Consider the following 69,222-nt stretch of genomic DNA (forward strand, 5'->3'; position numbering starts at 1 on the left):
GGAACCCGTACCCCAGTGAGAGTCAGTGTCTGTGGAACCAGTACCCCAGTGAGAGTCAGTGTCTGTGGAACCCGTACCCCAGTGAGAGTCAGTGTCTGTGGAGCCCGTACCCCAGTGAGAGTCAGTGTCTGTCGAACCCGTACCCCAGTGAGAGTCAGTGTCTGTGGAACCCGTACCCCAGTGAGAGTCAGTGTCTGTGGAACCCGTACCCCAGTGAGAGTCAGTGTGTGTGGAACGCGTACCCCAGTGAGAGTCAGTGTCTGTGGAACCCGTACCCCAGTGAGAGTCAGTGTCTGTGGAACCCGTACTCCAGTGAGAGTGAGTGTCCGTGGAACCCGTACGCCAGTGAGAGTCAGTGTCTGTGGAACCCGTACCCCAGTGAGAGTCAGTGTCTGTGGAACCCGTACTCCAGTGAGAGTCAGTGTCTGTGGAACCCGTACCCCAGTGAGAGTCAGTGTCTGTGGAACCCGTACCCCAGTGAGAGTCAGTGTCTGTGGAACCATTACCCCAGTGAGAGTCAGTGTCTGTGGAACCCGTACTCCAGTGAGAGTGAGTGTCCGTGGAACCCGTACGCCAGTGAGAGTCAGTGTCTGTGGAACCCGTACCCCAGTGAGAGTCAGTGTCTGTGGAACCCGTACTCCAGTGAGAGTCAGTGTCTGTGGAACCCGTACCCCAGTGAGAGTCAGTGTCTGTGGAACCCGTACCCCAGTGAGAGTCAGTGTCTGTGGAACCATTACCCCAGTGAGAGTCAGTGTCTGTGGAACCCGTACCCCAGTGAGAGTCAGTGTCTGTGGAACCCATACACCAGTGAGAGTCAGTGTCTGTGGAACCCGTACCCCAGGGAGACTCAGTGCCTGTGGAACCCGTACCCCAGTGAGAGTCAGTGTGTGTGGAACCCGTACCCCAGTGAGAGTCAGTGTCTGTGGAACCCGTACCCCAGTGAGTGTCAGTGTCTGTGGAACCCGTACCCCAGTGAGAGTCAGTGTCTGTGGAACCCGTACCCCAATGAGAGTCAGTGTCTGTGGAACCCGTACCCCAATGAGAGTCAGTGTGTGTGGAACCCATACCCCAGTGAGAGTCAGTGTGTGTGGAACCCGTACCCCAGTGAGAGTCAGTGTGTGTGGAACCCGTACCCCAGTGAGAGTCAGTGTCTGTGGATCCCATACCCCAGTGAGAGTCAGTGTGTGTGGAACTCGTACCCCAGTGAGAGTCAGTGTCTGTGGAACTCGTACCTCTGTAAGAGTCAGTGTCTGTGGAACCCGTACCCCAGTGAGAGTCACTGTCTGTGGAACTCGTACCCCAGTGAGAGTCAGTGTCTGTGGAAGCCGTACCCCAGTGAGAGTCAGTGTGTGTGGAACCCGTACCCCAGTGAGAGTCAGTGTGTGGAACCCGTACCCCAGTGAGAGTCAGTGTCTGTGGAAGCCGTACCCCAGTGAGAGTCAGTGTGTGTGGAACCCGTACCCCAGTGAGAGTCAGTGTGTGTGGAACCCGTACCCCAGTGAGAGTCAGTGTCTGTGGAACCCATACCCCAGTGAGAGTCAGTGTGTGTGGAACCCGTACCCCAGTGAGAGTCAGTGTCTGTGGAACCCGTACCCCAATGAGAGTCAGTGTGTGTGGAACCCGTACCCCAGTGAGAGTCAGTGTCTGTGGAACCCGTACCCCAGTGAGAGTCAGTGTCTGTGGAACCCGTACCCCAGTGAGAGTCAGTGTCTGTGGAACCCGTACCCCAGTGAGAGTCAGTGTCTGTGGAACCCGTACCCCAGTGAGAGTCAGTGTGTGTGGAACCTGTACCCCAGTGAGAGTCATTGTCTGTGGAACCCGTACCCCAGTGAGAGTCAGTGTCTGTGGAACCCGTACCCCAGTGAGAGTCAGTGTCTGTGGAACCCGTACCCCAGTGAGAGTCAGTGTGTGTGGAACCCGTACCCCAGTGAGAGTCAGTGTCTGTGGAACCCGAACCCGAGTGAGAGTCAGTGTCTGTGGAACCCGTACCCCAGTGAGAGTCAGTGTGTGTGGAACCCGTACCCCAGTGAGAGTCAGTGTCTGTGGAACCCATACCCCAGTGAGAGTCAGTGTCTGTGGAACCCGTACCCCAGTGAGAGTCAGCGTCTGTGGAACCCGTACCCCAGTGAGAGTCAGCGTCTGTGGAACCCGTACCCCAGTGAGAGTCAGCGTCTGTGGAACCCGTACCCCAGTGAGAGTCAGTGTCTGTAGCACCCGTACCCCAGTGAGAGTCAGTGTCTGTGGAACCCGTACCTCAGTGAGAGCCAGCGTCTGTGCAACCCGTACCCCAGTGAGAGTCAGCGTCTGTGGAACCCGTACCCCAGTGAGAGTCAGTGTCTGTGGAACCCGTACCCGAGTGAGAGTCAGTGTCTGTGGAACCCGTACCCGAGTGAGAGTCAGTGTCTGTGGAACCGGTACCCCAGTGAGAGTCAGTGTCTGTGGAAACCGTACCCCAGTGAGAGTCAGTGTCTGTGGAACCCGTACCCCAGTGAGAGTCAGCGTCTGTGGAACCAGTACCCCAGTGAGAGTCAGCGTCTGTGGAACCCGTACCCCAGTGAGTGTCAGCGTCTGTGGAACCCGTACCCCAGTGAGAGTCAGTGGCTGTGGAACCTGTACCCCAGTGAGAGTCAGTGTCTGTGGAACCCGTACCCCAGTGAGAGTCAGTGTCTGTGGAACCCGTACCCCAGTGAGAGTCAGTGTCTGTGGAACCCGCACCCCAATCAGACCGTACCCCAATGAGAGTCAGTGTCTGTGGAACCCGTACCCCAATGAGAGTCAGTGTCTGTGGAACCCGTACCCCAGTGAGAGTCAGTGTCTGTGGAACCCGTACCCCAGTGAGAGTCAACGTCTGTGGAACCCGTACCCCAGTGAGAGTCAGTGTCTGTGGAACCCGTACCCCAGTGAGAGTCAGTGTCTGTGGAACCCGTACCCCAGTGAGAGTCAACGTCTGTGGAACCCGTACCCCAGTGAGAGTCAGTGTCTGTGGAACCCTTAACCCAGGGAGACTCAGTGCCTGTGGAACTCGTACCCCAGTGAGAGTCAGTGTCTGTGGAACCCGTACCCCAGTGAGTGTCAGTGTCTGTGGAACCCGTACCCCAGTGAGAGTCAGTGTCTGTGGAACCCGTACCCCAATAGAGTCAGTGTCTGTGGAACCCGTACCCCAATGAGAGTCAGTGTGTGTGGAACCCATACCCCAGTGAGAGTCAGTGTGTGTGGAACCCGTACCCCAGTGAGAGTCAGTGTGTGTGGAACCCGTACCCCAGTGAGAGTCAGTGTCTGTGGAACCCATACCCCAGTGAGAGTCAGTGTGTGTGGAACTCGTACCCCAGTGAGAGTCAGTGTCTGTGGAACTCGTACCCCTGTAAGAGTCAGTGTCTGTGGAACACGTACCCGAGTGAGAGTCACTGTCTGTGGAACTCGTACCCCAGTGAGAGTCAGTCTCTGTGGAAGCCGTACCCCAGTGAGAGTCAGTGTGTGTGGAACCCGTACCCCAGTGAGAGTCAGTGTGTGGAACCCGTACCCCAGTGAGAGTCAGTGTCTGTGGAAGCCGTACCCCAGTGAGAGTCAGTGTGTGTGGAACCCGTACCCCAGTGAGAGTCAGTGTGTGTGGAACCCGTACCCCAGTGAGAGTGAGTGTCTGTGGAACCCATACCCCAGTGAGAGTCAGTGTGTGTGGAACCCGTACCCCAGTGAGAGTCAGTGTCTGTGGAATCCGTACCCCAATGAGAGTCAGTGTGTGTGGAACCCGTACCCCAGTGAGAGTCAGTGTCTGTGGAACCCCTACCCCAGTGAGAGTCAGTGTCTGTGGAAACCGTACCCCAGTGAGAGTCAGTGTCTGTGGAACCCGTACCCCAGTGAGAGTCAGTGTCTGTGGAACCCGTACCCCAGTGAGAGTCAGTGTGTGTGGAACCTGTACCCCAGTGAGAGTCATTGTCTGTGGAACCCGTACCCCAGTGAGAGTCAGTGTCTGTGGAACCCGTACCCCAGTGAGAGTCAGTGTCTGTGGAACCCGTACCCCAGTGAGAGTCAGTGTGTGTGGAACCCGTACCCCAGTGAGAGTCAGTGTCTGTGGAACCCGAACCCGAGTGAGAGTCAGTGTCTGTGGAACCTGTACCCCAGTGAGAGTCAGTGTGTGTGGAACCCGTACCCCAGTGAGAGTCAGTGTCTGTGGAACCCATACCCCAGTGAGAGTCAGTGTCTGTGGAACCCGTACCCCAGTGAGAGTATGTGGCTGTGGAACCGGTACCCCAGTGAGAGTCAGTGTCTGTGGAACCCGTACCCCAGTGAGAGTCAGTGTCTGTGGAACCCGTACCCAAGCGAGAGTAAGTGTCTGTGGAACCCGTACCCCAGCAAGAGTCAGTGTCTGTGGATCCCATACCCCAGTGAGAGTCAGTGTGTGTGGAACCTGTACCCGAGTGAGAGTCAGTGCCTGTGGAACCCGTACCCCAGTGAGAGTCAGTGTCTGTAGAACCCGTACCCCAGTGAGAGTCAGTGTCTGTGGAACCCGTACCCCAGTGAGAGTCAGTGCCTGTGGAACCCGTACCCCAGTGAGAGTCAGTGCCTGTGGAACCCGTACCCCAGTGAGAGTCAGTGTCTGTGGGACCCGTACCCCGGTGAGTCAGTGTCTGTGGAACCCGTACCCCAGTGACAGTCAGTGTCTGTGGAACCCATACCCCAGTGAGAGTCAGTGTCTGTGGAACCCGTACCCCAGTGAGAGTCAGTGTCTGTGGAACCCGTACCCCAGTGAGAGTCAGTGCCTGTGGAACCCGTACCCCAGTGAGAGTCAGTGCCTGTGGAACCCGTACCCCAGTGAGAGTCAGTGTCTGTGGAACCCGTACCCCAGTGAGAGTAAGTGTCTGTGGAACCCGTACCCCAATCAGACCATACCCCAATGAGAGTCAGTGTCTGTGGAACCCGTACCCCAATGGGAGTCAGTGTCTGTGGAACCCGTACCCCAATGAGAGTCAGTGTCTGTGGAACCAGTACCCCAGTGAGAGTCAGTATCTGTGGAACCCGTACCCCAGTGAGAGTCAGTGTGTGTGGAAACCGTACCCCAGTGAGAGTCAGTGTCTGTGGAACCCGTACCCCAATGAGAGTCAGTGTCTGTGGAACCCGTACCCCAGTGAGAGTCAGTGTCTGTGGAACCCGTACCCCAGTGAGAGTCAGTGTGTGTGGAACCCGTACCCCAGTGAGAGTCAGTGTCGGTGGAACCCGTACCCCAGTGAGAGTCAGTGTCTGTGGAACACGTACCCCAGTGAGAGTCAGTGTCTGTGGAACCCGTACCCCAGTGAGAGTCAGTGTCTGTGGAACCCATACCCCAGTGAGAGTCAGTGTCTGTGGAACCCGTACTCCAGTGAGAGTGAGTGTCCGTGGAACCCGTACGCCAGTGAGAGTCAGTGTCTGTGGAAGCAGTACACCAGTGAGAGTCAGTCTCTGTGGAACCCGTACCCCAGTGAGAGTCAGTGTCTGTGGAACCCGTACCCCAATGAGAGTCAGTGTCTGTGGAACCATTACCCCAGTGAGAGTCAGTGTCTGTGGAACCCGTACCCCAGTGAGAGTCAGTGTCTGTGGAACCCATACACCAGTGAGAGTCAGTGTCTGTGGAACCCGTACCCCAGGGAGACTCAGTGCCTGTGGAACCCGCACCCCAGTGAGAGTCAGTGTGTGTGGAACCCGTACCCCAGTGAGAGTCAGTGTCTGTGGAACCCGTACCCCAGTGAGTGTCAGTGTCTGTGGAACCCGTACCCCAGTGAGAGTCAGTGTCTGTGGAACCCGTACCCCAATGAGAGTCAGTGTCTGTGGAACCCGTACCCCAATGAGAGTCAGTGTGTGTGGAACCCGTACCCCAGTGAGAGTCAGTGTGTGTGGAACCCGTACCCCAGTGAGAGTCAGTGTGTGTGGAACCCGTACCCCAGTGAGAGTCAGTGTCTGTGGAACCCGTACCCGAGTGAGAGTCAGTGTGTGTGGAACTCGTACCCCAGTGAGAGTCAATGTCTGTGGAACTCGTACCCCAGTGAGAGTCACTGTCTGTGGAACTCGTACCCCAGTGAGAGTCAGTGTCTGTGGAAGCCGTACCCCAGTGAGAGTCAGTGAGTGTGGAACCCGTACCCCAGTGAGAGACAGTGCCTGTGGAACCCGTACCCCAGTGAGAGTCAGTGTCTGTGGAACCCGTACCCCAGTGAGAGTCAGTGTCTGTGGAACCAGTACCCCGGTGAGAGTCAGTGTCTGTAGAACCCGTACCCCAGTGAGAGTCAGTGTCTGTAGAACCCGTACCCCAGTGAGAGTCAGTGTCTGTGGAACCCGTACCTCAGTGAGAGCCAGCGTCTGTGGAACCCGTACCCCAGTGAGAGTCAGCGTCTGTGGAACCCGTCCCCCAGTGAGAGTCAGTGTCTGTGGAACCCGTACCCGAGTGAGAGTCAGTGTCTGTGGAACCCGGACCCCAGTGAGAGCCAGTGTCTGTGGAACCCGTAACCCAGTGAGAGTCAGTGTCTGTGGAACCCGTACCCCAGTGAGAGTCAGCGTCTGTGGAACCCGTACCCCAGTGAGAGTCAGTGTCTGTGGAACCCGTACCCCAGTGAGAGTCAGTGTGTGTGGAACCCGTACCCCAGTGAGAGTCAGTGTGTGTGGAACCCGTACCCCAGTGAGAGTCAGTGTCTGTGGAACCCGCACCCCAGTGAGAGTCAGCGTCTGTGGAACCCGTACCCCAGTGAGAGTCAGTGGCTGTGGAACCCGTACCCCAGTGAGAGTCAGTGTCTGTGGAACCCGTACCCCAGTGAGAGTCAGTGCCTGTGGAACCCGTACCCCAGTGAAAGTCAGTGCCTGTGGAACCCGTACCCCAGTGAGAGTCAGTGTCTGTGGAACCCATACCCCAGTGAGAGTCAGTGTCTGTGGAACCCGTACCCCAGTGAGAGTCAGCGTCTGTGGAACCCGTACCCCAGTGAGAGTCAGCGTCTGTGGAACCCGTACCCCAGTGAGAGTCAGCGTCTGTGGAACCCGTACCCCAGTGAGAGTCAGTGTCTGTAGCACCCGTACCCCAGTGAGAGTCAGTGTCTGTGGAACCCGTACCTCAGTGAGAGCCAGCGTCTGTGCAACCCGTACCCCAGTGAGAGTCAGCGTCTGTGGAACCCGTACCCCAGTGAGAGTCAGTGTCTGTGGAACCCGTACCCGAGTGAGAGTCAGTGTCTGTGGAACCCGTACCCGAGTGAGAGTCAGTGTCTGTGGAACCGGTACCCCAGTGAGAGTCAGTGTCTGTGGAAACCGTACCCCAGTGAGAGTCAGTGTCTGTGGAACCCGTACCCCAGTGAGAGTCAGCGTCTGTGGAACCAGTACCCCAGTGAGAGTCAGCGTCTGTGGAACCCGTACCCCAGTGAGTGTCAGCGTCTGTGGAACCCGTACCCCAGTGAGAGTCAGTGGCTGTGGAACCTGTACCCCAGTGAGAGTCAGTGTCTGTGGAACCCGTACCCCAGTGAGAATCAGTGCCTGTGGAACCCGTACCCCAGTGAGAGTCAGTACCTGTGGAACCCGTACCCCAGTGAGAGTCAGTGTCTGTGGAACCCGTACCCCAGTGAGAGTCAGTGTCTGTGGAACCCGCACCCCAATCAGACCGTACCCCAATGAGAGTCAGTGTCTGTGGAACCCGTACCCCAATGAGAGTCAGTGTCTGTGGAACCCGTACCCCAGTGAGAGTCAGTGTCTGTGGAACCCGTACCCCAGTGAGAGTCAACGTCTGTGGAACCCGTACCCCAGTGAGAGTCAGTGTCTGTGGAACCCGTACCCCAGTGAGAGTCAGTGTCTGTGGAACCCGTACCCCAGTGAGAGTCAACGTCTGTGGAACCCGTACCCCAGTGAGAGTCAGTGTCTGTGGAACCCTTAACCCAGGGAGACTCAGTGCCTGTGGAACTCGTACCCCAGTGAGAGTCAGTGTCTGTGGAACCCGTACCCCAGTGAGTGTCAGTGTCTGTGGAACCCGTACCCCAGTGAGAGTCAGTGTCTGTGGAACCCGTACCCCAATAGAGTCAGTGTCTGTGGAACCCGTACCCCAATGAGAGTCAGTGTGTGTGGAACCCATACCCCAGTGAGAGTCAGTGTGTGTGGAACCCGTACCCCAGTGAGAGTCAGTGTGTGTGGAACCCGTACCCCAGTGAGAGTCAGTGTCTGTGGAACCCATACCCCAGTGAGAGTCAGTGTGTGTGGAACTCGTACCCCAGTGAGAGTCAGTGTCTGTGGAACTCGTACCCCTGTAAGAGTCAGTGTCTGTGGAACACGTACCCGAGTGAGAGTCACTGTCTGTGGAACTCGTACCCCAGTGAGAGTCAGTCTCTGTGGAAGCCGTACCCCAGTGAGAGTCAGTGTGTGTGGAACCCGTACCCCAGTGAGAGTCAGTGTGTGGAACCCGTACCCCAGTGAGAGTCAGTGTCTGTGGAAGCCGTACCCCAGTGAGAGTCAGTGTGTGTGGAACCCGTACCCCAGTGAGAGTCAGTGTGTGTGGAACCCGTACCCCAGTGAGAGTGAGTGTCTGTGGAACCCATACCCCAGTGAGAGTCAGTGTGTGTGGAACCCGTACCCCAGTGAGAGTCAGTGTCTGTGGAACCCGTACCCCAATGAGAGTCAGTGTGTGTGGAACCCGTACCCCAGTGAGAGTCAGTGTCTGTGGAACCCGTACCCCAGTGAGAGTCAGTGTCTGTGGAAACCGTACCCCAGTGAGAGTCAGTGTCTGTGGAACCCGTACCCCAGTGAGAGTCAGTGTCTGTGGAACCCGTACCCCAGTGAGAGTCAGTGTGTGTGGAACCTGTACCCCAGTGAGAGTCATTGTCTGTGGAACCCGTACCCCAGTGAGAGTCAGTGTCTGTGGAACCCGTACCCCAGTGAGAGTCAGTGTCTGTGGAACCCGTACCCCAGTGAGAGTCAGTGTGTGTGGAACCCGTACCCCAGTGAGAGTCAGTGTCTGTGGAACCCGAACCCGAGTGAGAGTCAGTGTCTGTGGAACCTGTACCCCAGTGAGAGTCAGTGTGTGTGGAACCCGTACCCCAGTGAGAGTCAGTGTCTGTGGAACCCATACCCCAGTGAGAGTCAGTGTCTGTGGAACCCGTACCCCAGTGAGAGTATGTGGCTGTGGAACCGGTACCCCAGTGAGAGTCAGTGTCTGTGGAACCCGTACCCCAGTGAGAGTCAGTGTCTGTGGAACCCGTACCCAAGCGAGAGTCAGTGCCTGTGGAACCCGTACCCCAGTGAGAGTCAGTGTCTGTAGAACCCGTACCCCAGTGAGAGTCAGTGCCTGTGGAACCCGTACCCCAGTGAGAGTCAGTGTCTGTGGAACCCGTACCCCAGTGAGAGTCAGTGCCTGTGGAACCCGTACCCCAGTGAGAGTCAGTGCCTGTGGAACCCGTACCCCAGTGAGAGTCAGTGTCTGTGGGACCCGTACCCCGGTGAGTCAGTGTCTGTGGAACCCGTACCCCAGTGACAGTCAGTGTCTGTGGAACCCATACCCCAGTGAGAGTCAGTGTCTGTGGAACCCGTACCCCAGTGAGAGTCAGTGTCTGTGGAACCCGTACCCCAGTGAGAGTCAGTGCCTGTGGAACCCGTACCCCAGTGAGAGTCAGTGCCTGTGGAACCCGTACCCCAGTGAGAGTCAGTGTCTGTGGAACCCGTACCCCAGTGAGAGTAAGTGTCTGTGGAACCCGTACCCCAATCAGACCATACCCCAATGAGAGTCAGTGTCTGTGGAACCCGTACCCCAATGGGAGTCAGTGTCTGTGGAACCCGTACCCCAATGAGAGTCAGTGTCTGTGGAACCAGTACCCCAGTGAGAGTCAGTATCTGTGGAACCCGTACCCCAGTGAGAGTCAGTGTGTGTGGAAACCGTACCCCAGTGAGAGTCAGTGTCTGTGGAACCCGTACCCCAATGAGAGTCAGTGTCTGTGGAACCCGTACCCCAGTGAGAGTCAGTGTCTGTGGAACCCGTACCCCAGTGAGAGTCAGTGTGTGTGGAACCCGTACCCCAGTGAGAGTCAGTGTCGGTGGAACCCGTACCCCAGTGAGAGTCAGTGTCTGTGGAACCCGTACCCCAGTGAGAGTCAGTGTCTGTGGAACCCATACCCCAGTGAGAGTCAGTGTCTGTGGAACCCGTACCCCAGTGAGAGTCAGTGTCTGTGGAACCGGTACCCCAGTGAGAGTCAGTGTCTGTGGAACCCGTACCCCAGTGAGAGTCAGTGTCTGTGGAACCCGTACCCAAGCGAGAGTCAGTGTCTGTGGAACCCGTACCCCAGCGAGAGTCAGTGTCTGTGGATCCCGTACCCCAGTGAGAGTCAGAGTGCGTGGAACCTGTACCCGAGTGAGAGTCAGTGCCTGTGGAACCCGTACCCCAGTGAGAGTCAGTGTCTGTAGAACCCGTACCCCAGTGAGAGTCAGTGCCTGTGGAACACGTACCCCAGTGAGAGTCAGTGTGTGGAACCCGTACCGCAGTGAGAGTCAGTGTCTGTGGAACCCGTACCCCAGTGAGAGTCAGTGTCTGTGGGACCTGTACCCCGGTGAGTCAGTGTCTGTGGAACCCGTACCCCAGTGAGAGTCAGTGTCTGTGGAACCAGTACCCCAGTGAGAGTCAGTGTGTGTGGAACCCGTACCCCAGTGAGAGTCAGTATCTGTGGAACCTGTACCCCAGTGAGAGTCAGTGTCTGTGGAACACGTACCCCAGTGAGAGTCAGTGTCCGTGGAACCCGTACCCCAGTGAGAGTCAGTGCTGTGGAACCCGTACCACAGTGAGAGTCAGTGTCTGTGGAACCCGTACCCCAGTGAGAGGCAGTGTCTGTGGAACCCGTACCCCAGTGAGAGTCAGTGTCTGTGGAACCCGTACCCCAGTGAGAGTCAGTGTCTGTGGAACCCGTACCCCAGTGAGAGTCAGCGTCTGTGGAACCCGTACCCCAGTGAGAGACAGTGTCTGTGGAACACGTACCCCAGTGAGAGTCAGTGTGTGTGGAACCCGTACCCCAGTGAGAGTCACTGTCTGTGGAACCCGTACCCCAGTGAGAGTCAGTGTCTGTGGAACCCATACCCCAGTGAGAGTCAGTGTCTGTGGAACACGTACCCCAGTGAGAGTCAGTGTCTGTGGAACCCGTACTCCAGTGAGAGTGAGTGTCCGTGGAACCCGTACGCCAGTGAGAGTCAGTGTCTGTGGAAGCAGTACACCAGTGAGAGTCAGTCTCTGTGGAACCCGTACCCCAGTGAGAGTCAGTGTCTGTGGAACCCGTACCCCAATGAGAGTCAGTGTCTGTGGAACCATTACCCCAGTGAGAGTCAGTGTCTGTGGAACCCGTACCCCAGTGAGAGTCAGTGTCTGTGGAACCCATACACCAGTGAGAGTCAGTGTCTGTGGAACCCGTACCCCAGGGAGACTCAGTGCCTGTGGAACCCGTACCCCAGTGAGAGTCAGTGTGTGTGGAACCCGTACCCCAGTGAGAGTCAGTGTCTGTGGAACCCGTACCCCAGTGAGTGTCAGTGTCTGTGGAACCCGTACCCCAGTGAGAGTCAGTGTCTGTGGAACCCGTACCTCAATGAGAGTCAGTGTCTGTGGAACCCGTACCCCAATGAGAGTCAGTGTGTGTGGAACCCGTACCCCAGTGAGAGTCAGTGTGTGTGGAACCCGTACCCCAGTGAGAGTCAGTGTGTGTGGAACCCGTACCCCAGTGAGAGTCAGTGTCTGTGGAACCCGTACCCGAGTGAGAGTCAGTGTGTGTGGAACTCGTACCCCAGTGAGAGTCAATGTCTGTGGAACTCGTACCCCAGTGAGAGTCACTGTCTGTGGAACTCGTACCCCAGTGAGAGTCAGTGTCTGTGGAAGCCGTACCCCAGTGAGAGTCAGTGAGTGTGGAACCCGTACCCCAGTGAGAGACAGTGCCTGTGGAACCCGTACCCCAGTGAGAGTCAGTGTCTGTGGAACCAGTACCCCGGTGAGAGTCAGTGTCTGTAGAACCCGTACCCCAGTGAGAGTCAGTGTCTGTAGAACCCGTACCCCAGTGAGAGTCAGTGTCTGTGGAACCCGTACCTCAGTGAGAGCCAGCGTCTGTGGAACCCGTACCCCAGTGAGAGTCAGCGTCTGTGGAACCCGTCCCCCAGTGAGAGTCAGTGTCTGTGGAACCCGTACCCGAGTGAGAGTCAGTGTCTGTGGAACCCGGACCCCAGTGAGAGTCAGTGTCTGTGGAACCCGTAACCCAGTGAGAGTCAGTGTCTGTGGAACCCGTACCCCAGTGAGAGTCAGCGTCTGTGGAACCCGTACCCCAGTGAGAGTCAGTGTCTGTGGAACCCGTACCCCAGTGAGAGTCAGTGTGTGTGGAACCCGTACCCCAGTGAGAGTCAGTGTGTGTGGAACCCGTACCCCAGTGAGAGTCAGTGTCTGTGGAACCCGCACCCCAGTGAGAGTCAGCGTCTGTGGAACCCGTACCCCAGTGAGAGTCAGTGGCTGTGGAACCCGTACCCCAGTGAGAGTCAGTGTCTGTGGAACCCGTACCCCAGTGAGAGTCAGTGCCTGTGGAACCCGTACCCCAGTGAAAGTCAGTGCCTGTGGAACCCGTACCCCAGTGAGAGTCAGTGTCTGTGGAACCCGTACCCCAGTGAGAGTCAGTGTCTGTGGAACCCGTACCCAAGCGAGAGTCAGTGTCTGTGGAACCCGTACCCCAGCGAGAGTCAGTGTCTGTGGATCCCGTACCCCAGTGAGAGTCAGTGTCTGTGGAACCCGTACCCCAGTGAGAGTCAGTTTCTGTGGAACCAGTACCCCAGTGAGAGTCAGTGTCTGTGGAACCCGTACCACAGTGAGAGTCAGTGTCTGTGGAATGCGTACCCCAGTGAGAGTCAGTGCCTGTGGGACCCGTACCCTGGTGAGTCAGTGTCTGTGGAAACCGTACCCCAGTGACAGTCAGTGTCTGTGGAACCCATACCCCAGGGAGAGTCAGTGTCTGGGGAACCCATACCCCAGTGAGAGTCAGTGTCTGTGGGACCCGTACCCCAGTGAGAGTCAGTGTCTGTGGAACCCGTACCCCAGTGAGCGTCAGTGTCTGTGGAACCCGTACCCCAGTGAGAATCAGTGTCCGTGGAACCAGAACCCCAGTGAGAGTCAGTGTGTGTGGAACCCGTACCCCAGTGAGAATCAGTATCGGTGGAACCTGTACCCCAGTGAGAGTCAGTGTCTGTGGAACACGTACCCCAGTGAGAGACAGTGTCCGTGGAAACTGTACCCCAGTGAGAGTCAGTGCTGTGGGATCCGTACCCCAGTGAGAGTCAGTGTGTGTGGAACCCGTACCCCAGTGAGAGTCAGTGTCTGTGGAACCCGTACCCCAGTGAGTGTCCGTGTCTGTGGAACCCGTAACCCCAGTGAGAGTCACTGTCTGTGGAACCCGTACCCCAATGAGAGTCAGTGTCTGTGGAACCCGTACCCCAATGAGAGTCAGTGTCTGTGGAACCCGTACCCCAGTGAGAGTCAGTGTGTGTGGAACCCGTACCCCAGTGAGAGTCAGTGTGTGTGGAACCCGTACCCCAGTGAGAGTCAGTGTGTGTGGAACCCGTACCCCAGTGAGAGTCAGTGTCTGTGGAACCTGTACCCCAGTGAGAGTCAGTGTGTGTGGAACTCGTACCCCAGTGAGAGTCAGTGTCTGTGGAACTCGTACCCCAGTGAGAGTCAGTGTCTGTGGAACCCGTACCCCAGTGAGAGTCAGTGTCTGTGGAACTCGTACCCCAGTGAGAGTCAGTGTCTGTGGAAGCCATACCCCAGTGAGAGTCAGTGTCTGTGGAACCCGTACCCCAGTGAGAGTCAGTGTCTGTGGAACCCGTAACCCAGTGAGAGTCAGTGTGTGTGATACCCGTACCCCAGTGAGAGTCAGTGTCTGTGGAACCCGTACCCCAGTGAGAGTCAGTGTGTGTGGAACCCGTACCCCAGTGAGAGTCAGTGTCTGTGGAACCCGTACCCCAGTGAGAGTCAGTGTCTGTGGAACCAGTACCCCAGTGAGAGTCAGTGTCTGTGGAACTCGTACCCCAGTGAGAGACAGTGTCTGTGGAACCACTACCCCAGTGAGAGTCAGCGTCTGTGGAACCCGTACCCCAGTGAGAGTCAGCGTCTGTGGAACCCGTACCCCAGTGAGAGTCAGTGTCTGTGGAACCCGTACCCCAGTGAGAGTCAGCGTCTGTGGAACCCGTACCCAAGTGCGAGTCAGTGTCTGTAGAACCCGTACCCCAGTGAGAGTCAGTGTCCGTGGAACCCGTACCTCAGTGAGAGTCAGCGTCTGTGGAACCCGTCCCCCAGTGAGAGTCAGTGTCTGTGGAACCCGTACCCCAGTGAGAGTCAGCGCCTGTGGAACCCGTACCCCAGTGAGAGTCAGTGTCTGTGGAACCCGTACCCCAGTGAGAGTCAGTGTCTGTGGAACCCGTACCCGAGTGAGAGTCAGTGTCTGTGGAACCCGTACCCCAGTGAGAGTCAGTGTCTGTGGAACACGTACCCCAGTGAGAGTCAGTGTCTGTGGAACCCGTACCCCAGTGTGTGTCAGTGTCTGTGGAACCCGTACCCCAGTGAGAGTCAGTGTCTGTGGAACCCATACCCCAGTGAGAGTCAGTGTCTGTGGAACCCGTACCCCAGTGAGAGTCAGTGTCCGTGGAACCCATACCCCAGTGAGAGTCAGTGTCTGTGGAACCCGTACCCCAGTGAGAGTCAGTGTCTGTGGAACCCGAACCCCAGTGAGAGTCAGTGTCTGTGGAACCAGTACCCCAGTGAGAGTCATTGTCTGTGGAACCCGTACCCCAGTGAGAGTCAGTGTCTGTGGAACCCATACCCCAGTGAGAGTCAGTGTCTGTGGAACACGTACCCCAGTGACAGTCAGTGTCTGTGGGACCCGTACCCCAGTGAGAGTCAGTGTGTGTGGAACTCGTACCCCAGTGAGAGTCAGTGTCTGTGGAACACGTACCCCTGTAAGAGTCAGTGTCTGTGGAACCCGTACCACAGTGAGAGTCACTGTCTGTGGAACTCGTACCCCAGTGAGAGTCAGTGTCTGTGGAAGCCGTACCCCAGTGAGAGTCAGTGTGTGTGGAAGCCATACCCCAGTGAGAGTCAGTGCCTGTGGAACCCGTACCCCAGTGAGAGACAGTGTCTGTGGAACCAGTTCCCCGGTGAGAGTCAGTGTCTGTAGAACCCGTACCCCAGTGAGAGTCAGTGTCTATGTAAGCCGTACCCCAGTGAGAGTCAGTGTGTGTGGAACCCGTACCCCAGTGAGAGTCAATGTCGGTAGCACCCGTACCCCAGTGAGAGTCAGTGTCTGTGGAACCCGTACCTCAGTGAGAGCCAGCGTCTGTGGAACCCGTACCCCAGTGAGAGTCAGCGCCTGTGGAACCCGTACCCCAGTGAGAGTCAGTGTCTGTGGAACTCGTACCCGAGTGAGAGTCAGTGTCTGTGGAACCCGGACCCCAGTGAGAGTCAATGTCTGTGGAACCCGTACCCTAGTGAGAGTCTGCGCCTGTGGAACCAGTACCCCAGTGAGAGTCAGCGTCTGTGGAACGCGTACCCCAGTGAGAGTCAGCGTCTGTGGAACCCGTACCCCAGTGAGAGTCAGTGGCTGTGGAACCCGTTCCCCAGTGAGAGTCAGTGGCTGTGGAACCCGTACCCCAGTGAGAGTCAGTGTCTGTGGAACCCGTACCCCAGTGAGAGTCAGTGCCTGTGGAACCCGTACCCCAGTGAGAGTCAGTGCCTGTGGAACCCGTACCCCAGTGAGAGTCAGTGTCTGTGGAACCCGTACCCCAGTGAGAGTCAGTGTCTGTGGAACCCGTACCGCAATGAGACCGTACCCCAATGAGAGTCAGTGTCTGTGGAGCCCGTACCCCAATGAGAGTCAGTGTCTGTGGAACCCGTACCCCAGTGAGAGTCAGTGTCTGTGGAACCCGTACCCCAGTGAGAGTCAGTGTGTGTGGAACCCGTACCCCACTGAGAGTCAGTGTCTGTGGAACACGTACCCGAGTGAGAGTCACTGTCTGTGGAACTCGTACCCCAGTGAGAGTCAGTCTCTGTGGAAGCCGTACCCCAGTGAGAGTCAGTGTGTGTGGAACCCGTACCCCAGTGAGAGTCAGTGTGTGGAACCCGTACCCCAGTGAGAGTCAGTGTCTGTGGAAGCCGTACCCCAGTGAGAGTCAGTGTGTGTGGAACCCGTACCCCAGTGAGAGTCAGTGTGTGTGGAACCCGTACCCCAGTGAGAGTGAGTGTCTGTGGAACCCATACCCCAGTGAGAGTCAGTGTGTGTGGAACCCGTACCCCAGTGAGAGTCAGTGTCTGTGGAACCCGTACCCCAATGAGAGTCAGTGTGTGTGGAACCCGTACCCCAGTGAGAGTCAGTGTCTGTGGAACCCGTACCCCAGTGAGAGTCAGTGTCTGTGGAAACCGTACCCCAGTGAGAGTCAGTGTCTGTGGAACCCGTACCCCAGTGAGAGTCAGTGTCTGTGGAACCCGTACCCCAGTGAGAGTCAGTGTGTGTGGAACCTGTACCCCAGTGAGAGTCATTGTCTGTGGAACCCGTACCCCAGTGAGAGTCAGTGTCTGTGGAACCCGTACCCCAGTGAGAGTCAGTGTCTGTGGAACCCGTACCCCAGTGAGAGTCAGTGTGTGTGGAACCCGTACCCCAGTGAGAGTCAGTGTCTGTGGAACCCGAACCCGAGTGAGAGTCAGTGTCTGTGGAACCTGTACCCCAGTGAGAGTCAGTGTGTGTGGAACCCGTACCCCAGTGAGAGTCAGTGTCTGTGGAACCCATACCCCAGTGAGAGTCAGTGTCTGTGGAACCCGTACCCCAGTGAGAGTATGTGGCTGTGGAACCGGTACCCCAGTGAGAGTCAGTGTCTGTGGAACCCGTACCCCAGTGAGAGTCAGTGTCTGTGGAACCCGTACCCAAGCGAGAGTCAGTGTCTGTGGAACCCGTACCCCAGCAAGAGTCAGTGTCTGTGGATCCCATACCCCAGTGAGAGTCAGTGTGTGTGGAACCTGTACCCGAGTGAGAGTCAGTGCCTGTGGAACCCGTACCCCAGTGAGAGTCAGTGTCTGTAGAACCCGTACCCCAGTGAGAGTCAGTGCCTGTGGAACCCGTACCCCAGTGAGAGTCAGTGTCTGTGGAACCCGTACCCCAGTGAGAGTCAGTGCCTGTGGAACCCGTACCCCAGTGAGAGTCAGTGCCTGTGGAACCCGTACCCCAGTGAGAGTCAGTGTCTGTGGGACCCGTACCCCGGTGAGTCAGTGTCTGTGGAACCCGTACCCCAGTGACAGTCAGTGTCTGTGGAACCCATACCCCAGTGAGAGTCAGTGTCTGTGGAACCCGTACCCCAGTGAGAGTCAGTGTCTGTGGAACCCGTACCCCAGTGAGAGTCAGTGCCTGTGGAACCCGTACCCCAGTGAGAGTCAGTGCCTGTGGAACCCGTACCCCAGTGAGAGTCAGTGTCTGTGGAACCCGTACCCCAGTGAGAGTAAGTGTCTGTGGAACCCGTACCCCAATCAGACCATACCCCAATGAGAGTCAGTGTCTGTGGAACCCGTACCCCAATGGGAGTCAGTGTCTGTGGAACCCGTACCCCAATGAGAGTCAGTGTCTGTGGAACCAGTACCCCAGTGAGAGTCAGTATCTGTGGAACCCGTACCCCAGTGAGAGTCAGTGTGTGTGGAAACCGTACCCCAGTGAGAGTCAGTGTCTGTGGAACCCGTACCCCAATGAGAGTCAGTGTCTGTGGAACCCGTACCCCAGTGAGAGTCAGTGTCTGTGGAACCCGTACCCCAGTGAGAGTCAGTGTGTGTGGAACCCGTACCCCAGTGAGAGTCAGTGTCGGTGGAACCCGTACCCCAGTGAGAGTCAGTGTCTGTGGAACCCGTACCCCAGTGAGAGTCAGTGTCTGTGGAACCCATACCCCAGTGAGAGTCAGTGTCTGTGGAACCCGTACCCCAGTGAGAGTCAGTGTCTGTGGAACCGGTACCCCAGTGAGAGTCAGTGTCTGTGGAACCCGTACCCCAGTGAGAGTCAGTGTCTGTGGAACCCGTACCCAAGCGAGAGTCAGTGTCTGTGGAACCCGTACCCCAGCGAGAGTCAGTGTCTGTGGATCCCGTACCCCAGTGAGAGTCAGAGTGCGTGGAACCTGTACCCGAGTGAGAGTCAGTGCCTGTGGAACCCGTACCCCAGTGAGAGTCAGTGTCTGTAGAACCCGTACCCCAGTGAGAGTCAGTGCCTGTGGAACACGTACCCCAGTGAGAGTCAGTGTGTGGAACCCGTACCGCAGTGAGAGTCAGTGTCTGTGGAACCCGTACCCCAGTGAGAGTCAGTGTCTGTGGGACCTGTACCCCGGTGAGTCAGTGTCTGTGGAACCCGTACCCCAGTGAGAGTCAGTGTCTGTGGAACCAGTACCCCAGTGAGAGTCAGTGTGTGTGGAACCCGTACCCCAGTGAGAGTCAGTATCTGTGGAACCTGTACCCCAGTGAGAGTCAGTGTCTGTGGAACACGTACCCCAGTGAGAGTCAGTGTCCGTGGAACCCGTACCCCAGTGAGAGTCAGTGCTGTGGAACCCGTACCACAGTGAGAGTCAGTGTCTGTGGAACCCGTACCCCAGTGAGAGGCAGTGTCTGTGGAACCCGTACCCCAGTGAGAGTCAGTGTCTGTGGAACCCGTACCCCAGTGAGAGTCAGTGTCTGTGGAACCCGTACCCCAGTGAGAGTCAGCGTCTGTGGAACCCGTACCCCAGTGAGAGACAGTGTCTGTGGAACACGTACCCCAGTGAGAGTCAGTGTGTGTGGAACCCGTACCCCAGTGAGAGTCACTGTCTGTGGAACCCGTACCCCAGTGAGAGTCAGTGTCTGTGGAACCCATACCCCAGTGAGAGTCAGTGTCTGTGGAACACGTACCCCAGTGAGAGTCAGTGTCTGTGGAACCCGTACTCCAGTGAGAGTGAGTGTCCGTGGAACCCGTACGCCAGTGAGAGTCAGTGTCTGTGGAAGCAGTACACCAGTGAGAGTCAGTCTCTGTGGAACCCGTACCCCAGTGAGAGTCAGTGTCTGTGGAACCCGTACCCCAATGAGAGTCAGTGTCTGTGGAACCATTACCCCAGTGAGAGTCAGTGTCTGTGGAACCCGTACCCCAGTGAGAGTCAGTGTCTGTGGAACCCATACACCAGTGAGAGTCAGTGTCTGTGGAACCCGTACCCCAGGGAGACTCAGTGCCTGTGGAACCCGTACCCCAGTGAGAGTCAGTGTGTGTGGAACCCGTACCCCAGTGAGAGTCAGTGTCTGTGGAACCCGTACCCCAGTGAGTGTCAGTGTCTGTGGAACCCGTACCCCAGTGAGAGTCAGTGTCTGTGGAACCCGTACCTCAATGAGAGTCAGTGTCTGTGGAACCCGTACCCCAATGAGAGTCAGTGTGTGTGGAACCCGTACCCCAGTGAGAGTCAGTGTGTGTGGAACCCGTACCCCAGTGAGAGTCAGTGTGTGTGGAACCCGTACCCCAGTGAGAGTCAGTGTCTGTGGAACCCGTACCCGAGTGAGAGTCAGTGTGTGTGGAACTCGTACCCCAGTGAGAGTCAATGTCTGTGGAACTCGTACCCCAGTGAGAGTCACTGTCTGTGGAACTCGTACCCCAGTGAGAGTCAGTGTCTGTGGAAGCCGTACCCCAGTGAGAGTCAGTGAGTGTGGAACCCGTACCCCAGTGAGAGACAGTGCCTGTGGAACCCGTACCCCAGTGAGAGTCAGTGTCTGTGGAACCAGTACCCCGGTGAGAGTCAGTGTCTGTAGAACCCGTACCCCAGTGAGAGTCAGTGTCTGTAGAACCCGTACCCCAGTGAGAGTCAGTGTCTGTGGAACCCGTACCTCAGTGAGAGCCAGCGTCTGTGGAACCCGTACCCCAGTGAGAGTCAGCGTCTGTGGAACCCGTCCCCCAGTGAGAGTCAGTGTCTGTGGAACCCGTACCCGAGTGAGAGTCAGTGTCTGTGGAACCCGGACCCCAGTGAGAGTCAGTGTCTGTGGAACCCGTAACCCAGTGAGAGTCAGTGTCTGTGGAACCCGTACCCCAGTGAGAGTCAGCGTCTGTGGAACCCGTACCCCAGTGAGAGTCAGTGTCTGTGGAACCCGTACCCCAGTGAGAGTCAGTGTGTGTGGAACCCGTACCCCAGTGAGAGTCAGTGTGTGTGGAACCCGTACCCCAGTGAGAGTCAGTGTCTGTGGAACCCGCACCCCAGTGAGAGTCAGCGTCTGTGGAACCCGTACCCCAGTGAGAGTCAGTGGCTGTGGAACCCGTACCCCAGTGAGAGTCAGTGTCTGTGGAACCCGTACCCCAGTGAGAGTCAGTGCCTGTGGAACCCGTACCCCAGTGAAAGTCAGTGCCTGTGGAACCCGTACCCCAGTGAGAGTCAGTGTCTGTGGAACCCGTACCCCAGTGAGAGTCAGTGTCTGTGGAACCCGTACCCAAGCGAGAGTCAGTGTCTGTGGAACCCGTACCCCAGCGAGAGTCAGTGTCTGTGGATCCCGTACCCCAGTGAGAGTCAGTGTCTGTGGAACCCGTACCCCAGTGAGAGTCAGTTTCTGTGGAACCAGTACCCCAGTGAGAGTCAGTGTCTGTGGAACCCGTACCACAGTGAGAGTCAGTGTCTGTGGAATGCGTACCCCAGTGAGAGTCAGTGCCTGTGGGACCCGTACCCTGGTGAGTCAGTGTCTGTGGAAACCGTACCCCAGTGACAGTCAGTGTCTGTGGAACCCATACCCCAGGGAGAGTCAGTGTCTGGGGAACCCATACCCCAGTGAGAGTCAGTGTCTGTGGGACCCGTACCCCAGTGAGAGTCAGTGTCTGTGGAACCCGTACCCCAGTGAGCGTCAGTGTCTGTGGAACCCGTACCCCAGTGAGAATCAGTGTCCGTGGAACCAGAACCCCAGTGAGAGTCAGTGTGTGTGGAACCCGTACCCCAGTGAGAATCAGTATCGGTGGAACCTGTACCCCAGTGAGAGTCAGTGTCTGTGGAACACGTACCCCAGTGAGAGACAGTGTCCGTGGAAACTGTACCCCAGTGAGAGTCAGTGCTGTGGGATCCGTACCCCAGTGAGAGTCAGTGTGTGTGGAACCCGTACCCCAGTGAGAGTCAGTGTCTGTGGAACCCGTACCCCAGTGAGTGTCCGTGTCTGTGGAACCCGTAACCCCAGTGAGAGTCACTGTCTGTGGAACCCGTACCCCAATGAGAGTCAGTGTCTGTGGAACCCGTACCCCAATGAGAGTCAGTGTCTGTGGAACCCGTACCCCAGTGAGAGTCAGTGTGTGTGGAACCCGTACCCCAGTGAGAGTCAGTGTGTGTGGAACCCGTACCCCAGTGAGAGTCAGTGTGTGTGGAACCCGTACCCCAGTGAGAGTCAGTGTCTGTGGAACCTGTACCCCAGTGAGAGTCAGTGTGTGTGGAACTCGTACCCCAGTGAGAGTCAGTGTCTGTGGAACTCGTACCCCAGTGAGAGTCAGTGTCTGTGGAACCCGTACCCCAGTGAGAGTCAGTGTCTGTGGAACTCGTACCCCAGTGAGAGTCAGTGTCTGTGGAAGCCATACCCCAGTGAGAGTCAGTGTCTGTGGAACCCGTACCCCAGTGAGAGTCAGTGTCTGTGGAACCCGTAACCCAGTGAGAGTCAGTGTGTGTGATACCCGTACCCCAGTGAGAGTCAGTGTCTGTGGAACCCGTACCCCAGTGAGAGTCAGTGTGTGTGGAACCCGTACCCCAGTGAGAGTCAGTGTCTGTGGAACCCGTACCCCAGTGAGAGTCAGTGTCTGTGGAACCAGTACCCCAGTGAGAGTCAGTGTCTGTGGAACTCGTACCCCAGTGAGAGACAGTGTCTGTGGAACCACTACCCCAGTGAGAGTCAGCGTCTGTGGAACCCGTACCCCAGTGAGAGTCAGCGTCTGTGGAACCCGTACCCCAGTGAGAGTCAGTGTCTGTGGAACCCGTACCCCAGTGAGAGTCAGCGTCTGTGGAACCCGTACCCAAGTGCGAGTCAGTGTCTGTAGAACCCGTACCCCAGTGAGAGTCAGTGTCCGTGGAACCCGTACCTCAGTGAGAGTCAGCGTCTGTGGAACCCGTCCCCCAGTGAGAGTCAGTGTCTGTGGAACCCGTACCCCAGTGAGAGTCAGCGCCTGTGGAACCCGTACCCCAGTGAGAGTCAGTGTCTGTGGAACCCGTACCCCAGTGAGAGTCAGTGTCTGTGGAACCCGTACCCGAGTGAGAGTCAGTGTCTGTGGAACCCGTACCCCAGTGAGAGTCAGTGTCTGTGGAACACGTACCCCAGTGAGAGTCAGTGTCTGTGGAACCCGTACCCCAGTGTGTGTCAGTGTCTGTGGAACCCGTACCCCAGTGAGAGTCAGTGTCTGTGGAACCCATACCCCAGTGAGAGTCAGTGTCTGTGGAACCCGTACCCCAGTGAGAGTCAGTGTCCGTGGAACCCATACCCCAGTGAGAGTCAGTGTCTGTGGAACCCGTACCCCAGTGAGAGTCAGTGTCTGTGGAACCCGAACCCCAGTGAGAGTCAGTGTCTGTGGAACCAGTACCCCAGTGAGAGTCATTGTCTGTGGAACCCGTACCCCAGTGAGAGTCAGTGTCTGTGGAACCCATACCCCAGTGAGAGTCAGTGTCTGTGGAACACGTACCCCAGTGACAGTCAGTGTCTGTGGGACCCGTACCCCAGTGAGAGTCAGTGTGTGTGGAACTCGTACCCCAGTGAGAGTCAGTGTCTGTGGAACACGTACCCCTGTAAGAGTCAGTGTCTGTGGAACCCGTACCACAGTGAGAGTCACTGTCTGTGGAACTCGTACCCCAGTGAGAGTCAGTGTCTGTGGAAGCCGTACCCCAGTGAGAGTCAGTGTGTGTGGAAGCCATACCCCAGTGAGAGTCAGTGCCTGTGGAACCCGTACCCCAGTGAGAGACAGTGTCTGTGGAACCAGTTCCCCGGTGAGAGTCAGTGTCTGTAGAACCCGTACCCCAGTGAGAGTCAGTGTCTATGTAAGTCGTACCCCAGTGAGAGTCAGTGTGTGTGGAACCCGTACCCCAGTGAGAGTCAATGTCGGTAGCACCCGTACCCCAGTGAGAGTCAGTGTCTGTGGAACCCGTACCTCAGTGAGAGCCAGCGTCTGTGGAACCCGTACCCCAGTGAGAGTCAGCGCCTGTGGAACCCGTACCCCAGTGAGAGTCAGTGTCTGTGGAACTCGTACCCGAGTGAGAGTCAGTGTCTGTGGAACCCGGACCCCAGTGAGAGTCAATGTCTGTGGAACCCGTACCCTAGTGAGAGTCTGCGCCTGTGGAACCAGTACCCCAGTGAGAGTCAGCGTCTGTGGAACGCGTACCCCAGTGAGAGTCAGCGTCTGTGGAACCCGTACCCCAGTGAGAGTCAGTGGCTGTGGAACCCGTTCCCCAGTGAGAGTCAGTGGCTGTGGAACCCGTACCCCAGTGAGAGTCAGTGTCTGTGGAACCCGTACCCCAGTGAGAGTCAGTGCCTGTGGAACCCGTACCCCAGTGAGAGTCAGTGCCTGTGGAACCCGTACCCCAGTGAGAGTCAGTGTCTGTGGAACCCGTACCCCAGTGAGAGTCAGTGTCTGTGGAACCCGTACCGCAATGAGACCGTACCCCAATGAGAGTCAGTGTCTGTGGAGCCCGTACCCCAATGAGAGTCAGTGTCTGTGGAACCCGTACCCCAGTGAGAGTCAGTGTCTGTGGAACCCGTACCCCAGTGAGAGTCAGTGTGTGTGGAACCCGTACCCCACTGAGAGTCAGTGTCTGTGGAACCCGTACCCCAGTGAGAGTCAGTGTCTGTGGAACCCGTACCCCAGTGAGAGTCAGTGTCTGTGGAACCCGTACCCCAGTGAGAGTCAGTGTCTGTGGAACCGGTACCCCAGTGAGAGTCACTGTCTGTGGAACCCGTACCCCAGTGAGAGTCAGTGTCTGTGGAACCCGTACCCAAGCGAGAGTCAGTGTCTGTGGAGCCCGTACCCCAGCGAGAGTCAGTGTCTGTGGATCCCGTACCCCAGTGAGAGTCAGTGTCTGTGGAACCCGTACCCCAGTGAGAGTCAGTTTCTGTGGAACCCGTACCCCAGTGAGAGTCAGTGTCTGTGGAACCCGTACCACAGTGAGAGTCAGTGTCTGTGGAACCCGTACCCCAGTGAGAGTCAGTGTCTGTGGGACACGTACCCCGGTGAGTCAGTGTCTGTGGAACCCGTACCCCAGTGACAGTCAGTGTCTGTGGAACCCATACCCCAGTGAGAGTCAGTGTCTGGGGAACCCATACCCCAGTGAGAGTCAGTGTCTGTGGGACCCGTACCCCAGTGAGAGTCAGTGTCTGTGGAACCCGCACCCCAGTGAGCGTCAGTGTCTGTGGAACCCGAACCCCAGTGAGAGTCAGTGTCCGTGGAACCAGTACCCCAGTGAGAGTCAGTGTGTGTGGAACCCGTACCCCAGTGAGAGTCAGTATCTGTGGAACCTGTACCCCAGTGAAAGTCAGTGTCTGTGGAACACGTGCCCCAGTGAGAGTCAGTGTCTGTGGAACCCGTACCCCAGTGAGAGTCAGTGTCTGTGGAACCCGTACCCCAGTGAGAGTCAGTGTCTGTGGAACCCGTACCCCAGTGAGAGTCAGTGTCTGTGGAACCCGTACCCGAGTGAGAGTCAGTGTCTGTGGAACCCGTACCCCAGTGAGAGTCAGTGTCTGTGGAACACGTACCCCAGTGAGAGTCAGTGTCTGTGGAACCCGTACCCCAGTGAGTGTCAGTGTCTGTGGAACCCGTACCCCAGTGAGAGTCAGTGTCTGTGGAAGCCGTACCCCAGTGAGAGTCAGTGTGTGTGGAAACCGTACCCCAGTGAGAGTCAGTGTCGGTAGCACCCGTACCCCAGTGAGAGTCAGTGTCTGTGGAACCCGTACCTCAGTGAGAGCCAGCGTCTGTGGAACCCGTACCCCAGTGAGAGTCAGCGTCTGTGGAACCCGTACCCCAGTGAGAGTCAGTGTCTGTGGAACCCGTACCCCAGTGAGAGTCAGTGTCTGTGGAGCCCGTACCCCAGTGAGAGTCAGTGTCTGTGGAACCCGTACCCGAGTGAGAGTCAGTGTCTGTGGAACCCGGACCCCAGTGAGAGTCAGTGTCTGTGGAACCCGTACCCAAGCGAGAGTCAGTGTCTGTGGAACCCGCACCCCAGCGAGAGTCAGTGTCTGTGGATCCCGTACCCCAGTGAGAGTCAGTGTCTGTGGAACCCGTACCCCAGTGAGAGTCAGTATCTGTGGAACCTGTACCCCAGTGAGAGTCAGTGTCTGTGGAACACGTACCCCAGTGAGAGTCAGTGTCTGTGGAACCCGTACCCCAGTGAGAGTCAGTGTCTGTGGAACCCGTACCCCAGTGAGAGTCAGTGTCTGTGGAACCCGTACCCCAGTGAGAGTCAGTGTCTGTGGAACCCGTACCCGAGTGAGAGTCAGTGTCTGTGGAACCCGTACCCCAGTGAGAGTCAGTGTCTGTGGAACACGTACCCCAGTGAGAGTCAGTGTCTGTGGAACCCGTACCCCAGTGAGTGTCAGTGTCTGTGGAACCCGTACCCCAGTGAGAGTCAGTGTGTGTGGAACCCGTACCCCAGTGAGAGTCAGTGTCTGTGGAACCCGTACCCCAGTGAGAGTCAGTGTCTGTGGAACTCGTACCCCAGTGAGAGTCAGTGTCTGTGGAACCGTTACCCCAGTGAGAGTCAGTGTCTGTGGAACTCGTACCCCAGTGAAAGTCAGTGTCTGTGGAAGCCGTACCCCAGTGAGAGTCAGTGTGTGTGGAACCCGTACCCCAGTGAGAGTCAGTGTCTGTGGAACCCGTACCCCAGTGAGAGACAGTGTCTGTGGAACCAGTACCCCAGTGAGAGTCAGTGTCTGTGAAACCCGTACCCCAGTGAGAGTCAGTGTCTGTGGAACCAGTACCCCAGTGAGAGTCAGCGTCTGTGGAACCCTACCCCAGTGAGAGTCACCGTCTGTGGAACCCGTACCCCAGTGAGAGTCAGCGTCTGTGGAACCCGTTCCCCAGTGAGAGTCAGCGTCTGTGGAACCCGTACCCAAGTGAGAGTCAGTGTCTGTAGAACCCGTACCCCAGTGAGAGTCTGTGTCTGTGGAACCCGAACCTCAGTGAGAGTCAGCGTCTGTGGAACCCGTACCCCAGTGAGAGTCAGCGTCTGTGGAACCCGTACCCCAGTGAGAGTCAGTGTCTGTGGAACCCGTACCCGAGTGAGAGTCAGTGTCTGTGGAACCCATACCCCAGTGAGAGTCAGTGTCTGTGGAACACGTACCCCAGTGAGAGTCAGTGTCTGTGGAACCCGTAACCCAGTGAGAGTCAGTGTCTGTGGAACCCGTACCCCAGTGAGAGTCAGTGTCTGTGGAACCCGTACCCCAGTGAGAGTCAGTGTCTGTGGAACCCGTACCCCAGTGAGTGTCAGTGTCTCTGGAACCCATACCCCAGTGAGAGTCAGTGTCTGTGGAACCCGTACCCCAGTGAGAGTCAGTGTCTGTGGAACCCGTACCCCAGTGAGAGTCAGTGTCTGTGGAACCAGTACCCCAGTGAGAGTCAGTGTCTGTGGAACCCGTACCCCAGTGAGAGTCAGTGTCTGTGGAACCCATACCCCAGCGAGAGTCAGTGTCTGTGGATCCCGTACCCCAGTGAGAGTCAGTGTCTGTGGAACCCGTACCCCAGTGAGAGTCAGTATCTGTGGAACCTGTAGCCCAGTGAGAGTCAGTGTCTGTGGAACACGTACCCCAGTGAGAGTCAGTGTCTGTGGAACCCGTACCCCAGTGAGAGTCAGTGTCTGTGGAACCCGTACCCCAGTGAGAGTCAGTGTCTGTGGAACCCGTACCCCAGTGAGAGTCAGTGTCTGTGGAACCCGTACCCGAGTGAGAGTCAGTGTCTGTGGAACCCGTACCCCAGTGAGAGTCAGTGTCTGTGGAACACGTACCCCAGTGAGAGTCAGTGTCTGTGGAACCCGTACCCCAGTGAGTGTCAGTGTCTGTGGAACCCGTACCCCAGTGAGAGTCAGTGTTTGTGGAACCCGTACCCAAGTGAGAGTCAGTGTCTGTGGAACCCATACCACAGTGAGAGTCAGTGTCTGTGGAAGCCGTACCCCAGTGAGAGTCAGTGTGTGTGGAACCCCTACCCCAGTGAGAGTCAGTGTCTGTGGAACCCGTACCCCAGTGAGAGTCAGTGTCTGTGGAACCCGTACCCCAGTGAGAGTCAGTGTGTGTGGAACCCGTACCCCAGTGAGAGTCAGTGTCTGTGGAACCCGTACCCCAGTGAGAGTCAGTGTCTGTGGAACTCGTACCCCAGTGAGAGTCAGTGTCTGTGGAACCGTTACCCCAGTGAGAGTCAGTGTCTGTGGAACTCGTACCCCAGTGAAAGTCAGTGTCTGTGGAAGCCGTACCCCAGTGAGAGTCAGTGTGTGTGGAACCCGTACCCCAGTGAGAGTCAGTGTCTGTGGAACCCGTACCCCAGTGAGAGACAGTGTCTGTGGAACCAGTACCCCAGTGAGAGTCAGTGTCTGTGAAACCCGTACCCCAGTGAGAGTCAGTGTCTGTGGAACCAGTACCCCAGTGAGAGTCAGCGTCTGTGGAACCCGTACCCCAGTGAGAGTCACCGTCTGTGGAACCCGTACCCCAGTGAGAGTCAGCGTCTGTGGAACCCGTTCCCCAGTGAGAGTCAGCGTCTGTGGAACCCGTACCCAAGTGAGAGTCAGTGTCTGTAGAACCCGTACCCCAGTGAGAGTCTGTGTCTGTGGAACCCGAACCTCAGTGAGAGTCAGCGTCTGTGGAACCCGTACCCCAGTGAGAGTCAGCGTCTGTGGAACCCGTACCCCAGTGAGAGTCAGTGTCTGTGGAACCCGTACCCGAGTGAGAGTCAGTGTCTGTGGAACCCGTACCCCAGTGAGAGTCAGTGTCTGTGGAACACGTACCCCAGTGAGAGTCAGTGTCTGTGGAACCCGTACCCCAGTGAGAGTCAGTGTCTGTGGAACCCATACCCCAGTGAGAGTCAGTGTCTGTGGAACCCGTACCCCAGTGAGAGTCAGTGTCTGTGGAACCCGTACCCCAGTGAGTGTCAGTGTCTGTGGAACCCATACCCCAGTGAGAGTCAGTGTCTGTGGAACCCGTACCCCAGTGAGAGTCAGTGTCTGTGGAACCCGTACCCCAGTGAGAGTCAGTGTCTGTGGAACCAGTACCCCAGTGAGAGTCAGTGTCTGTGGAACCCGTACCCCAGTGAGAGTCAGTGTCTGTGGAACCCATACCCCAGTGAGAGTCAGTGTCTGTGGAACACGTACCCCAGTGAGAGTCAGTGTCTGTGGAACCCGTACCCCAGTGAGAGTCAGTGGCTGTGGAACCCGTACCCCAGTGAGAGTCAGTGTGTGTGGAACCCGTACCCCAGTGAGAGTCAGTGTTTGTGGAACCCGTACCCCAGTGAGAGTCAGTGTCTGTGGAACCCGTACCCCAGTGAGAGTCAGTGTTTGTGGAACCCGTACCCAAGTGAGAGTCAGTGTCTGTGGAACCCGTACCACAGTGAGAGTCAGTGTCTGTGGAAGCCGTACCCCAGTGAGAGTCAGTGTGTGTGGAACCCCTACCCCAGTGAGAGTCAGTGTCTGTGGAACCCATACCCCAGTGAGAGTCAGTGTCTGTGGAGCCCGTACCCCAGTGAGAGTCAGTGTGGGTGAAACCCGTACCCCAGTGAGAGTCAGTGTCTGTGGAACCCGTACCCCAGTGAGAGTCAGTGTGTGTGGAACCCGTACCCCAGTGAGAGTCAGTTTCTGTGGAACCCGTACCCCAGTGAGAGTCAGTGTGTGTGGAACCCGTACCCCAGTGAGAGTCAGTGTCTGTGGAACCCGTGCCCCAGTGAGAGTCAGTGTCTGTGGAACCCGTACCCCAGTGAGAGTCAGTGTCTGTGGAACCCGTACCCCAGTGAGAGTCAGAGTGTGTGGAACCCGTACCCCAGTGAGAGTCACTGTCTGTGGAACCCGTACCCCAGTGAGAGTCAGTGTCTGTGGAACCCGTACCCCAGTGAGAGTCAGTGTCTGTGGAACCCGTACCCCAGTGAGAGTCAGTGTGTGGGGAACCCGTACCCCAGTGAGTGTCAGTGTCTGTGGAACCCGTACCCCAGTGAGAGTCAGTGTCTGTGGAACCCGTACCTCAATGAGAGTCAGTGTCTGTGGAACCCGTACCCCAATGAGAGTCAGTGTGTGTGGAACCCGTACCCCAGTGAGAGTCAGTGTGTGTGGAACCCGTACCCCAGTGAGAGTCAGTGTGTGTGGAACCCGTACCCCAGTGAGAGTCAGTGTCTGTGGAACCCGTACCCGAGTGAGAGTCAGTGTGTGTGGAACTCGTACCCCAGTGAGAGTCAATGTCTGTGGAACTCGTACCCCAGTGAGAGTCACTGTCTGTGGAACTCGTACCCCAGTGAGAGTCAGTGTCTGTGGAAGCCGTACCCCAGTGAGAGTCAGTGAGTGTGGAACCCGTACCCCAGTGAGAGACAGTGCCTGTGGAACCCGTACCCCAGTGAGAGTCAGTGTCTGTGGAACCAGTACCCCGGTGAGAGTCAGTGTCTGTAGAACCCGTACCCCAGTGAGAGTCAGTGTCTGTAGAACCCGTACCCCAGTGAGAGTCAGTGTCTGTGGAACCCGTACCTCAGTGAGAGCCAGCGTCTGTGGAACCCGTACCCCAGTGAGAGTCAGCGTCTGTGGAACCCGTCCCCCAGTGAGAGTCAGTGTCTGTGGAACCCGTACCCGAGTGAGAGTCAGTGTCTGTGGAACCCGGACCCCAGTGAGAGTCAGTGTCTGTGGAACCCGTAACCCAGTGAGAGTCAGTGTCTGTGGAACCCGTACCCCAGTGAGAGTCAGCGTCTGTGGAACCCGTACCCCAGTGAGAGTCAGTGTCTGTGGAACCCGTACCCCAGTGAGAGTCAGTGTGTGTGGAACCCGTACCCCAGTGAGAGTCAGTGTGTGTGGAACCCGTACCCCAGTGAGAGTCAGTGTCTGTGGAACCCGCACCCCAGTGAGAGTCAGCGTCTGTGGAACCCGTACCCCAGTGAGAGTCAGTGGCTGTGGAACCCGTACCCCAGTGAGAGTCAGTGTCTGTGGAACCCGTACCCCAGTGAGAGTCAGTGCCTGTGGAACCCGTACCCCAGTGAAAGTCAGTGCCTGTGGAACCCGTACCCCAGTGAGAGTCAGTGTCTGTGGAACCCGTACCCCAGTGAGAGTCAGTGTCTGTGGAACCCGTACCCAAGCGAGAGTCAGTGTCTGTGGAACCCGTACCCCAGCGAGAGTCAGTGTCTGTGGATCCCGTACCCCAGTGAGAGTCAGTGTCTGTGGAACCCGTACCCCAGTGAGAGTCAGTTTCTGTGGAACCAGTACCCCAGTGAGAGTCAGTGTCTGTGGAACCCGTACCACAGTGAGAGTCAGTGTCTGTGGAATGCGTACCCCAGTGAGAGTCAGTGCCTGTGGGACCCGTACCCTGGTGAGTCAGTGTCTGTGGAAACCGTACCCCAGTGACAGTCAGTGTCTGTGGAACCCATACCCCAGGGAGAGTCAGTGTCTGGGGAACCCATACCCCAGTGAGAGTCAGTGTCTGTGGGACCCGTACCCCAGTGAGAGTCAGTGTCTGTGGAACCCGTACCCCAGTGAGCGTCAGTGTCTGTGGAACCCGTACCCCAGTGAGAATCAGTGTCCGTGGAACCAGAACCCCAGTGAGAGTCAGTGTGTGTGGAACCCGTACCCCAGTGAGAATCAGTATCGGTGGAACCTGTACCCCAGTGAGAGTCAGTGTCTGTGGAACACGTACCCCAGTGAGAGACAGTGTCCGTGGAAACTGTACCCCAGTGAGAGTCAGTGCTGTGGGATCCGTACCCCAGTGAGAGTCAGTGTGTGTGGAACCCGTACCCCAGTGAGAGTCAGTGTCTGTGGAACCCGTACCCCAGTGAGTGTCCGTGTCTGTGGAACCCGTAACCCCAGTGAGAGTCACTGTCTGTGGAACCCGTACCCCAATGAGAGTCAGTGTCTGTGGAACCCGTACCCCAATGAGAGTCAGTGTCTGTGGAACCCGTACCCCAGTGAGAGTCAGTGTGTGTGGAACCCGTACCCCAGTGAGAGTCAGTGTGTGTGGAACCCGTACCCCAGTGAGAGTCAGTGTGTGTGGAACCCGTACCCCAGTGAGAGTCAGTGTCTGTGGAACCTGTACCCCAGTGAGAGTCAGTGTGTGTGGAACTCGTACCCCAGTGAGAGTCAGTGTCTGTGGAACTCGTACCCCAGTGAGAGTCAGTGTCTGTGGAACCCGTACCCCAGTGAGAGTCAGTGTCTGTGGAACTCGTACCCCAGTGAGAGTCAGTGTCTGTGGAAGCCATACCCCAGTGAGAGTCAGTGTCTGTGGAACCCGTACCCCAGTGAGAGTCAGTGTCTGTGGAACCCGTAACCCAGTGAGAGTCAGTGTGTGTGATACCCGTACCCCAGTGAGAGTCAGTGTCTGTGGAACCCGTACCCCAGTGAGAGTCAGTGTGTGTGGAACCCGTACCCCAGTGAGAGTCAGTGTCTGTGGAACCCGTACCCCAGTGAGAGTCAGTGTCTGTGGAACCAGTACCCCAGTGAGAGTCAGTGTCTGTGGAACTCGTACCCCAGTGAGAGACAGTGTCTGTGGAACCACTACCCCAGTGAGAGTCAGCGTCTGTGGAACCCGTACCCCAGTGAGAGTCAGCGTCTGTGGAACCCGTACCCCAGTGAGAGTCAGTGTCTGTGGAACCCGTACCCCAGTGAGAGTCAGCGTCTGTGGAACCCGTACCCAAGTGCGAGTCAGTGTCTGTAGAACCCGTACCCCAGTGAGAGTCAGTGTCCGTGGAACCCGTACCTCAGTGAGAGTCAGCGTCTGTGGAACCCGTCCCCCAGTGAGAGTCAGTGTCTGTGGAACCCGTACCCCAGTGAGAGTCAGCGCCTGTGGAACCCGTACCCCAGTGAGAGTCAGTGTCTGTGGAACCCGTACCCCAGTGAGAGTCAGTGTCTGTGGAACCCGTACCCGAGTGAGAGTCAGTGTCTGTGGAACCCGTACCCCAGTGAGAGTCAGTGTCTGTGGAACACGTACCCCAGTGAGAGTCAGTGTCTGTGGAACCCGTACCCCAGTGTGTGTCAGTGTCTGTGGAACCCGTACCCCAGTGAGAGTCAGTGTCTGTGGAACCCATACCCCAGTGAGAGTCAGTGTCTGTGGAACCCGTACCCCAGTGAGAGTCAGTGTCCGTGGAACCCATACCCCAGTGAGAGTCAGTGTCTGTGGAACCCGTACCCCAGTGAGAGTCAGTGTCTGTGGAACCCGAACCCCAGTGAGAGTCAGTGTCTGTGGAACCAGTACCCCAGTGAGAGTCATTGTCTGTGGAACCCGTACCCAGTGAGAGTCAGTGTCTGTGGAACCCATACCCCAGTGAGAGTCAGTGTCTGTGGAACACGTACCCCAGTGACAGTCAGTGTCTGTGGGACCCGTACCCCAGTGAGAGTCAGTGTGTGTGGAACTCGTACCCAGTGAGAGTCAGTGTCTGTGGAACACGTACCCCTGTAAGAGTCAGTGTCTGTGGAACCCGTACCACAGTGAGAGTCACTGTCTGTGGAACTCGTACCCCAGTGAGAGTCAGTGTCTGTGGAAGCCGTACCCCAGTGAGAGTCAGTGTGTGTGGAAGCCATACCCCAGTGAGAGTCAGTGCCTGTGGAACCGTACCCCAGTGAGAGACAGTGTCTGTGAACCAGTTCCCCGGTGAGAGTCAGTGTCTGTAGAACCCGTACCCCAGTGAGAGTCAGTGTCTATGTAAGTCGTACCCCAGTGAGAGTCAGTGTGTGTGGAACCCGTACCCCAGTGAGAGTCAATGTCGGTAGCACCCGTACCCCAGTGAGAGTCAGTGTCTGTGGAACCCGTACCTCAGTGAGAGCCAGCGTCTGTGGAACCCGTACCCCAGTGAGAGTCAGCGCCTGTGGAACCCGTACCCCAGTGAGAGTCAGTGTCTGTGGAACTCGTACCCGAGTGAGAGTCAGTGTCTGTGGAACCCGGACCCCAGTGAGAGTCAATGTCTGTGGAACCCGTACCCTAGTGAGAGTCTGCGCCTGTGGAACCAGTACCCCAGTGAGAGTCAGCGTCTGTGGAACGCGTACCCCAGTGAGAGTCAGCGTCTGTGGAACCCGTACCCCAGTGAGAGTCAGTGGCTGTGGAACCCGTTCCCCAGTGAGAGTCAGTGGCTGTGGAACCCGTACCCCAGTGAGAGTCAGTGTCTGTGGAACCCGTACCCCAGTGAGAGTCAGTGCCTGTGGAACCCGTACCCCAGTGAGAGTCAGTGCCTGTGGAACCCGTACCCCAGTGAGAGTCAGTGTCTGTGGAACCCGTACCCCAGTGAGAGTCAGTGTCTGTGGAACCCGTACCGCAATGAGACCGTACCCCAATGAGAGTCAGTGTCTGTGGAGCCCGTACCCAATGAGAGTCAGTGTCTGTGGAACCCGTACCCCAGTGAGAGTCAGTGTCTGTGGAACCCGTACCCCAGTGAGAGTCAGTGTGTGTGGAACCCGTACCCCACTGAGAGTCAGTGTCTGTGGAACCCGTACCCCAGTGAGAGTCAGTGTCTGTGGAACCCGTTACCCCAGTGAGAGTCAGTGTCTGTGGAACCCGTACCCCAGTGAGAGTCAGTGTCTGTGGAACCGGTACCCCAGTGAGAGTCACTGTCTGTGGACCCGTACCCCAGTGAGAGTCAGTGTCTGTGGAACCCGTACCCAAGCGAGAGTCAGTGTCTGTGGAGCCCGTACCCCAGCCCAGCGAGAGTCAGTGTCTGTGGATCCCGTACCCCAGTGAGAGTCAGTGTCTGTGGAACCCGTACCCCAGTGAGAGTCAGTTTCTGTGGAACCCGTACCCCAGTGAGAGTCAGTGTCTGTGGAACCCGTACCACAGTGAGAGTCAGTGTCTGTGGAACCCGTACCCCAGTGAGAGTCAGTGTCTGTGGGACACGTACCCCGGTGAGTCAGTGTCTGTGGAACCCGTACCCCAGTGACAGTCAGTGTCTGTGGAACCCATACCCCAGTGAGAGTCAGTGTCTGGGGAACCCATACCCCAGTGAGAGTCAGTGTCTGTGGGACCCGTACCCCAGTGAGAGTCAGTGTCTGTGGAACCCGCACCCCAGTGAGCGTCAGTGTCTGTGGAACCCGAACCCCAGTGAGAGTCAGTGTCCGTGGAACCAGTACCCCAGTGAGAGTCAGTGTGTGTGGAACCCGTACCCCAGTGAGAGTCAGTATCTGTGGAACCTGTACCCCAGTGAAAGTCAGTGTCTGTGGAACACGTGCCCCAGTGAGAGTCAGTGTCTGTGGAACCCGTACCCCAGTGAGAGTCAGTGTCTGTGGAACCCGTACCCCAGTGAGAGTCAGTGTCTGTGGAACCCGTACCCCAGTGAGAGTCAGTGTCTGTGGAACCCGTACCCGAGTGAGAGTCAGTGTCTGTGGAACCCGTACCCCAGTGAGAGTCAGTGTCTGTGGAACACGTACCCCAGTGAGAGTCAGTGTCTGTGGAACCCGTACCCCAGTGAGTGTCAGTGTCTGTGGAACCCGTACCCCAGTGAGAGTCAGTGTCTGTGGAAGCCGTACCCCAGTGAGAGTCAGTGTGTGTGGAAACCGTACCCCAGTGAGAGTCAGTGTCGGTAGCACCCGTACCCCAGTGAGAGTCAGTGTCTGTGGAACCCGTACCTCAGTGAGAGCCAGCGTCTGTGGAACCCGTACCCCAGTGAGAGTCAGCGTCTGTGGAACCCGTACCCCAGTGAGAGTCAGTGTCTGTGGAACCCGTACCCCAGTGAGAGTCAGTGTCTGTGGAGCCCGTACCCCAGTGAGAGTCAGTGTCTGTGGAACCCGTACCCGAGTGAGAGTCAGTGTCTGTGGAACCCGGACCCCAGTGAGAGTCAGTGTCTGTGGAACCCGTACCCAAGCGAGAGTCAGTGTCTGTGGAACCCGCACCCCAGCGAGAGTCAGTGTCTGTGGATCCCGTACCCCAGTGAGAGTCAGTGTCTGTGGAACCCGTACCCAGTGAGAGTCAGTATCTGTGGAACCTGTACCCCAGTGAGAGTCAGTGTCTGTGGAACACGTACCCCAGTGAGAGTCAGTGTCTGTGGAACCCGTACCCCAGTGAGAGTCAGTGTCTGTGGAACCCGTACCCCAGTGAGAGTCAGTGTCTGTGGAACCCGTACCCCAGTGAGAGTCAGTGTCTGTGGAACCCGTACCCGAGTGAGAGTCAGTGTCTGTGGAACCCGTACCCCAGTGAGAGTCAGTGTCTGTGGAACACGTACCCCAGTGAGAGTCAGTGTCTGTGGAACCCGTACCCCAGTGAGTGTCAGTGTCTGTGGAACCCGTACCCCAGTGAGAGTCAGTGTGTGTGGAACCCGTACCCCAGTGAGAGTCAGTGTCTGTGGAACCCGTACCCCAGTGAGAGTCAGTGTCTGTGGAACTCGTACCCCAGTGAGAGTCAGTGTCTGTGGAACCGTTACCCCAGTGAGAGTCAGTGTCTGTGGAACTCGTACCCCAGTGAAAGTCAGTGTCTGTGGAAGCCGTACCCCAGTGAGAGTCAGTGTGTGTGGAACCCGTACCCCAGTGAGAGTCAGTGTCTGTGGAACCCGTACCCCAGTGAGAGACAGTGTCTGTGGAACCAGTACCCCAGTGAGAGTCAGTGTCTGTGAAACCCGTACCCCAGTGAGAGTCAGTGTCTGTGGAACCAGTACCCCAGTGAGAGTCAGCGTCTGTGGAACCCTACCCCAGTGAGAGTCACCGTCTGTGGAACCCGTACCCCAGTGAGAGTCAGCGTCTGTGGAACCCGTTCCCCAGTGAGAGTCAGCGTCTGTGGAACCCGTACCCAAGTGAGAGTCAGTGTCTGTAGAACCCGTACCCCAGTGAGAGTCTGTGTCTGTGGAACCCGAACCTCAGTGAGAGTCAGCGTCTGTGGAACCCGTACCCCAGTGAGAGTCAGCGTCTGTGGAACCCGTACCCCAGTGAGAGTCAGTGTCTGTGGAACCCGTACCCGAGTGAGAGTCAGTGTCTGTGGAACCCATACCCCAGTGAGAGTCAGTGTCTGTGGAACACGTACCCCAGTGAGAGTCAGTGTCTGTGGAACCCGTAACCCAGTGAGAGTCAGTGTCTGTGGAACCCGTACCCCAGTGAGAGTCAGTGTCTGTGGAACCCGTACCCCAGTGAGAGTCAGTGTCTGTGGAACCCGTACCCCAGTGAGTGTCAGTGTCTCTGGAACCCATACCCCAGTGAGAGTCAGTGTCTGTGGAACCCGTACCCCAGTGAGAGTCAGTGTCTGTGGAACCCGTACCCCAGTGAGAGTCAGTGTCTGTGGAACCAGTACCCCAGTGAGAGTCAGTGTCTGTGGAACCCGTACCCCAGTGAGAGTCAGTGTCTGTGGAACCCCATACCCCAGCGAGAGTCAGTGTCTGTGGATCCCGTACCCCAGTGAGAGTCAGTGTCTGTGGAACCCGTACCCCAGTGAGAGTCAGTATCTGTGGAACCTGTAGCCCAGTGAGAGTCAGTGTCTGTGGAACACGTACCCCAGTGAGAGTCAGTGTCTGTGGAACCCGTACCCCAGTGAGAGTCAGTGTCTGTGGAACCCGTACCCCAGTGAGAGTCAGTGTCTGTGGAACCCGTACCCCAGTGAGAGTCAGTGTCTGTGGAACCCGTACCCGAGTGAGAGTCAGTGTCTGTGGAACCGTACCCCAGTGAGAGTCAGTGTCTGTGGAACACGTACCCCAGTGAGAGTCAGTGTCTGTGGAACCCGTACCCCAGTGAGTGTCAGTGTCTGTGGAACCCGTACCCCAGTGAGAGTCAGTGTTTGTGGAACCCGTACCCAAGTGAGAGTCAGTGTCTGTGGAACCCATACCACAGTGAGAGTCAGTGTCTGTGGAAGCCGTACCCCAGTGAGAGTCAGTGTGTGTGGAACCCCTACCCCAGTGAGAGTCAGTGTCTGTGGAACCCGTACCCCAGTGAGAGTCAGTGTCTGTGGAACCCGTACCCCAGTGAGAGTCAGTGTGTGTGGAACCCGTACCCCAGTGAGAGTCAGTGTCTGTGGAACCCGTACCCCAGTGAGAGTCAGTGTCTGTGGAACTCGTACCCCAGTGAGAGTCAGTGTCTGTGGAACCGTTACCCCAGTGAGAGTCAGTGTCTGTGGAACTCGTACCCCAGTGAAAGTCAGTGTCTGTGGAAGCCGTACCCCAGTGAGAGTCAGTGTGTGTGGAACCCGTACCCCAGTGAGAGTCAGTGTCTGTGGAACCCGTACCCCAGTGAGAGACAGTGTCTGTGGAACCAGTACCCCAGTGAGAGTCAGTGTCTGTGAAACCCGTACCCCAGTGAGAGTCAGTGTCTGTGGAACCAGTACCCCAGTGAGAGTCAGCGTCTGTGGAACCCGTACCCCAGTGAGAGTCACCGTCTGTGGAACCCGTACCCCAGTGAGAGTCAGCGTCTGTGGAACCCGTTCCCCAGTGAGAGTCAGCGTCTGTGGAACCCGTACCCAAGTGAGAGTCAGTGTCTGTAGAACCCGTACCCCAGTGAGAGTCTGTGTCTGTGGAACCCGAACCTCAGTGAGAGTCAGCGTCTGTGGAACCCGTACCCCAGTGAGAGTCAGCGTCTGTGGAACCCGTACCCCAGTGAGAGTCAGTGTCTGTGGAACCCGTACCCGAGTGAGAGTCAGTGTCTGTGGAACCCGTACCCCAGTGAGAGTCAGTGTCTGTGGAACACGTACCCCAGTGAGAGTCAGTGTCTGTGGAACCCGTACCCCAGTGAGAGTCAGTGTCTGTGGAACCCATACCCCAGTGAGAGTCAGTGTCTGTGGAACCCGTACCCCAGTGAGAGTCAGTGTCTGTGGAACCCGTACCCCAGTGAGTGTCAGTGTCTGTGGAACCCATACCCCAGTGAGAGTCAGTGTCTGTGGAACCCGTACCCCAGTGAGAGTCAGTGTCTGAGGAACCCGTACCCCAGTGAGAGTCAGTGTCTGTGGAACCAGTACCCCAGTGAGAGTCAGTGTCTGTGGAACCCGTACCCCAGTGAGAGTCAGTGTCTGTGGAACCCATACCCCAGTGAGAGTCAGTGTCTGTGGAACACGTACCCCAGTGAGAGTCAGTGTCTGTGGAACCCGTACCCCAGTGAGAGTCAGTGGCTGTGGAACCCGTACCCCAGTGAGAGTCAGTGTGTGTGGAACCCGTACCCCAGTGAGAGTCAGTGTTTGTGGAACCCGTACCCCAGTGAGAGTCAGTGTCTGTGGAACCCGTACCCCAGTGAGAGTCAGTGTTTGTGGAACCCGTACCCAAGTGAGAGTCAGTGTCTGTGGAACCCGTACCACAGTGAGAGTCAGTGTCTGTGGAAGCCGTACCCCAGTGAGAGTCAGTGTGTGTGGAACCCCTACCCCAGTGAGAGTCAGTGTCTGTGGAACCCATACCCCAGTGAGAGTCAGTGTCTGTGGAGCCCGTACCCCAGTGAGAGTCAGTGTGGGTGAAACCCGTACCCCAGTGAGAGTCAGTGTCTGTGGAACCCGTACCCCAGTGAGAGTCAGTGTGTGTGGAACCCGTACCCCAGTGAGAGTCAGTTTCTGTGGAACCCGTACCCCAGTGAGAGTCAGTGTGTGTGGAACCCGTACCCCAGTGAGAGTCAGTGTCTGTGGAACCCGTGCCCCAGTGAGAGTCAGTGTCTGTGGAACCCGTACCCCAGTGAGAGTCAGTGTCTGTGGAACCCGTACCCCAGTGAGAGTCAGAGTGTGTGGAACCCGTACCCCAGTGAGAGTCACTGTCTGTGGAACCCGTACCCCAGTGAGAGTCAGTGTCTGTGGAACCCGTACCCCAGTGAGAGTCAGTGTCTGTGGAACCCGTACCCCAGTGAGAGTCAGTGTGTGGGGAACCCGTACCCCAGTGAGAGTCAGTGTCTGTGGAACCCGTACCCCAGTGAGAGCCAGTGTCTGTGGAACCCGTACCCCAGTGAGAGTCAGTGTCTGTGGAACCGGTACCCCAGTGAGAGTCAGTGTCTGTGGAACCCGTACCCCAGTGAGAGTCAGTGTCTGTGGAACCCGTACCCAAGCGAGAGTCATTGTCTGTGGAACCCGTACCCCAGCGAGAGTCAGTGTCTGTGGATCCCGTACCCCAGTGAGAGTCAGTGTGTGTGGAACCTGTACCCCAGTGAGAGTCAGTGCCTGTGGAACCCGTACCCCAGTGAGAGTCAGTGTCTGTGGAACCCGTACCCCAGTGAGAGTCAGTGTCTGTAGAACCCGTACCCCAGTGAGAGTCGGTGCCTGTGGAACCCGTACCCCAGTGAGAGTCAGTGTCTGTGGAACCCGTACCCCAGTGAGAGTCAGTGCCTGTGGAACCCGTACACCAGTGAGAGTCAGTGTCTGTGGAACCCGTACCCCAGTGAGGGTCAGTGTCTGTGGAACCCATACCCCAGTGAGAGTCAGTTTCTGGGGAACCCATACCCCAGTGAGAGTCAGTGTCTGTGGGACCCGTACCCCAGTGAGAGTCAGTGTCTGTGGAACCCGTACCCCAGTGAGAGTCAGTGTCTGTGGAACCCGTACCCCAGTGAGAGTCAGTGTCCGTGGAACCAGTACCCCAGTGAGAGTCAGTTTGTGTGGAACCCGTACCCCAGTGAGAGTCAGTATCTGTGGAACCTGTACCCCATTGAGAGTCAGTGTCTGTGGAACACGTACCCCAGTGAGAGTCAGTGTCCGTGGAACCTGTACCCCAGTGAGAGTCAGTGCTGTGGGATCCGTACCCCAGTGAGAGTCAGTGTCTGTGGAACGCGTACCCCAGTGAGAGTCAGTGTCTGTGGAACCCGTACCCCAGTGAGAGTCAGTGTCTGTGGAACCCGTACCCCAGTGAGAGTCAGTGTCTGTGGAACCCGTACCCCAGTGAGAGTCAGTGTCTGTGGAACCCGTACCCCAGTGAGAGTCAGTGTCTGTGGAACCCGTACCCCAGTGAGAGTCAGTGTCTGTGGAACCCGTACCCCAGTGAGAGTCAGTGTCTGTGGAACACGTACCCCAGTGAGAGTCAGTGTGTGTGGAACCCGTACCCCAGTGAGAGTCAGTGTCTGTGGAACCCGTACCCCAGTGAGAGTCAGTGTCTGTGGAACCCGTACCCCAGTGAGAGTCAGTGTCTGTGGAACCCGTACCCCAGTGAGAGTCAGTGTCCGTGGAACCCGTACCCCAGTGAGAGTGAGTGTCCGTGGAACCCGTACGCCAGTGAGAGTCAGTGTCTGTGGAACCCGTACCCCAGTGAGAGTCAGTGTCTGTGGAACCCGTACCCCAGTGAGAGTCAGTGTCTGTGGAACCCGTACCCCAGTGAGAATCAGTGTCTGTGGAACCATGACCCCAGTGAGAGTCAGTGTCTGTGGAACCCATACCCCAGTGAGAGTCAGTGTCTGTGGAACCCATACACCAGTGAGAGTCAGTGTCTGTGGAACCCGTACCCCAGGGAGACTCAGTGCCTGTGGAACCTGTACCCCAGTGAGAGTCAGTTTGTGTGGAACCCGTACCCCAGTGAGAGTCAGTGTCTGTGTAACCCGTACCCCAGTGAGTGTCAGTGACTGTGGAACCCGTACCCCAGTGAGAGTCAGTGTCTGTGGAACCCGTACCCCAATGAGAGTCAGTGTCTGTGGAACCCGTACCCCAGTGAGAGTCAGTGTCTGTGGAACCCGTACCCCAGTTAGAGTCAGTGTGTGTGGAACCCGTACCCCAGTGAGAGTCAGTGTGTGTGGAACCCGTACCCCAGTGAGAGTCAGTGTCTGTGGAACCCGTACCCAAGTGAGAGTCAGTGTCTGTGGAACCCGTACCACAGTGAGAGTCAGTGTCTGTGGAAGCCGTACCCCAGTGAGAGTCAGTGTGTGTGGAACCCCTACCCCAGTGAGAGTCAGTGTCTGTGGAACCCGTACCCCAGTGAGAGTCACTGTCTGTGGAGCCCGTACCCCAGTGAGAGTCAGTGTGTGTGGAACCCGTACCCCAGTGAGAGTCAGTGTCTGTGGAACCCGTACCCCAGTGAGAGTCAGTGTGTGTGGAACCCGTACCCCAGTGAGAGTCAGTTTCTGTGGAACCCGTACCCCAGTGAGAGTCAGTGTGTGTGGAACACGTACCCCAGTGAGAGTCAGTGTCTGTGGAACCCGTGCCCCAGTGAGAGTCAGTGTCTGTGGAACCCGTACCCCAGTGAGAGTCAGTGTCTGTGGAACCCGTACCCCAGTGAGAGTCAGTGTGTGTGGAACCCGTACCCCAGTGAAAGTCAGTGTCTGTGGAACCCGTACCCCAGTGAGAGTCCGTGTCTGTGGAACCCGTACCCCAGTGAGAGTCAGTGTCTGTGGAACCCGTACCCCAGTGAGAGTCAGTGTGTGGGGAACCCGTACCCCAGTGAGAGTCAGTGTCTGTGGAACCCGTACCCCAGTGAGAGTCAGTGTCTGTGGAACCCGTACCCCAGTGAGAGTCAGTGTCTGTGGAACCGGTACCCCAGTGAGAGTCAGTGTTTGTGGAACCCGTACCCCAGTGAGAGTCAGTGTCTGTGGAACCCGTACCCAAGCGAGAGTCATTGTCTGTGGAACCCGTACCCCAGCGAGAGTCAGTGTCTGTGGATCCCGTACCCCAGTGAGAGTCAGTGTGTGTGGAACCTGTACCCCAGTGAGAGTCAGAGCCTGTGGAAACCGTACCCCAGTGAGAGTCAGTGTCTGTAGAACCCGTACCCCAGTGAGAGTCAGTGCCTGTGGAACCCGTACCCCAGTGAGAGTCAGTGTCTGTGGAACCCGTACCCCAGTGAGAGTCAGTGTCTGTGGAACCCGTACCCCAGTGAGAGTCAGTGCCTGTGGAACCCGTACCCCAGTGAGAGTCAGTGTCTGTGGAACCCGTACCCCAGTGAGGGTCAGTGTCTGTGGAACCCATACCCCAGTGAGAGTCAGTTTCTGGGGAACCCATACCCCAGTGAGAGTCAGTGTCTGTGGGACCCGTACCCCAGTGAGAGTCAGTGTCTGTGGAACCCGTACCCCAGTGAGAGTCAGTGTCTGTGGAACCCGTACCCCCGTGAGGGTCAGTGTCCGTGGAACCAGTACCCCAGTGAGAGTCAGTTTGTGTGGAACCCGTACCCCAGTGAGAGTCAGTATCTGTGGAACCTGTACCCCATTGAGAGTCAGTGTCTGTGGAACACGTACCCCAGTGAGAGTCAGGGTCCGTGGAACCTGTACCCCAGTGAGAGTCAGTGCTGTGGGATCCGTACCCCAGTGAGAGTCAGTGTCTGTGGAACGCGTACCCCAGTGAGAGTCAGTGTCTGTGGAACCCGTACCCCAGTGAGAGTCAGTGTCTGTGGAACCCGTACCCCAGTGAGAGTCAGTGTCTGTGGAACCCGTACCCCAGTGAGAGTCAGTGTCTGTGGAACCCGTACCCCAGTGAGAGTCAGTGTCTGTGGAACCATGACCCCAGTGAGAGTCAGTGTCTGTGGAACCCGTACCCCAGGGAGACTCAGTGCCTGTGGAACCTGTACCCCAGTGAGAGTCAGTTTGTGTGGAACCCGTACCCCAGTGAGAGTCAGTGTCTGTGGAACCCGTACCCCAGTGAGTGTCAGTGACTGTGGAACCCGTACCCCAGTGAGAGTCAGTGTCTGTGGAACCCGTACCCCAATGAGAGTCAGTGTCTGTGGAACCCGTACCCCAGTGAGAGTCAGTGTCTTTGGAACCCGTACCCCAGTTAGAGTCAGTGTGTGTGGAACCCGTACCCCAGTGAGAGTCAGTGTGTGTGGAACCCGTACCACAGTGAGAGTCAGTGTCTGTGGAACCCGTACCCCAGTGAGAGTCAGTGTTTGTGGAACCCGTACCCCAGTGAGAGTCAGTGTCTGTGGAACCCGTACCCCAGTGAGAGTCAGTGTTTGTGGAACCCGTACCCAAGTGAGAGTCAGTGTCTGTGGAACCCGTACCACAATGAGAGTCAGTGTCTGTGGAAACCGTACCCCAGTGAGAGTCAGTGTTTGTGGAACCCGTACCCAAGTGAGAGTCAGTGTCTGTGGAACCCGTACCCCAGTGAGAGTCAGTGTGTGTGGAACCCGTACCCCAGTTAGAGTCAGTGTGTGTGGAACCCGTACCCCAGTGAGAGTCAGTGTGTGTGGAACCCGTACCCCAGTGAGAGTCAGTGTCTGTGGAACCCGTACCCTAGTGAGAGTCAGTGTTTGTGGAACCCGTACCACAGTGAGAGTCAGTGTCTATGGAAGCCGTACCCCGGTGAGAGTCAGTGTGTGTGGAACCCGTACCCCAGTGAGAGTCAGTGTCTGTGGAACCCGTACCCCAGTGAGAGTCAGTGACTGTGGAACCCGTACCCCAGTGAGAGTCAGTGTGTGTGGAACCCGTACCCCAGTGAGAGTCAGTGTCTGTGGAACCCGTACCCCAGTGAGAGTCAGTGTGTGTGGAACCCGTACCCCAGTGAGAGTCAGTTTCTGTGGAACCCGTACCCCAGTGAGAGTCAGTTTGTGTGGAACCCGTACCCCAGTGAGAGTCAGTATCTGTGGAACCTGTACCCCAGTGAGAGTCAGTGTCTGTGGAACACGTACCCCAGTGAGAGTCAGTGTCCGTGGAACCTGTACCCCAGTGAGAGTCAGTGCTGTGTGATCCGTACCCCAGTGAGAGTCAGTGTCTGTGGAACGCGTACCCCATTGAGAGTCAGTGTCTGTGGAACCGTACCCCAGTGAGAGTCAGTGTCTGTGGAACCCGTACCCCAGTGAGAGTCAGTGTCTGTGGAACCCGTACCCCAGTGAGAGTCAGTGTCTGTGGAACCCGTACCCCAGTGAGAGTCAGTGTCTGTGGAACCCGTACCCCAGTGAGAGTCAGTGTCTGTGGAACCCGTACCCCAGTGAGAGCCAGTGTCTGTGGAACACGTACCCCAGTGAGAGTCAGTGTGTGTGGAACCCGTGCGCCAGTGAGAGTCAGTGTCTGTGAAACCCGTACCCCAGTGAGAGTCAGTTTCTGTGGAACCCGTACCCCAGTGAGAGGCAGTGTCTGTGGAACCCGTACCCCAGTGAGAGTCAGTGTCTGTGGAACCCGTACCCCAGTGAGAGTGAGTGTCCATGGAACCCGTACGCCAGTGAGTGTCAGTGTCTGTGGAACCCGTACCCCAGTGAGAGTCAGTGTCTGTGGAACCCGTACCCCAGTGAGAGTCAGTGTCTGCGGAACCCGTACCCCAGTGAGAGTCAGTGTCTGTGGAACCATTACCCCAGTGAGAGTCAGTGTCTGTGGAACCCATACCCCAGTGAGAGTCAGTGTCTGTGGAACCCATACACCAGTGAGAGTCAGTGTCTGTGGAACCCGTACCCCAGGGAGACTCAGTGCCTGTGGAACCTGTACCCCAGTGAGAGTCAGTGTGTGTGGAATCCGTACCCCAGTGAGAGTCAGTGTCTGTGGAACCCGTAACCCTGTGAGTGTCAGTGTCTGTGGAACCCGTACCCCAGTGAGAGTCAGTGTCTGTGGAACCCGTACCCCAATGAGAGTCAGTGTCTGTGGAACCCGTACCCGAATGAGAGTCAGTGTGTGTGGAACCCGTACCCCAGTCAGAGTCAGTGTGTGTGGAACCCGTACCCCAGTGAGAGTCAGTGTGTGTGGAACCCGTACCCCAGTGAGAGTCAGTGTCTGTGGAACCCGTACCCCAGTGAGAGTCAGTGTGTGTGGAACTCGTACCCCAGTGAGAGTCAGTGTCTGTGGAACTCGTACCCCAGTGTGAGTCAGTGTCTGTGGAAGCCGTACCCCAGTGAGAGTCAGTGTGTGTGGAACCTGTACCCCAGTGAGAGTCAGTGTCTGTGGAACCAGTACCCCAGTGAGAGTCAGTGTCTGTGGAACTCGTACCCCAGTGAGAGTCAGTGTCTGTGGAACCAGTACCCCAGTGAGAGTCAGCGTTTGTGGAACCCGTACCCCAGTGAGAGTCAGCGTCTGTGGAACCCGTACCCCAGTGAGAGTCAGCGTCTGTGGAACCCGTACCCCAGTGAGAGTCAGCGTCTGTGGAACCCGCACCCAAGTGAGAGTCAGTGTCTGTAGAACCCGTACCCCAGTGAGAGTCAGTGTCTGTGGAACCCGTACCTCAGTGAGAGTCAGTGTCTGTGGAACCCGTACCCCAATGAGAGTCAGCGTCTGTGGAACCCATACCCCAGTGAGAGTCAGTGTCTGTGCAACCCGTACCCGAGTGAGAGTCAGTGTCTGTGGAACCCGTACCCCAGTGAGAGTCAGTGTCTGTGGAACACGTACCCCAGTGAGAGTCAGTGTCTGTGGAACCCGTACCCCAGTGAGAGTCAGTGTCTGTGGAACCCGTACCCCAGTGAGAGTCAGTGTCTGTGGAACCCGTACCCCAGTGAGAGTCAGTGGGTGTGGAACCCGTACCCCAGTGAGAGTCAGTGTCTGTGGAACCCGTACCCCAGTGAGAGTCAGTGTCTGTGGAACCCGTACCCCAGTGAGAGTCAGTGTCTGTGGAACCCGTACCCCAGTGAGAGTCAGTGTCTGTGGAACCCGTACCCCAGTGAGAGTCAGTGTCTGTGGAACCAGTACCCCAGTGAGAGTCAGTGTCTGTGGAACCCGTACCCCAGTGAGAGTCAGTGTCTGTGGAACCTGTACCCCAGTGAGAGTCAGTGTCTGTGGAACACGTACTCCAGTGAGAGTCAGTGTCTGTGGAACCCGTACCCCAGTGAGAGTCAGTGGCTGTGGAACCCGTACCCCAGTGAGAGTCAGTGTGTGTGGAACCCGTACCCCAGTGAGAGTCAGTGTTTGTGGAACCCGTACCCCAGTGAGAGTCAGTGTCTGTGGAACCCGTACCACAGTGAGAGTCAGTGTCTGTGGAAGGCGTACCCCAGTGAGAGTCAGTGTGTGTGGAACCCGTACCCCAGTGAGAGTCAGTGTCTTTGGAACCCGTACCCCAGTGAGAGTCAGTGTCTGTGGAACCCGTACCCCAGTGAGAGTCAGTGTGTGTGGAACCCGTACCCCAGTGAGAGTCATTGTGGGTGTAACCCGTACCCCAGTGAGAGTCAGTGTCTGTGGAACCCGTACCCCAGTGAGAGTCAGTGTGTGTGGAACCCGTACCCCAGTGAGAGTCAGTGTCTGTGGAACCCGTACCCCAGTGCGAGTCAGTGTCTGTGGAACCCGTACCCCAGTGAGAGTCAGTGTCTGTGGAACCCGTACCCCAGTGAGAGTCAGTGTCTGTGGAACCCGTACCGCAGTGAGAGTCAGTGTCTGTGGAACCCGTACCCCAGTGAGAGTCAGTGTCTGTGGAACCCGTATCCCAGTGAGAAACAGTGTCTGTGGAACCCGTACCCCAGTGAGAGTCAGTGTGTGTGGAACCTGTACCGCAGTGAGAGTCAGTGTCTGTGGAACCCGTACCCCAGTGAGAGTCAGTGTCAGTGGAACCAGTACCCCAGTGAGAGTCAGTGTCTGTGGAACCCGTACCCCAGTGAGAGTCAGTGTCTGTGGAACCCATACCCCAGTGAGAGTCAGTGTCTCTGGAACCCGTACCCCAGTGAGAAACAGTGTCTGTGGAACCAGTACCCCAGTGAGAGTCAGTGCCTGTGGAACCCGTACCACAGTGAGAGTCAGTGTCTATGGAACCCGTACCCCAGTGAGAGTCAGTTTCTGTGGAACCCGTACCCCAGTGAGAGTCAGTGTCTGTGGAACCCGTACCCCAGTGAGAGTCAGTGTCTGTGGAACCAGTACCCCAGGGAGTGTCAGTGTCTGTGGAACCCGTACCCCAGTGAGAGTCAGTGTCTGTGGAACCCGTACCCCAATGAGAGTCAGTGTCTGTGGAACCTGTACACTAGTGAGAGTCAGTGTCTGTGGAACCCGTACCCCAGTGAGAGTCAGTGTCTGTGGAACCCGTTCCCCAGTGAGAGTCAGTGTCTGTGGAACCCGTACCCCAGTGAGAGTCAGTGTCTGTGGAACCTGTACCCTAGTGAGAGTCAGTGTCTGTGGAACCCGTACCCCAGTGAGAGTCAGTGTGTGTGGAACCCGTACCCGAGTGAGAGTCAGTGTCTGTGGAACCCGTACCCCAGTGAGAGTCAGTGTCTGTGGAACCAGTACCCCGGTGAGAGTCAGTGTCTGTAGTACCCGTACCCCAGTGAGAGTCAGTGCCTGTGGAACCCGTACCCCAGAGAGAGTCAGTGTCTGTGGAAGCCGTACCCCAGTGAGAGTCAGTGTGTGTGGAACCCGTACCCCAGTGAGAGTCAGTGAGTGTGGAACCCGTACCCCAGTGAGAGTCAGTGTCTGTGGAACCCGTACCCCAGTGAGAGTCAGTGTGTTTGGAACCCGTACCCCAGTGAGAGTCAGTGTCTGTGGAACCCGTACCCCAGTGAGAGTCAGTGTCTGTGGAACCCGTACCCCAGTGAGAGTCAGTGTCTGTGGAACTCGTACCCCAGTGAGAGTCAGTGTCTGTGGAAGCCGTACCCCAGTGAGAGTCAGTGTGTGTGGAACCCGTACCCCAGTGAGAGACAGTGTCTGTGGAACCCGTACCCCAGTGAGAGTCAGTGTCTGTGGAACCAGTACCCCAGTGAGAGTCAGTGTCTGTGGAACTCGTACCCCAGTGAGAGTCAGTGTCTGTGGAACCAGTACCCCAGTGAGAGTCAGCGTTTGTGGAACCCGTACCCCAGTGAGAGTCAGCATCTGTGGAACCCGTACCCCAGTGAGAGTCAGCGTCTGTGGAACCCGTACCCCAGTGAGATTCAGCGTCTGTGGAACCCGTACCCAAGTGAGAGTCAGTGTCTGTAGAACCCGTACCCCAGTGAGAGTCAGTGTCTGTGGAACCCGTACCTCAGTGAGAGTCAGTGTCTGTGGAACCCGTACCCCAATGAGAGTCAGCGTCTGTGGAACCCATACCCCAGTGAGAGTCAGTGTCTGTGCAACCCGTACCCGAGTGAGAGTCAGTGTCTGTGGAACCCGTACCCCAGTGAGAGTCAGTGTCTGTGGAACACGTACCCCAGTGAGAGTCAGTGTCTGTGGAACCCGTACCCCAGTGAGAGTCAGTGTCTGTGGAACCCGTACCCCAGTGAGAGTCAGTGTCTGTGGAACCCGTACCCCAGTGAGAGTCAGTTTCTGTGGAACCCGTACCCCAGTGAGAGTCAGTGTCTTTGGAACCCGTACCCCAGTGAGAGGCAGTGTCTGTGGAACCCGTACCCCAGTGAGAGTCAGTGTCTGTGGAACCCGTACCCCAGTGAGTGTCAGTTTCTGTGGAACCAGTACCCCAATGAGAGTCAGTGTCTGTGGAACCCGTACCCCAGTGAGAGTCAGTGTCTGTGGAACCCGTACCCCAGTGAGAGTCAGTGTCTGTGGAACACCTACTCCAGTGAGAGTCAGTGTCTGTGGAACCCGTACCCCAGTGAGAGTCAGTGGCTGTGGAACCCGTACCCCAGTGAGAGTCAGTGTGTGTGGAACCCGTACCCCAGTGAGAGTCAGGGTTTGTGGAACCCGTACCCCAGTGAGAGTCAGTGTCTGTGGAACCCGTACCACAGTGAGAGTCAGTGTCTGTGGAAGCCGTACCCCAGTGAGAGTCAGTGTGTGTGGAACCCGTACCCCAGTGAGATTCAGTGTCTGTGGAACCCGTACCCCAGCGAGAGTCAGTGTCTGTGGAACCCGTACCCCAGTGAGAGTCAGTGTGTGTGGAACCCGTACCCCAGTGAGAGTCATTGTCTGTGGAACCCGTACCCCAGTGAAAGTCAGTGTCTGTGGAACCCGTACCCCAGTGAGAGTCAGTGTGTGTGGAACCCGTACCCCAGTGAGAGTCAGTGTCTGTGGAACCCGTACCCCAGTGAGAGTCAGTGTCTGTGGAACCCGTACCCCAGTGAGAGTCAGTGTGTGTGCAACCTGTACCCCAGTGAGAGTCAGTGTCTGTGGAACCCGTACCCCAGTGAGAGTCAGTGTCAGTGGAACCCGTACCCCAGTGAGAGTCAATGTCTGTGGAACCCGTACCCCAGTGAGAGTCAGTGTCTGTGGAACTCGTACCCCAGTGAGAGTCAGTGTCTGTGGAACCAGTACCCCAGTGAGAGTCAGTGTCTGTGGAACCCGTACCCCAGTGAGAGTCAGTGTCTGTGGAACCCGTACCCCAGTGAGAGTCAGTGTCTCTGGAACCCGTACCCCAGTGAGAAACAGTGTCTGTGGAACCAGTACCCCAGTGAGAGTCAGTGCCTGTGGAACCCGTACCACAGTGAGAGTCAGTGTCTGTGCAACCCGTACCCCAGTGAGAGTCAGTTTCTGTGGAACCCGTACCCCAGTGAGAGTCAGTGTCTGTGGAACCCATACCCCAGTGAGAGTCAGTGTCTGTGGAACCCGTACCCCAGTGAGAGTCAGTGTGTGTGGAACCCGTACCCCAGTGAGACTCAGTGTCTGTGGAACCCGTACCCCAATGAGAGTCAGTGTCTGTGGAACCTGTACCCTAGTGAGAGTCAGTGTCTGTGGAACCCGTACCCCAGTGAGAGTCAGTGTCTGTGGAACCCGTACCCCAGTGAGAGTCAGTGTCTGTGGAACCCGTACCCCAGTGAGAGTCAGTGTGTGTGGAACCCGTACCCCAGTGAGAGTCATTGTCTGTGGAACCCGTACCCCAGTGAGAGTCAGTGTCTGTGGAACCCGTACCCCAGTGAGAGTCAGTGTCTGTGGAACCCGTACCCCAGTGAGAGTCAGTGTGTGTGGGACCCGTACCCCAGTGAGAGTCAGTGTCTGTGGAACCCGTACCCCAGTGAGCGTCAGTGTCTGTGGAACCCGTACCCCAGTGAGAGTCAGTGTCCGTGGAACCAGTACCCCAGTGAGAGTCAGTGTGTGTGGAACCCGTACCCCAGTGAGAGTCAGTATCTGTGGAACCTGTACCCCAGTGAGAGTCAGTGTCCGTGGAACCCGTACCCCAGTGAGAGTCAGTGCTGTGGGATCCGTACCCCAGTGAGAGTCAGTGTATGTGGAACGTGTACCCCAGTGAGAGTCAGTGTCTGTGGAACCCGTACCCCAGTGAGAGTCAGTGTCTGTGGAACCCGTACCCCAGTGAGAGTCAGTGTCTGTGGAACCCGTACCCCAGTGAGAGTCAGTGTCTGTGGAACCCGTACCCCAGTGAGAGTCAGTGTCTGTGGAACCCGTACCCCAGTGAGAGTCAGTGTCTGTGGAACCCATACCCCAGTGAGAGACAGTGTCTGTGGAACCCGTACCGCAGTGAGAGTCAGTGTCTGTGGAACCCGTACCCCAGTGAGAGTCAGTTTCTGTGGAACCCGTATCCCAGTGAGAAACAGTGTCTGTGGAACCCGTACCCCAGTGAGAGTCAGTGTGTGTGGAACCCGTACCGCAGTGAGAGTCAGTGTCTGTGGAACCCGTACCCCAGTGAGAGTCAGTGTCTCTGGAACCCGTACCCCAGTGAGAAACAGTGTCTGTGGAACCAGTACCCCAGTGAGAGTCAGTGCCTGTGGAACCCGTACCACAGTGAGAGTCAGTGTCTATGGAACCCGTACCCCAGTGAGAGTCAGTTTCTGTGGAACCCGTACCCCAGTGAGAGTCAGTGTCTGTGGAACCCGTACCCCAGTGAGAGTCAGTGTCTGTGGAACCAGTACCCCAGGGAGTGTCAGTGTCTGTGGAACCCGTACCCCAGTGAGAGTCAGTGTCTGTGGAACCCGTACCCCAATGAGAGTCAGTGTCTGTGGAACCTGTACACTAGTGAGAGTCAGTGTCTGTGGAACCCGTACCCCAGTGAGAGTCAGTGTCTGTGGAACCCGTTCCCCAGTGAGAGTCAGTGTCTGTGGAACCCGTACCCCAGTGAGAGTCAGTGTCTGTGGAACCTGTACCCTAGTGAGAGTCAGTGTCTGTGGAACCCGTACCCCAGTGAGAGTCAGTGTGTGTGGAACCCGTACCCGAGTGAGAGTCAGTGTCTGTGGAACCCGTACCCCAGTGAGAGTCAGTGTCTGTGGAACCAGTACCCCGGTGAGAGTCAGTGTCTGTAGTACCCGTACCCCAGTGAGAGTCAGTGCCTGTGGAACCCGTACCCCAGTGAGAGTCAGTGTCTGTGGAAGCCGTACCCCAGTGAGAGTCAGTGTGTGTGGAACCCGTACCCCAGTGAGAGTCAGTGAGTGTGGAACCCGTACCCCAGTGAGAGTCAGTGTCTGTGGAACCCGTACCCCAGTGAGAGTCAGTGTGTTTGGAACCCGTACCCCAGTGAGAGTCAGTTTCTGTGGAACCCGTACCCCAGTGAGAGTCAGTGTCTGTGGAACCCGTACCCCAGTGAGAGTCAGTGTCTGTGGAACTCGTACCCCAGTGAGAGTCAGTGTCTGTGGAAGCCGTACCCCAGTGAGAGTCAGTGTGGGTGGAACCCGTACCCCAGTGAGAGACAGTGTCTGTGGAACCCGTACCCCAGTGAGAGTCAGTGTCTGTGGAACCAGTACCCCAGTGAGAGTCAGTGTCTGTGGAACTCGTACCCCAGTGAGAGTCAGTGTCTGTGGAACCAGTACCCCAGTGAGAGTCAGCGTTTGTGGAACCCGTACCCCAGTGAGAGTCAGTGTCTGTGGAACTCGTACCCCAGTGAGAGTCAGTGTCTGTGGAAGCCGTACCCCAGTGAGAGTCAGTGTGTGTGGAACCCGTACCCCAGTGAGAGACAGTGTCTGTGGAACCCGTACCCCAGTGAGAGTCAGTGTCTGTGGAACCAGTACCCCAGTGAGAGTCAGTGTCTGTGGAACTCGTACCCCAGTGAGAGTCAGTGTCTGTGGAACCAGTACCCCAGTGAGAGTCAGCGTTTGTGGAACCCGTACCCCAGTGAGAGTCAGCATCTGTGGAACCCGTACCCCAGTGAGAGTCAGTGTCTGTGGAACCCGTACCCCAGTGAGAGTCAGTGTCTGTGGAACCCGTACCCCAGTGAGAGTCAGTGTCTGTGGAACCCATACCCCAGTGAGAGACAGTGTCTGTGGAACCCGTACCCCAGTGAGAGTCAGTGTCTGTGGAACCCGTACCCCAGTGAGAGTCAGTGTGTGTGGAACCCGTACCCCAGTGAGAGTCAGTGTCTGTGGAACCCGTACCCCAGTGAGAGTCAGTGTCTGTGGAACCCATACCCCAGTGAGAGTCAGTGTCTGTGGAACACGTACCCCAGTGAGAGTCAGTGTCTGTGGAACCCGTACTCCAGTGAGAGTGAGTGTCCGTGGAACCCGTACGCCAGTGAGAGTCAGTGTCTGTGGAAGCCCTACCCCAGTGAGAGTCAGTGTCTGTGGAACCCGTACCCCAGTGAGAGTCAGTGTCTGTGGAACCCATACACCAGTGAGAGTCAGTGTCTGTGGAACCCGTACCCCAGGGAGACTCAGTGCCTGTGGAACCCGTACCCCAGTGACAGTCAGTGTGTGTGGAACCCGTACCCCAGTGAGAGTCAGTGTCTGTGGAACTCGTACCCAAGTGAGTGTCAGTGTCTGTGGAACCCGTACCCCACTGAGAGTCAGTGTCTGTGGAACCCGTACCCCAATGAGAGTCAGTGTCTGTGGCACCCGTACCCCAATGAGAGTCAGTGTGTGTGGAACCCGTACCCCAGTGAGAGTCAGTGTGTGTGGAACCCGTACCCCAGTGAGAGTCAGTGTGTGTGGAACCCGTACCCCAGTGAGAGTCAGTGTCTGTGGAACCCGTACCCCAGTGAGAGTCAGTGTGTGTGGAACTCGTAGCCCAGTGAGAGTCAGTGTCTGTGGAACTCGTACCCCTGTAAGAGTCAGTGTCTGTGGAACCCGTACCCCAGTGAGAGTCGCTGTCTGTGGAACTCGTACCCCAGTGAGAGTCAGTGTCTGTGGAAGCCGTACCCCAGTGAGAGTCAGTGTGTGTGGAACCCGTACCCCAGTGAGAGACAGTGTCTGTGGAACCCGTACCCCAGTGAGAGTCAGTGTCTGTGGAACCAGTACCCCAGTGAGAGTCAGTGTCTGTGGAACTCGTACCCCAGTGAGAGTCAGTGTCTGTGGAACCAGTACCCCAGTGAGAGTCAGCGTTTGTGGAACCCGTACCCCAGTGAGAGTCAGCATCTGTGGAACCCGTACCCCAGTGAGAGTCAGTGTCTGTGGAACCCGTACCCCAGTGAGAGTCAGTGTCTGTGGAACCCGTACCCCAGTGAGAGTCAGTGTCTGTGGAACCCATACCCCAGTGAGAGACAGTGTCTGTGGAACCCGTACCCCAGTGAGAGTCAGTGTCTGTGGAACCCGTACCCCAGTGAGAGTCAGTGTGTGTGGAACCCGTACCCCAGTGAGAGTCAGTGTCTGTGGAACCCGTACCCCAGTGAGAGTCAGTGTCTGTGGAACCCATACCCCAGTGAGAGTCAGTGTCTGTGGAACACGTACCCCAGTGAGAGTCAGTGTCTGTGGAACCCGTACTCCAGTGAGAGTGAGTGTCCGTGGAACCCGTACGCCAGTGAGAGTCAGTGTCTGTGGAAGCCCTACCCCAGTGAGAGTCAGTGTCTGTGGAACCCGTACCCCAGTGAGAGTCAGTGTCTGTGGAACCCATACACCAGTGAGAGTCAGTGTCTGTGGAACCCGTACCCCAGGGAGACTCAGTGCCTGTGGAACCCGTACCCCAGTGACAGTCAGTGTGTGTGGAACCCGTACCCCAGTGAGAGTCAGTGTCTGTGGAACTCGTACCCAAGTGAGTGTCAGTGTCTGTGGAACCCGTACCCCACTGAGAGTCAGTGTCTGTGGAACCCGTACCCCAATGAGAGTCAGTGTCTGTGGCACCCGTACCCCAATGAGAGTCAGTGTGTGTGGAACCCGTACCCCAGTGAGAGTCAGTGTGTGTGGAACCCGTACCCCAGTGAGAGTCAGTGTGTGTGGAACCCGTACCCCAGTGAGAGTCAGTGTCTGTGGAACCCGTACCCCAGTGAGAGTCAGTGTGTGTGGAACTCGTAGCCCAGTGAGAGTCAGTGTCTGTGGAACTCGTACCCCTGTAAGAGTCAGTGTCTGTGGAACCCGTACCCCAGTGAGAGTCGCTGTCTGTGGAACTCGTACCCCAGTGAGAGTCAGTGTCTGTGGAAGCCGTACCCCAGTGAGAGTCAGTGTGTGTGGAACCCGTACCCCAGTGAGAGTCAGTGCCTGTGGAACCCGTACCCCAGTGAGAGTCAGTGTCTGTGGAACCAGTACCCCGGTGAGAGTCAGTGTCTGTAGAACCCGTACCCCAGTGAGAGTCAGTGCCTGTGGAACCCGTACCCCAGTGAGAGTCAGTGTCTGTAGAACCCGTACCCCAGTGAGAGTCAGTGCCTGTGTAACCCGTACCCCAGTGAGAGTCAGTGTGTGGAGCCCGTACCCCAGTGAGAGTCAGTGTCTGTGGAAGCCGTACCCCAGTGAGAGTCAGTGTCGGTGGAACCCGTACCCCAGTGAGAGTCAGTGTCTGTGGAACCCGTACCCCAGTGAGAGTCAGTGTGTGTGGAACCCGTACCCCAGTGAGTGTCAGTGTCTGTGGAACCCGTACCCCAGTGAGAGTCAGTGCACGTGTAACCCGTACCCCAGCGAGAGTCAGTGTGTGTGGAACCCGTACCCCAGTGAGAGTCAGTGTCTGTGGAACCCGTACCCCAGTGAGAGTCAGTGTCTGTGGAACCCGTACCCCAGTGAGAGTCAGCGTCTGTGGAACCCGTACCCCAGTGAGAGTCAGTGTCTGTGGAACCCGTACCCGAGTGAGAGTCAGTGACTGTGGAACCCGGACCCCAGTGAGAGTCAGTGTCTGTGGAACACGTAACCCAGTGAGAGTCAGTGCCTGTGGAACCCGTACCCCAGTGAGAGTCAGCGTCTGTGGAACCAGTACCCCAGTGAGAGTCAGCGTCTGTGGAACCCGTACCCCAGTGAGAGTCAGCGTCTGTGGAACCCGTACCCCAGTGAGAGTCAGTGGCTGTGGAACCCGTACCCCAGTGAGAGTCAGTGTCTGTGGAACCCGTACCCCAGTGAGAGTCAGTGCCCGTGGAACCCGTACCCCAGTGAGAGTCAGTGTCTGTGGAACCCGTACCCCAGTGAGAGTCAGTGTCTGTGGAACGCGTACCCCAATGAGACCGTACCCCAATGAGAGTCAGTGTCTGTGGAACCCGTACCCCAATGAGAGTCAGTGTCTGTGGAACCCGTACCCCAGTGAGAGTCAGTGTGTGTGGAACCCGTACCCCAGTGAGAGTCAGTGTCTGTGGAACCCGTACCCCAGTGAGAGTCAGTGTCTGTGGAACCCGTACCCCAGTGAGAGTCAGTGTGTGTGGAACTCGTAGCCCAGTGAGAGTCAGTGTCTGTGGAACTCGTACCCCTGTAAGAGTCAGTGTCTGTGGAACCCGTACCCCAGTGAGAGTCGCTGTCTGTGGAACTCGTACCCCAGTGAGAGTCAGTGTCTGTGGAAGCCGTACCCCAGTGAGAGTCAGTGTGTGTGGAACCCGTACCCCAGTGAGAGACAGTGTCTGTGGAACCCGTACCCCAGTGAGAGTCAGTGTCTGTGGAACCAGTACCCCAGTGAGAGTCAGTGTCTGTGGAACTCGTACCCCAGTGAGAGTCAGTGTCTGTGGAACCAGTACCCCAGTGAGAGTCAGCGTTTGTGGAACCCGTACCCCAGTGAGAGTCAGCATCTGTGGAACCCGTACCCCAGTGAGAGTCAGTGTCTGTGGAACCCGTACCCCAGTGAGAGTCAGTGTCTGTGGAACCCGTACCCCAGTGAGAGTCAGTGTCTGTGGAACCCATACCCCAGTGAGAGACAGTGTCTGTGGAACCCGTACCCCAGTGAGAGTCAGTGTCTGTGGAACCCGTACCCCAGTGAGAGTCAGTGTGTGTGGAACCCGTACCCCAGTGAGAGTCAGTGTCTGTGGAACCCGTACCCCAGTGAGAGTCAGTGTCTGTGGAACCCATACCCCAGTGAGAGTCAGTGTCTGTGGAACACGTACCCCAGTGAGAGTCAGTGTCTGTGGAACCCGTACTCCAGTGAGAGTGAGTGTCCGTGGAACCCGTACGCCAGTGAGAGTCAGTGTCTGTGGAAGCCCTACCCCAGTGAGAGTCAGTGTCTGTGGAACCCGTACCCCAGTGAGAGTCAGTGTCTGTGGAACCCATACACCAGTGAGAGTCAGTGTCTGTGGAACCCGTACCCCAGGGAGACTCAGTGCCTGTGGAACCCGTACCCCAGTGACAGTCAGTGTGTGTGGAACCCGTACCCCAGTGAGAGTCAGTGTCTGTGGAACTCGTACCCAAGTGAGTGTCAGTGTCTGTGGAACCCGAACCCCACTGAGAGTCAGTGTCTGTGGAACCCGTACCCCAATGAGAGTCAGTGTCTGTGGCACCCGTACCCCAATGAGAGTCAGTGTGTGTGGAACCCGTACCCCAGTGAGAGTCAGTGTGTGTGGAACCCGTACCCCAGTGAGAGTCAGTGTGTGTGGAACCCGTACCCCAGTGAGAGTCAGTGTCTGTGGAACCCGTACCCCAGTGAGAGTCAGTGTGTGTGGAACTCGTAGCCCAGTGAGAGTCAGTGTCTGTGGAACTCGTACCCCTGTAAGAGTCAGTGTCTGTGGAACCCGTACCCCAGTGAGAGTCGCTGTCTGTGGAACTCGTACCCCAGTGAGAGTCAGTGTCTGTGGAAGCCGTACCCCAGTGAGAGTCAGTGTGTGTGGAACCCGTACCCCAGTGAGAGTCAGTGCCTGTGGAACCCGTACCCCAGTGAGAGTCAGTGTCTGTGGAACCAGTACCCCGGTGAGAGTCAGTGTCTGTAGAACCCGTACCCCAGTGAGAGTCAGTGCCTGTGGAACCCGTACCCCAGTGAGAGTCAGTGTCTGTAGAACCCGTACCCCAGTGAGAGTCAGTGCCTGTGTAACCCGTACCCCAGTGAGAGTCAGTGTGTGGAGCCCGTACCCCAGTGAGAGTCAGTGTCTGTGGAAGCCGTACCCCAGTGAGAGTCAGTGTCGGTGGAACCCGTACCCCAGTGAGAGTCAGTGTCTGTGGAACCCGTACCCCAGTGAGAGTCAGTGTGTGTGGAACCCGTACCCCAGTGAGTGTCAGTGTCTGTGGAACCCGTACCCCAGTGAGAGTCAGTGCACGTGTAACCCGTACCCCAGCGAGAGTCAGTGTGTGTGGAACCCGTACCCCAGTGAGAGTCAGTGTCTGTGGAACCCGTACCCCAGTGAGAGTCAGTGTCTGTGGAACCCGTACCCCAGTGAGAGTCAGCGTCTGTGGAACCCGTACCCCAGTGAGAGTCAGTGTCTGTGGAACCCGTACCCGAGTGAGAGTCAGTGACTGTGGAACCCGGACCCCAGTGAGAGTCAGTGTCTGTGGAACACGTAACCCAGTGAGAGTCAGTGCCTGTGGAACCCGTACCCCAGTGAGAGTCAGCGTCTGTGGAACCAGTACCCCAGTGAGAGTCAGCGTCTGTGGAACCCGTACCCCAGTGAGAGTCAGCGTCTGTGGAACCCGTACCCCAGTGAGAGTCAGTGGCTGTGGAACCCGTACCCCAGTGAGAGTCAGTGTCTGTGGAACCCGTACCCCAGTGAGAGTCAGTGCCCGTGGAACCCGTACCCCAGTGAGTGTCAGTGCCTGTGGAACCCGTACCTCAGTGAGAGTCAGTGTCTGTGGAACCCGTACCCCAGTGAGAGTCAGTGTCTGTGGAACGCGTACCCCAATGAGACCGTACCCCAATGAGAGTCAGTGTCTGTGGAACCCGTACCCCAATGAGAGTCAGTGTCTGTGGAACCCGTACCCCAGTGAGAGTCAGTGTCTGTGGAACCCGTACCCCAGTGAGAGTCAGTGTGTGTGGAACCCGTACCCCACTGAGAGTCAGTGTCTGTGGAACCCGTACCCCAGTGAGAGTCAGTGTCTGTGGAACCGGTACCCCAGTGAGAGTCAGTGTCTGTGGAACCCGTACCCCAGTGAGAGTCAGTGTCTGTGGAACCGGTACACCAGTGAGAGTCAGTGTCTGTGGAACCCGTACCCCAGTGAGAGTCAGTGTCTGTGGAACCCGTACCCAAGCGAGAGTCAGTGTCTGTGGAACCCGTACCCCAGCGAGAGTCAGTGTCTGTGGATCCCGTGCCCCAGTGAGAGTCAGTGTCTGTGGAACCCGTACCCCAATGAGAGTCAGTGTGTGTGGAACCCGTACCCCAGTGAGAGTCAGTGTGTGTGGAACCCGTACCCCAGTGAGAGTCAGTGTGTGTGGAACCCGTACCCCAGTGAGAGTCAGTGTCTGTGGAACCCGTACCCCAGTGAGAGTCAGTGTGTGTGGAACTCGTACCCCAGTGAGAGTCAGTGTCTGTGGAACTCGTACCCCAGTGAGAGTCAGTGTCTGTGGAACCCGTACCCCAGTGAGAGTCAGTGTCTGTGGAACTCGTACCCCAGTGAGAGTCAGTGTCTTTGGAAGCCGTACCCCAGTGAGAGACAGTGTGTGTGGAACCCGTACCCCAGTGAGAGTCAGTGTCTGTGGAACCAGTACCCCAGTGAGAGTCAGTGTCTGTGGAACTCGTACCCCAGTGAGAGTCAGTGTCTGTGGAACCAGTACCCCAGTGAGAGTCAGCGTCTGTGGAACCCGTACCCCAGTGAGAGTCAGCGTCTGTGGAACCCGTACCCCAGTGAGAGTCAGCGTCTGTGGAACCCGTACCCCAGTGAGAGTCAGCGTCTGTGGAACCCGTACCCAAGTGAGAGTCAGTGTCTGCAGAACCCGTACCCCAGTGAGAGTCAGTGTCTGTGGAGCCCGTACCTCAGTGAGAGTCAGCGTCTGTGGAACCCATACCCCAGTGAGAGTCAGTGTCTGTGGAACCCGTACCCCAGTGAGAGTCAGTGTCTGTGGAACCCGTACCCCAGTGAGAGTCAGTGTCTGTGGAACCCGTACCCCAGTGAGAGTCAGTGTCTGTGGAACCCGTACCCCAGTGAGAGTCAGTGTCTGTGGAACCCGTACCCCAGTGAGAGTCAGTGTCTGTGGAACCCGTACCCCAGTGAGAGTCAGTGTCTGTGGAACCGGTACCCCAGTGAGAGTCAGTGTCTGTGGAACCCGTACCCCAGTGAGAGTCAGTGTCTGTGGAACACGTACCCCAGTGAGAGTCAGTGTGTGTGGAACCCGTACCCCAGTGAGAGTCAGTGTTTGTGGAACCCGTACCCCAGTGAGAGTCAGTGTCTGTGGAACCCGTACCCAGTGAGAGTCAGTGTGTGTGGAACCCGTACCCCAGTGAGAGTCAGTGTCTGTGGAACCCATACCCCAGTGAGAGTCAGTGTGTGTGGAACCCGTACCCCAGTGAGAGTCAGTGTCTGTGGAACCCGTACCCCAGTGAGAGTCAGTGTGTGTGGAACCCGTACCCCAGTGAGAGTCAGTGTCTGTGGAACCCGTACCCCAGTGAGAGTCAGTGTCTGTGGAACCCGTACCCCAGTGAGAGTCAGTGTCTGTGGAACCCGTACCCCCTTGAGAGTCAGTGTGTGTGGAACCCGTACCCCAGTGAGAGTCAGTGTCTGTGGAACCAGTACCCCAGTGAGAGTCAGCGTCTGTGGAACCCGTACCCCAGTGAGAGTCAGTGTGTGTGGAACCCGTACCCCAGTGAGAGTCAGTGTCTGTGGAACCCGTACCCCAGTGAGAGTCAGTGTCTGTGGAACCCGTACCCCAGTGAGAGTCAGTGTCTGTGGAACCGGTACCCCAGTGAGAGTCAGTGACTGTGGAACCCGTACCCCAGTGAGAGTCAGTGTCTGTGGAACCCGTACCCAAGCGAGAGTCAGTGTCTGTGGAACCCGTACCCCAGCGAGAGTCAGTGTCTGTGGATCCCGTACCCCAGTGAGAGTCAGTGTGTGTGGAACCTGTACCCCAGTGAGAGTCAGTGCCTGTGGAACCCGTACCCCAGTGAGAGTCAGTGTCTGTGGAACCCGTACCCCAGTGAGAGTCAGTGTGTGGAACCCGTACCCCAGTGAGAGTCAGTGTCTGTGGAACCCGTACCCCAGTGAGAGTCAGTGTCTGTGGGACCCGTACCCCGGTGAGTCAGTGTCTGTGGAACCCGTACCCCAGTGAGGGTCAGTGTCTGTGGAACCCATACCCCAGTGAGAGTCAGTTTCTGGGGAACCCATACCCCAGTGAGAGTCACCCTATATGAATCCAAGGTTAAATTCCTCCTCTATGCCGACGACCTGGTTCTGCTGTCACCAACTAAGGAGGGTCTACAGCAGAACCTGGACCTGCTGGAGTCGTACTGCCAGACTTGGGCCCTGACAATAAATCCCCAAAAAACCAAAGTCCTTGTGTTCCAGCAAAGATCCAAACAACATGGACCCACAATAAATTTCACAGTAGGAACAACCAAAATTGAACAAACCACTCACTACACATACTTGGGCTTAAAAATCAGTTCTACGGGAAACTTCAAACTGGCTGTGAATGAACTGAAAGAGAAAGCAAGAAGGGCTTTCTATGCCATCAAAAAATCAATCCAAATAGAAATCCCAATTAGCATTTGGCTCAAAATTTTCAAATCAGTAATTGAACCAATTGCACTCTATGGCAGTGAGGTCTGGGGACCACTAACACAACAAGATTTTGCAAAATGGGACAAACACCCAATTGAGATCCTACATGCGGAATTCTGTAAAAGTATCCTCCGGACTCAAAGGAAAACAGTAAACAACGCATGCAGGGCGGAACTAGGCCAATACCCATTAATAATCACTATCCAAAAAAGAGCCACCAAATTTTGGAATCACCTACAAATGAGCAACCCCCAATGCTATCACTACGACGCCCTGAAATGCCAAGAGCTGACCATAAAGAAGAATACCCTCAGTCAACTAGTCCTGGGACTCAATAAAGTAACTAATAACAATACTAACAATAACCAGCCCCAGGACAGTGACAGGGTAACACAAAGAATTCGACCCAACACAATCGTCGCTAAGCAAAAGGAAAAATATCTGTCATATTGGGCAGAAACAACAAAAACCCAAAGCAAACTCAATTGCTACTTGGCCCTAAACAGACAATACAACATAGCTGATTACCTGACCATGGTAAAGGATAACAAACTGAGAAGAACCTTGACAAGGTACAGACTTAGCGAACATAGCCTAGCGATCGAAAAAGGCAGACACAGGCAGACCAGGCTGCCAAGAGAAGACAGGATATGCTCTCACTGCAGTCAGGGAGTAGTTGAGACAGAGATGCACTTCCTCACAGCCTGTGGAAAATATCAGGGCATCAGAGAGAATTTCTATCAAAAATTCTCACAAATATGCCCTGAATTCAGAAATCTGACTGACAACCAAAAACTCCCATTCCTACTGGGGGAGGAGAGAAGCTGTGTAACACTGGCGGCACACTATGTTACAGCTTGCCATGAACAGAGGGACAACCAGTAAACTAAGACAAGAGTATATATAAACAAGGCGAAAATATATTTATAAACTCAGGGATATACCTGTTTATACACTGTATGAATGGAACCGCGTTTATGTGTTCAACCATAAATGTATTTTGATGCTTTGGCAACATAAGATGTACCTTATCATGCCAATAAAGCGATTTGTATTGTATTGTATTGTATTGTCTGTGGGACCCGTACCCCAGTGAGAGTCAGTGTCTGTGGAACCCGTACCCCAGTGAGAGTCAGTGTCTGTGGAACCCGTACCCCAGTGAGAGTCAGTGTCCGTGGAACCAGTACCCCAGTGAGAGTCAGTTTGTGTGGAACCCGTACACCAGTGAGAGTCAGTATCTGTGGAACCTGTACCCCGTGAGAGTCAGTGTCTGTGGAACCCGTACCCCAGTGAGAGTCAGTGTCTGTGGAACCCGTACCCCAGTGAGAGTCAGTGTCCGTGGAACCTGTACCCCAGTGAGAGTCAGTGCTGTGGGATCCGTACCCCAGTGAGAGTCAGTGTCTGTGGAAGGCGTACCCCAGTGAGAGTCAGTGTCTGTGGAACCCGTACCCCAGTGAGAGTCAGTGTCTCTGGAACCCGTACCCCAGTGAGAGCCATTGTCTGTGGAGCCCGTACCCCAGTGAGAGTCAGTGTCTGTGGAACCCGTACCCGAGTGAGAGTCAGTGTCTGTGGAACCCGTACCCCAGTGAGAGTCAGTGTCTGTGGAACCCGTACCCCAGTGAGAGTCAGTGTCTGTGGAACACGTACCCCAGTGAGAGTCAGTGTGTGTGGAACCCGTACCCCAGTGAGAGTCAGTGTCTGTGGAACCCGTACCCCAGTGAGAGTCAGTCTCTGTGGAACCCGTACCCCAGTGAGAGTCAGTGTCTGTGGAACCCGTACCCCAGTGAGAGTCAGTGTCTGTGGAACCCGTACCCCAGTGAGAGTGAGTGTCCGTGGAACCCGTACGCCAGTGAGAGTCAGTGTCTGTGGAACCCGTACCCCAGTGAGAGTCAGTGTCTGTGGAACCCGTACCCCAGTGAGAGTCAGTGTCTGTGGAACCCGTACCCCAGTGAGAGTCAGTGTCTGTGGAACCATTACCCCAGTGAGAGTCAGTGTCTGTGGAACCCATACCACAGTGAGAGTCAGTGTCTGTGGAACCCATACACCAGTGAGAGTCAGTGTCTGTGGAACCCGTACCCCAGGGAAACTCAGTGCCTGTGGAACCTGTACCCCAGTGAGAGTCAGTGTGTGTGGAACCTGTACCCCAGTGAGAGTCAGTGTCTGTGGAACCCGTACCCCAGTGAGTGTCAGTGTCTGTGGAACCCGTACCCCAGTGAGAGTCAGTGTCTGTGGAACCCGTCCCCCAATGAGAGTCAGTGTCTGTGGAACCCGTACCCGAATGAGAGTCAGTGTGTGTGGAACCCGTACCCCAGTGAGAGTCAGTGTGTGTGGAACCCGTACCCCAGTGAGAGTCAGTGTGTGTGGAACCCGTACCCCAGTGAGAGTCAGTGTCTGTGGAACCCGTACCCCAGTGAGAGTCAGTGTGTGTGGAACTCGTACCCCAGTGAGAGTCAGTGTCTGTGGAATTCGTACCCCAGTGAGAGTCAGTGTCTGTGGAACCCGTACCCCAGTGAGAGTCGCTGTCTGTGGAACTCGTACCCCAGTGAGAGTCAGTGTCTGTGGAAGCCGTACCCCAGTGAGAGTCAGTGTGTGTGGAACCCGTACCCCAGTGAGAGTCAGTGCCTGTGGAACCCGTACCCCAGTGAGAGTCAGTGTCTGTGGAACCAGTACCCCGGTGAGAGTCAGTGTCTGTAGAACCCGAACCCCAGTGAGAGTCAGTGTCTGTGGAACCCGTACCCCAGTGAGAGTCAGTGTCTGTGGAACACGTACCCCAGTGAGAGTCAGTGTGTGTGGAACCCGTACCCCAGTGAGAGTCAGTGTCTGTGGAACCCGTACCCCAGTGAGAGTCAGTGTCTGTGGAACCCGTACCCCAGTGAGAGTCAGTGTCTGTGGAACCCGTACCCCAGTGAGAGTCAGTGTCTGTGGAACCCGTACCCCAGTGAGAGTGAGTGTCCGTGGAACCCGTACGCCAGTGAGAGTCAGTGTCTGTGGAACCCGTACCCCAGTGAGAGTCAGTGTCTGTGGAACCCGTACCCCAGTGAGAGTCAGTGTCTGTGGAACCCGTACCCCAGTGAGAGTCAGTGTCTGTGGAACCATTACCCCAGTGAGAGTCAGTGTCTGTGGAACCCATACCACAGTGAGAGTCAGTGTCTGTGGAACCCATACACCAGTGAGAGTCAGTGTCTGTGGAACCCGTACCCCAGGGAAACTCAGTGCCTGTGGAACCTGTACCCCAGTGAGAGTCAGTGTGTGTGGAACCTGTACCCCAGTGAGAGTCAGTGTCTGTGGAACCCGTACCCCAGTGAGTGTCAGTGTCTGTGGAACCCGTACCCCAGTGAGAGTCAGTGTCTGTGGAACCCGTCCCCCAATGAGAGTCAGTGTCTGTGGAACCCGTACCCGAATGAGAGTCAGTGTGTGTGGAACCCGTACCCCAGTGAGAGTCAGTGTGTGTGGAACCCGTACCCCAGTGATAGTCAGTGTGTGTGGAACCCGTACCCCAGTGAGAGTCAGTGTCTGTGGAACCCGTACCCCAGTGAGAGTCAGTGTGTGTGGAACTCGTACCCCAGTGAGAGTCAGTGTCTGTGGAATTCGTACCCCAGTGAGAGTCAGTGTCTGTGGAACCCGTACCCCAGTGAGAGTCGCTGTCTGTGGAACTCGTACCCCAGTGAGAGTCAGTGTCTGTGGAAGCCGTACCCCAGTGAGAGTCAGTGTGTGTGGAACCCGTACCCCAGTGAGAGTCAGTGCCTGTGGAACCCGTACCCCAGTGAGAGTCAGTGTCTGTGGAACCAGTACCCCGGTGAGAGTCAGTGTCTGTAGAACCCGAACCCCAGTGAGAGTCAGTGCCTGTGGAACCCGTACCCCAGTGAGAGTCAGTGTCTGTAGTACCCGTACCCCAGTGAGAGTCAGTGTGTGTGGAACCCGTACCCCAGTGAGAGTCAGTGTTTGTGGAACCCGTACCCCAGTGAGAGTCAGTGTCTGTGGAACCCGTACCCAGTGAGAGTCAGTGTGTGTGGAACCCGTACCCCAGTGAGAGTCAGTGTCTGTGGAACCCATACCCCAGTGAGAGTCAGTGTGTGTGGAACCCGTACCCCAGTGAGAGTCAGTCTCTGTGGAACCCGTACCCCAGTGAGAGTCAGTGTGTGTGGAACCCGTACCCCAGTGAGAGTCAGTGTCTGTGGAACCCGTACCCCAGTGAGAGTCAGTGTCTGTGGAACCCGTACCCCAGTGAGAGTCAGTGTCTGTGGAACCCGTACCCCCTTGAGAGTCAGTGTGTGTGGAACCCGTACCCCAGTGAGAGTCAGTGTCTGTGGAACCAGTACCCCAGTGAGAGTCAGCGTCTGTGGAACCCGTACCCCAGTGAGAGTCAGTGTGTGTGGAACCCGTACCCCAGTGAGAGTCAGTGTCTGTGGAACCCGTACCCCAGTGAGAGTCAGTGTCTGTGGAACCCGTACCCCAGTGAGAGTCAGTGTCTGTGGAACCGGTACCCCAGTGAGAGTCAGTGACTGTGGAACCCGTACCCCAGTGAGAGTCAGTGTCTGTGGAACCCGTACCCAAGCGAGAGTCAGTGTCTGTGGAACCCGTACCCCAGCGAGAGTCAGTGTCTGTGGATCCCGTACCCCAGTGAGAATCAGTGTGTGTGGAACCTGTACCCCAGTGAGAGTCAGTGCCTGTGGAACCCGTACCCCAGTGAGAGTCAGTGTCTGTGGAACCCGTACCCCAGTGAGAGTCAGTGTGTGGAACCCGTACCCCAGTGAGAGTCAGTGTCTGTGGAACCCGTACCCCAGTGAGAGTCAGTGTCTGTGGGACCCGTACCCCGGTGAGTCAGTGTCTGTGGAACCCGTACCCCAGTGAGGGTCAGTGTCTGTGGAACCCATACCCCAGTGAGAGTCAGTTTCTGGGGAACCCATACCCCAGTGAGAGTCAGTGTCTGTGGGACCCGTACCCCAGTGAGAGTCAGTGTCTGTGGAACCCGTACCCCAGTGAGAGTCAGTGTCTGTGGAACCCGTACCCCAGTGAGAGTCAGTGTCCGTGGAACCAGTACCCCAGTGAGAGTCAGTTTGTGTGGAACCCGTACACCAGTGAGAGTCAGTATCTGTGGAACCTGTACCCCGTGAGAGTCAGTGTCTGTGGAACCCGTACCCCAGTGAGAGTCAGTGTCTGTGGAACCCGTACCCCAGTGAGAGTCAGTGTCCGTGGAACCTGTACCCCAGTGAGAGTCATTGCTGTGGGATCCGTACCCCAGTGAGAGTCAGTGTCTGTGGAAGGCGTACCCCAGTGAGAGTCAGTGTCTGTGGAACCCGTACCCCAGTGAGAGTCAGTGTCTCTGGAACCCGTACCCCAGTGAGAGCCATTGTCTGTGGAACCCGTACCCCAGTGAGAGTCAGTGTCTGTGGAACCCGTACCCGAGTGAGAGTCACTGTCTGTGGAACCCGTACCCCAATGAGAGTCAGTGTCTGTGGAACCCGTACCCCAGTGAGAGTCAGTGTCTGTGGAACACGTACCCCAGTGAGAGTCAGTGTGTGTGGAACCCGTACCCCAGTGAGAGTCAGTGTCTGTGGAACCCGTACCCCAGTGAGAGTCAGTGTCTGTGGAACCCGTACCCCAGTGAGAGTCAGTGTCTGTGGAACCCGTACCCCAGTGAGAGTCAGTGTCTGTGGAACCCGTACCCCAGTGAGAGTGAGTGTCCGTGGAACCCGTACGCCAGTGAGAGTCAGTGTCTGTGGAACCCGTACCCCAGTGAGAGTCAGTGTCTGTGGAACCCGTACCCCAGTGAGAGTCAGTGTCTGTGGAACCCGTACCCCAGTGAGAGTCAGTGTCTGTGGAACCATTACCCCAGTGAGAGTCAGTGTCTGTGGAACCCATACCACAGTGAGAGTCAGTGTCTGTGGAACCCATACACCAGTGAGAGTCAGTGTCTGTGGAACCCGTACCCCAGGGAAACTCAGTGCCTGTGGAACCTGTACCCCAGTGAGAGTCAGTGTGTGTGGAACCTGTACCCCAGTGAGAGTCAGTGTCTGTGGAACCCGTACCCCAGTGAGTGTCAGTGTCTGTGGAACCCGTACCCCAGTGAGAGTCAGTGTCTGTGGAACCCGTACCCCAGTGAGAGTCAGTGTCTGTGGAACCCGTACCCCAGTGAGAGTCAGCGTCTGTGGAACCCGTACCCCAGTGAGAGTCAGTGTCTGTGGAACCCGTACCCCAGTGAGAGTCAGTGTGTGTGGAACCCGTACCCCAGTGAGAGTCAGTGTCTGTGGAACCCGTACCCCAGTGAGAGTCAGTGTGTGTGGAACTCGTACCCCAGTGAGAGTCAGTGTCTGTGGAATTCGTACCCCAGTGAGAGTCAGTGTCTGTGGAACCCGTACCCCAGTGAGAGTCGCTGTCTGTGGAACTCGTACCCCAGTGAGAGTCAGTGTCTGTGGAAGCCGTACCCCAGTGAGAGTCAGTGTGTGTGGAACCCGTACCCCAGTGAGAGTCAGTGCCTGTGGAACCCGTACCCCAGTGAGAGTCAGTGTCTGTGGAACCAGTACCCCGGTGAGAGTCAGTGTCTGTAGAACCCGAACCCCAGTGAGAGTCAGTGTCTGTGGAACCCGTACCCCAGTGAGAGTCAGTGTCTGTGGAACACGTACCCCAGTGAGAGTCAGTGTGTGTGGAACCCGTACCCCAGTGAGAGTCAGTGTCTGTGGAACCCGTACCCCAGTGAGAGTCAGTGTCTGTGGAACCCGTACCCCAGTGAGAGTCAGTGTCTGTGGAACCCGTACCCCAGTGAGAGTCAGTGTCTGTGGAACCCGTACCCCAGTGAGAGTGAGTGTCCGTGGAACCCGTACGCCAGTGAGAGTCAGTGTCTGTGGAACCCGTACCCCAGTGAGAGTCAGTGTCTGTGGAACCCGTACCCCAGTGAGAGTCAGTGTCTGTGGAACCCGTACCCCAGTGAGAGTCAGTGTCTGTGGAACCATTACCCCAGTGAGAGTCAGTGTCTGTGGAACCCATACCACAGTGAGAGTCAGTGTCTGTGGAACCCATACACCAGTGAGAGTCAGTGTCTGTGGAACCCGTACCCCAGTGAGAGTCAGTGTCTGTGGAACACGTACCCCAGTGAGAGTCAGTGTGTGTGGAACCCGTACCCAGTGAGAGTCAGTGTGTGTGGAACCCGTACCCCAGTGAGAGTCAGTGTCTGTGGAACCCATACCCCAGTGAGAGTCAGTGTGTGTGGAACCCGTACCCCAGTGAGAGTCAGTGTCTGTGGAACCCGTACCCCAGTGAGAGTCAGTGTGTGTGGAACCCGTACCCCAGTGAGAGTCAGTGTCTGTGGAACCCGTACCCCAGTGAGAGTCAGTGTCTGTGGAACCCGTACCCCAGTGAGAGTCAGTGTCTGTGGAACCCGTACCCCCTTGAGAGTCAGTGTGTGTGGAACCCGTACCCCAGTGAGAGTCAGTGTCTGTGGAACCAGTACCCCAGTGAGAGTCAGCGTCTGTGGAACCCGTACCCCAGTGAGAGTCAGTGTGTGTGGAACCCGTACCCCAGTGAGAGTCAGTGTCTGTGGAACCCGTACCCCAGTGAGAGTCAGTGTCTGTGGAACCCGTACCCCAGTGAGAGTCAGTGTCTGTGGAACCGGTACCCCAGTGAGAGTCAGTGACTGTGGAACCCGTACCCCAGTGAGAGTCAGTGTCTGTGGAACCCGTACCCAAGCGAGAGTCAGTGTCTGTGGAACCCGTACCCCAGCGAGAGTCAGTGTCTGTGGATCCCGTACCCCAGTGAGAGTCAGTGTGTGTGGAACCTGTACCCCAGTGAGAGTCAGTGCCTGTGGAACCCGTACCCCAGTGAGAGTCAGTGTCTGTGGAACCCGTACCCCAGTGAGAGTCAGTGTCTGTGGGACCCGTACCCCGGTGAGTCAGTGTCTGTGGAACCCGTACCCCAGTGAGGGTCAGTGTCTGTGGAACCCATACCCCAGTGAGAGTCAGTTTCTGGGGAACCCATACCCCAGTGAGAGTCAGTGTCTGTGGGACCCGTACCCCAGTGAGAGTCAGTGTCTGTGGAACCCGTACCCCAGTGAGAGTCAGTGTCTGTGGAACCCGTACCCCAGTGAGAGTCAGTGTCCGTGGAACCAGTACCCCAGTGAGAGTCAGTTTGTGTGGAACCCGTACACCAGTGAGAGTCAGTATCTGTGGAACCTGTACCCCGTGAGAGTCAGTGTCTGTGGAACCCGTACCCCAGTGAGAGTCAGTGTCTGTGGAACCCGTACCCCAGTGAGAGTCAGTGTCCGTGGAACCTGTACCCCAGTGAGAGTCAGTGCTGTGGGATCCGTACCCCAGTGAGAGTCAGTGTCTGTGGAAGGCGTACCCCAGTGAGAGTCAGTGTCTGTGGAACCCGTACCCCAGTGAGAGTCAGTGTCTCTGGAACCCGTACCCCAGTGAGAGCCATTGTCTGTGGAGCCCGTACCCCAGTGAGAGTCAGTGTCTGTGGAACCCGTACCCGAGTGAGAGTCAGTGTCTGTGGAACCCGTACCCCAGTGAGAGTCAGTGTCTGTGGAACCCGTACCCCAGTGAGAGTCAGTGTCTGTGGAACACGTACCCCAGTGAGAGTCAGTGTGTGTGGAACCCGTACCCCAGTGAGAGTCAGTGTCTGTGGAACCCGTACCCCAGTGAGAGTCAGTCTCTGTGGAACCCGTACCCCAGTGAGAGTCAGTGTCTGTGGAACCCGTACCCCAGTGAGAGTCAGTGTCTGTGGAACCCGTACCCCAGTGAGAGTGAGTGTCCGTGGAACCCGTACGCCAGTGAGAGTCAGTGTCTGTGGAACCCGTACCCCAGTGAGAGTCAGTGTCTGTGGAACCCGTACCCCAGTGAGAGTCAGTGTC

The sequence above is a fragment of the Somniosus microcephalus genome, chromosome 23 (genome assembly GCF_052327205.1).
Source record: "Somniosus microcephalus isolate GS21.2 chromosome 23, FLI_Smic_1.0, whole genome shotgun sequence".
Lineage (NCBI taxonomy): Eukaryota > Metazoa > Chordata > Chondrichthyes > Squaliformes > Somniosidae > Somniosus > Somniosus microcephalus.